This window comes from Rattus norvegicus, chromosome 9, assembly GCF_021556685.1.
Source record: "Rattus norvegicus strain SHRSP/BbbUtx chromosome 9, alternate assembly SHRSP_T2T, whole genome shotgun sequence".
Taxonomy (NCBI): domain Eukaryota; kingdom Metazoa; phylum Chordata; class Mammalia; order Rodentia; family Muridae; genus Rattus; species Rattus norvegicus.
Window position 1 is genome coordinate 27873669 of NC_141542.1, and position 71578 is coordinate 27945246.

General features: G+C 45.2%; 3 protein-coding genes and 1 pseudogene across 5 annotated transcripts in view; 2 read left to right on the plus strand and 2 right to left on the minus strand.

The window, feature by feature from the left end:
- Positions 1–3537: 3537 nt before the first annotated feature.
- On the minus strand, positions 3538–13841 carry Trem3 (triggering receptor expressed on myeloid cells 3). 2 transcript variants are annotated; one of them, XM_087567019.1, is made up of 4 exons: positions 13638–13841; positions 11854–12204; positions 4407–4513; positions 3538–3957 (listed from the first exon to the last, which is right to left on the minus strand). In XM_087567019.1, the coding sequence occupies exons 2-4, from the start codon at positions 12122–12124 to the stop codon at positions 3904–3906; spliced, it is 432 nt and encodes a 143-aa protein (XP_087423145.1). In that variant the 5' UTR covers positions 12125–12204; positions 13638–13841; the 3' UTR covers positions 3538–3903. The 2 variants fall into 2 exon arrangements, with proteins under 2 accessions (XP_087423145.1, NP_001178510.1); NM_001191581.1 differs by having other exon boundaries at positions 3569–3957; positions 13652–13697.
- A 1468-nt stretch (positions 13842–15309) lies between these two features.
- On the minus strand, positions 15310–32878 carry Trem1 (triggering receptor expressed on myeloid cells 1). 2 transcript variants are annotated; one of them, XM_087565085.1, is made up of 5 exons: positions 32801–32878; positions 28194–28550; positions 23874–24045; positions 23580–23691; positions 17494–17880 (listed from the first exon to the last, which is right to left on the minus strand). In XM_087565085.1, the coding sequence occupies exons 1-4, from the start codon at positions 32847–32849 to the stop codon at positions 23628–23630; spliced, it is 642 nt and encodes a 213-aa protein (XP_087421211.1). In that variant the 5' UTR covers positions 32850–32878; the 3' UTR covers positions 17494–17880; positions 23580–23627. The 2 variants fall into 2 exon arrangements, with proteins under 2 accessions (NP_001100355.2, XP_087421211.1); NM_001106885.2 differs by lacking the exon at positions 23580–23691 and having other exon boundaries at positions 15310–17880.
- On the plus strand, positions 25049–26846 carry LOC148003612 (RNA-binding protein EWS pseudogene; annotated as a pseudogene).
- Positions 32879–71550: 38672 nt separating the features above from the next.
- Positions 71551–71578, plus strand: part of Ncr2 (natural cytotoxicity triggering receptor 2) — a 13873-nt gene continuing 13845 nt past the window's right edge. The window contains exon 1 of the mRNA XM_087568967.1: positions 71551–71578. This exon is cut by the window's right edge and continues 334 nt beyond it. The gene's annotated coding sequence lies outside the window, so the exon portion shown is untranslated.

A 71578-nucleotide genomic window follows, 5' to 3' on the forward strand; every position in this document is an offset into this window, starting at 1 on the left:
CTGTAACTCCAGTCCCAGGAGATTTGAGGCCCTTTCAGGACAACATGGGCACTGCACACACACGGTACATAGACACGCACACAGATAAAACACTCATACATTATTCAAAATTTTTTATCTAATTTTTTTGTGGTACTGTGTTCTGCCTCTCTGCTCGGGGTATCTGGATGCTGCAGGCACACTGACCCAGAGGAAGCACAGCAAAAAACAAAATGGAAAGTCCACAGCCTGTGTTTCCCTTTGGGCATCAGATGACTTAGTGAAGCAGCTCTCTAAGAGGATCCTTGCTTTATTGGGGTTAGATGTGGGCGTCTACACTTTATTTGGAGTGAACCAGGGATTATATACCTCTTGGGGGAAGGGCATTAGAATACCCAGGAAAGGAAGGCTACCTATCTGAGCTACCTAGATACCTCATTAGCATGGAGAGGAACTCCAGGTGTTACGCCACATGACTGAATGCCCGTGGTCCTCTCCGATGGGTGTCATGGTTACATGCTTCAGAGCGGGTAGAGGTAGGTAGGAAGCAGCTCCACCCCTGCCATTCTCAATTCTCTGAGGTTCCCGGGTTTGAGCTCCTCAACCTTACCAGTTCTTATGCCTGTCTGGTCGCACAGTCCCAAATGCCCTCCAGTTTTTAATGTGTATTCTCACATATGTTACTCACTGTCCTGTGGCTATGAAAAGATACCATGACTAAGGCAACTCATAAAGGAAAACATTTCATTGAGGACTAGCTTACAGTTTCAGGGGCTTAGTCCATGGTCATCATGGCAGGGAGCATGGAGGCATGCAGGCATGGTGCTGTAGTAATAGCTAAGAGCTTCATCCTGATCCATAGGCAGAGAGGAAAGAGAGAGACAAAAAGACAGAGAGAGGCAGAGACAGGGAGAGGCAGAGACAGTTAGAGAGAGACAGAGAGACAGAGACAGAGAGACAGAGAGAGACAGAGGCAAAGACATAGAGTGAGACAGAGGCAGAGAGACAGAGATAGAGTGAGACAGAGACAGAGATAGAAAGAGACAAAGAGAGACAGAGGCAGAGAGTCAGAGACAGAGAGAAAGAGAGAGGCAGAGACAGAGACAGAGAGAAAGATACATAGGGACCCAGAGAGAAAGACAAAGGCAGAGACTAGGACTGATGTGGGTTTTTGGAATCTCAAAGCTCACCCTCTAGTAACATACTGCCTCCAACAAGGCCATACTCCCTAATCTTTCTCAAATAGTGTCACTTCCTGATGACTACACATTCAATTGTATGAGCCAATGGGCCATTCATAATCAAACCTCCACTTTCCACAGCCTGTCTGTCCCTCATAGACTTGTGGCCAAATCATAATGGAGAAAGACTTTCAGTCCAACTTCAAAAGTCCCCATAGGCGATCACAATCTCAATATTGCTTCAAAGTCCAAAGTCTCTTCTGAGACTAATGGCAATTTCTTACTGTAATCCCTTAGAAAATCAAAATCAAGAAGCAGATCATAAACTTCCAACATACATTGGCACAGGATATACATTATCATTCCATCATGGAGAAAGGGAGAATTCTGGTCCAAACAAGACTAAAAATCAAACAGATAAACCCCAAATTTTGTGTCTTTATGCCTGATGTCAAAGTGGCAGGTATTCCATGACTAGCATCTTCAATGTCTTGGAGTCTCCAACACAATCCAGGCTTCTTCTTCACAGTTTCACACAGTGGTCCTCGCTGGGTATCCATGAAGACACACCTCTGGCACACACCTACCCTGAGCAGCATTCCTTAGCCAAGGAGGAAGATTCTACAACCCATTTCTTGTATCCTTGACTCTAAATCAAGAACCATGTCACTGAAGCTGTCAGGTTCTGTTGCTTGCTATACAGCTGGAACATAAACCCCTCATTCAATCTTATCTGTGTCAGGTTTCTGTTGTTGGTGGTTTCCTTCCTGCTTAAGCTTTTCTTTAATTCTTTTTCACAAGTTGGAAGCTTAGCTGGGTTCGGTCTTGCCCTGAGGTCACCAATTTAGTATCAAGCTTTTCTTTAAACCTTCATTGTTTTTTTGTTTGTTTTTTGAGACAGGGTTTCTCTGTGTGGCCCTGGATGCCCTAGAACTGGCCCTGTAGACCAGGGTAGCCACAAACTAAGAGATCCACCTGACTCTGGTGGCTGAGTTTGCGATTAAAGACACACATCTGGGTTTCTTTAAACTTTTTATCTCCCTACTTCAGTGAATTTAGCTCAATTACACTTCTTGGAGCCCCCTTTTTCTCCAACTTGCTCCTTTTCTGTAGTCCCACACATCTACTCTGCCACAGGATATGGCTGCTTGGAGAGGTGGGACATGGGGAGTTTGACTATGCTTGTTCAACACTGCCTTTAAAGCTGGTGCTGGGCTTAGGGAAGCTCCCAGACACTGCTCCACTGAGGACAGCATCTAGCTTGGGGGAAAGGGAAGCTCCAGCTTGCCTCAGTGGTAATTGTCCTTGGCTTGATGGATTCAGGCTTGGTGACAGTTGTGGCTGAGAATGCAGAGAGACCTTCTATGAAAAAAGCCAGGCCATGCTTCCAAACAGTTTATTGTCATGGCAGAAAATGGCTAAATAAAACCATACTCCACTTATCAGGGTGGGCCTGAGATTAAATACCTTTAGCAGGGAGGGATGTCTAGGAAGGGAAGCTTATTACCAAAACCATTTGAACCTCTAGGTACCTCATCAGCATGGAGAACTCTGTTTTGAGCCTAGTTGACTCTGGTCACGTCTCTTTTCCCATTGTCTTAGTCTGAGATGTTAGGGATGCCTCATGGAAGGGCTTGAGGGTGTTGACTTTATATGACTGATGGCCACAAATGTCTCTATGGAGGGGGAATGTGGCTACATGACAAGGGTCTGGTGCCGGGAGCAGGTGAATCACTTACTGTCCCTTCAGGGTCTTCAGGGATTCAAACCTTTAGCTCAATCTTACCAGGCTTCATCTTTCAATCCATGGCCTTGCACTTTTCATTATAGATCTGCACAAGAGTGACCACTAATAACCACACTATACAGTTGATATTAGGTTATCTTGAAATCTCCTCTGCCAACACCATTAATCCAAATCCCTTTAATTTAGCCCCAGGCAGATTTTTAGAACAAAGGAAAAAGTAGCCATATTTGCCAAAGCATCACAAGAAAGGGCTCTAAGTCACTTACTTACATTCTTCCCCTCTGAAACTTTTTGATCTGGCCCCTACAGCTCCAATTATCCTCAGCACATGCTCCTACTAGGATGTCCCATTAAACCACACTTAAAGTATCCAACTGCTCTTTCTAGTCCAAAGTCTTCCTTGTTCTTCCAAAAAACATCACGGTCAGGTCTGTCACTGCAATATCCCACTACCTTGTGCTACATCAATTAGTATAGACAAGATAATCTTTCATAGACACTCTCAAAACCTAACCTTAATCTAGACAATCCCTCATAGATATGCCTGGAGGCTTGTCTCCTATGCGATCTTATATTGCATCGTGTGACCATTCACCATCACAGGAGGGATACAGGAACAGTAAAACTGTGTGAAGAAAATGTTTTTTTTATTATTATTTGAAGAGAGATAGGTTATATCATATAGGTTTTACCAGTCCACAGCATGGCAGGCCTGGCTAGCAGTAGAGAAACGGAGATAAGATTTTGAAGTGAATTCTCTGTGGGTCCTGTTTGATTGCTCTATCAAAGGTTCAAATCTTTCTAGTTTCACATTCTTCACTGATGTCTCATAAGGCTTCTTCTACACAGCTCTCCTTAGAGCTGTCCTCTGGGAGTAACACATACTAATCAGAGTTCATAAAGAGAGTGAAGAAAGGCTTAATTTCCCCATTGCAGAACATCTGCCATACTGTTAATAGACAAGGGAAGTTACGCTCACAGCTTGTAGCAGGAAGGCTACTGTTTCTCAGAGGCTCCCTGTACTTTGGATGTCTTGGAAGGCTGTAACACCTGTGCAAGAAAAAAAATAGGCAGGCTTTAGAAACCATTATCTCAGTTGTGGGCATGATGGTGCACACCTTTAATGCCAGCTTTCAGTAGGCAGAGGCAGATGGATCTCTGTGAGTTCCAGGGCAGCTGGACCCTGAAACAAACCAACAAACAAACAAAATCAAAGGAGATTTGACTAGTCCAGAGAGCTCAGGCTCGAAACAAGCCTTCCTGCTCTGAAGGGAAGGGCAAATGGCCCATCCTGCCTCTTCCCATACTTGGGTCTTCCTAGCCAAAGTAAACCCACTGGGCACATGGATCCCAGGATCTTTCCCAGTGCCCTGCACTATGCCTAGGGCTCACCTTACCCCTTAACCACACAACCCTCTTTAAAGGACATCCAGGGGACAGGTTCCAAGAAGCCTTAGGAATCATTCTGATCCACCCCATTCCTGGTCTGTCCCACTTACCTTAGGCCCAGCTTTGCAGAGAAGGACAAACAGGACTGAGAAGACCAGGCCCTTGTTCAGTATGAAGCCACATGTCAGAACAATCACCATCACTGTCACCCACTGCTCTGTAAGATCAAAGGTAAGTGTGGGCACTCCAGGGATGACTTTACTAAATCTAAGTGGACATGGGTTATCTGCCTTCAGGGCTCTGTGGTTAGACCTTCTACCTGCCTTGCACTCTGAGAGCAGCCAAAGGGTTGAATACCCTCGGAAGAGAAAGCCTCGATCTTTCCCATGTTCCTCATGTCAAAGAACAAACTAGTTTTCTGTCTCTTGTACCCCCACCTACACCCCATCTCATGCTTCCTGAATGTGGATACTAGTTGCTGGCATCTCCACCAGCCTCTCACATTTCACCAGACATTAGTGTTTCTCCCTTCTCTACTCCACAACTCTTCTGCTGCCTTCAAAGTGACTGGTTCCTAGTGCTTCCCACAGTGCTCTTTGGCAAATACTATGGTCTGGGGAGAGATAAAGACTCTTTGGGAGGGTTAGCAGAGATGTGATCCCCACTGGGTGTCCAGATATTTTTGATAAAGTTGGACAATGTTCCCTGTGCTTGGGAGACTATTTACCCAACCTAACTGGATTAACCTGAGCCAGCAAGGAACCTGAAGGTATGTGGAACTTCTCTGTAAGCTAGGGAGATAATGGTCTCTTCCTAGACCATTATCATAAGACTATTTGGCTGAGGAATGAAGGTTCACTGGGTCGTAGAAAGTCAAAGAAGGGATATTTACTTTACAGCCCGCATCCCAAGCTGCAAGATAGATAAGAAACTACCAAGTTTGACACTGGACAGCATCAGAGCCAGCACTGTGCCCAGATCTCCTAAACTCACACCTATATTATGCCCATGACATGGTGCTGGTATCACCCTTCAGAGTCCCAGCTAAGAACCTGGTCAAGGCTCAACCCTCAGTACATTCTCCCACCCAGTCTATCACACCCAATCTACCTGCTTGCCCTGGCCACAGCACCCCCTGCTAAGGGTGTCTCTGGTCCATAGTGGCAGTCCTCAGTAGGTTTCTATTGCTTTGGTAAAAACTATGACTGTGCTGACTAGTAGAAACTAGTGGTGATTAAGACAAGTTAGTACCAGGAATGAGGTATCACTATTTCAGACCTGACCAGGATGTGTGTAGGGGAGGATGTGAAAAGACTTTGGAACTCTGGACTAGAAAACCCAATGAGTGTTGAGAACTCAGTGAGGTGTTCTGTAGGAGTTTGGAAGATAAGAATGTGGAAAGCAGTGCAAAAGATAAAGGCCTGTGAGGTTTTAGAGGGAAGCAAGATTCTACTGGGCCTTTTGGGTAAAGATTCTCTGTTTCTGGTTGGCTGTGACTGAAGAATGAGCTGTGATCAACAAGAGACCAGAACCACTAAGGTAAACCCTTTGCTTTTCTTAGACAATGGATGCTGATTATCTGGGGCTGAAGAATCGGTTGTGACTAAGAAGAGAGCGGCATCATTGGGGTGAAGTCTTCTGAAGTCTCTTCAGTGTTTCCTCAGGATCAGCACACAGAGGATGTGTTTCGGAAGCTGCCAAGGTTGTCCCTCATGCTGGAAGCTGAACTTGGTAGTATAAGACTCACCTATGTGTATTGGCTTTGAAGGTATAAAGGGGTCATGGAGAGCAGGGAAGACTTGGCACTGTGTCCCTGAAGAAAGCCCAAGAGATGCTACTGGTGAAAAGTCTAGCCTAGTTGCAGCAAGACATACCAACATTTTGGAGATGCTAGTACCATGGGATGACCACCAAGAATAGCAATAGCAGTGGGATGGAACCAGCCAGAGCCTGGAAGACCAGCTTTGCAAAGGGCAGAGCTGGAGAAGGGACCCAAGAGACCACAAGTGAACAAGATAATTGGATACTGAGTTGCTTACACAGGTAGAGTTTGGCTTTGCTTTGGTTTGATTGTGATCGTGCCCTGAGTCTACCCTCTTGAAGTAAGAATTTAATTTATTTTTTATTCTTCCAGGAGACCACAGTTGAGAGACTTAGGATTTTAAAAGGCCTTGTATTTTGAACATGACTGGCTATTTTAAAGAGACTGAATTTTTTTAAGTCTTTGAATTTTTAGCCATGGGACTTTTAAAAACTTATAATGCTTATGTTGTAGTGTTGATATTGATGTGTGCTCTTTGGGAAGAACAAGAAAGGAAAGGTTGTGACTTAACAGCGATGCATTTGTGTGTCAAGTTGACAAGGAGTCAGGAAGCAACATCCTTCGTAGCCTCTGCATCAGCTCCTGCTTCCCGGTTCCTGCCCAGGTTGAGTTCCTGTCCTGACTCCCTTCAGTGATGAACTACTATGTGGAAAGGTAAGCCAAACAAACCCTTTCCTCCCCAACTTGCTTTTGGTCTGGTGTTTCATGACAGCAACAACAACCCTAGGTAGGATAATGACCTGAAGCAACTTGGGTAGAAAGTTTTCATTTCATCCTACACATCCAGGTAAATCTGTCATGGAAGGAGATCGGGCAGGAAATCGAGTCAGGAGTCTGGAGGTGGTGACTAAACAGAGGCTATGGAGGGGAGCTGCTTATTGGCTTGCTCTCCAAGGGTTGCTCAGCCTGCTTTCTTATATAACCCAGGGCCACCTGCTTAGGGTGGGACCACCCACAGTGAGCTGAATTCTCTCATGCCAATTAACCATAAAGGCGAGTCTCTACAGACAAGGCCACAGGCCACTCTGAGCCAAGCAATCCTCAGTCGAGACCCCCCGCTTTCCCGAATGGCGTCTGGTTATGTCAAGTTGAAATATAAAGAGCATCTAACCAGAACATCTAACATCCCCATGTTCCATCCTCATTACCAGAGAAGTAAGGAGAGAAGGAGAGGCCGGGAGGAAGGAAGGGAGGAGAGAGGGAAGATGACAGAGGTGGGAAGAAAGAGGGGTAAGGGAGGAAGAGAGGAATGGAGGAAAGAAGGGAGAGAGAAAGGAAGGAAGGGGAGGGAGAAAGGTGGTGTTGTGGTTTTGTCTTTTACAAAAGTTTATTGTAATGCTAAATGCTGGCATTCAAGATCTGGAGTCTGCACTTGGTCTCTGGAACCCTGGCCCCCTAGGTAATTCTGATTGGTGAATAAAAATGCCAGCAGCCAATGACTGGGCAGAAGATAGATAGGTAGGGATGAGCTTTTATGGGCTCAGAGAGAGGAAAGAGAGAGAGCTACCATGAGGTAGAAGAAGAGCATGTAGAAGAGAAGAGATGTGCAGAAGAGAAGGAAGGAGCGGCCATGGGTTATCTGAGCTATAAGACATGGATGGCCATGTTGGCTGTTCAGTTGGAGCAGCACAGATGAAACATAAAAAGTAATAATGGGGTTACTGATGGAAAGTAGATTCTAACAGCATGGAGGGTAGGCAGCTGCCCAGCTATTGCGCTGCTTCAGGCACATTAAAATGTAAAGGGTGTGTGTGTGTGTGTGTGTGTGTGTGTGTGTGTGTCTAAGAAAACACGGGATGTTTTAAAATATTTTTTTGCAACAAGGGAGGAAGGGAGAGAGAAGTGAAAAGGAAGGGAGGGGAGAGGTTGTGGAGGGTTGGTATGAGGAACTTGCTGGTAACCTAGCTGAAACTAAAAATAAAACAAAGAACTGCACCCAGCTGACTGCACTCTCCCCTCCAGACCACTCTGGGCACCGAAGTTGCACTCTGTGGAGGGTTATTTCCTAATTCTCCCGCCATCCCTCTAGGCAGAGAAAACCTGTGCCAGATGCCATTCCTCCCGTCCCTGGAGAGAAGGTAAAGGAAGCTGTCCCAGCGTGGCTTCTGGTCCCTCCCGGTTTGCATCTGATAACTGTCTATCCTATATTGAGCTCGGTGCAGTTCTCGCACAGGATCGCTCACCCGGGCATTCCAGCGACTTTTCCTGTAGCTTTTTAACTAGGACTTCAGCAAAAGGATGGGTGGAAGTGAAGTGATGGGTTCAGAGAACAAAGGTTCAAATTTTCCAGTGCCTGGAGCAGGTAGATTTGACCCAGTGTGAAATGCAAGTGAGACCTTTATCTCCCTGTGATCAATATATATAAAGGAATCCAAGATGGGGCCGCTATCAAATGCCGTAATGGGAAAGCCAGACTGCCAAGAGCTTACTGACCACCAGAGAAGATACGGGATTTGTCTAAGGTCGCTGAGCAGGTTCAGGGCAGAAAGCAAGTAAAGACCTAGAATCTTCTAGTCTCTGAAGTGGCACTTTGCTCTGTCAAGGGCCGCTAAAATAGTCCTTGCGCAACTTTCAGGAGTGAGTTAATGACCTAAGCTGAGGGCAGGGGAACTGTTTACCTACACAGCGGAGTCAGCCTCACCATTCCGGGTGTCACGTGATTCTCCTATTGAGCGGTCAGTAGAGCTAGGCACTCTGTCACCCGTGGTCTTTTTTTTTTTTTTTAGATTTATTTATTTATTTTGAATATGAGTACACTGTAGCTGTCTTCAGACACACCAGAAGAGGGCATCGGATCCCATTACAGATAGTTGTGAGCCACCATGTGGTTGCTGGGATTTGAACTCAGGACCTGTGGAAGAGCAGTCGGTGCTCTTAACCACTGAGCCATCTCTCCAGCCCACCCGTGGTCTTTCTGCTTGTTTGATTCTTTTGTGTATATTGGCGTGAGGGGACAGAGCAGTAGAGGTCACCCTCAGAGTTCCTCAAGCCCTCTGCTTTGTGTTTTGTTTTGAGACATGGTCTCGCTAAGTAGCCCTGGCTGGCCCAGAAGTTGTTGTATAGACCGGCTACCTTCAAATAAGAGATCTCCCTGCCTCTGCCTCTCCGGCATTGACTTTAAAACTGGCATTAGCACATTCAGCCTCTGCCTTGTTTTCTCTGTTTGGCTTTTACCCCACTTTGGGGAACAAAGTCTCTCTTTGGGACTTGAGCCTCACTAATTAGAGCCTTGGGGCTCCTCCCGTGTCTTCTCCCCAGCACTGGGACTAAAAGCAAGTGCTTCCATGCCCAACTTTCCACGAGGTGCTGGGGATTGAACTCTGAGACTCATTCTCTTCACAGACTTCGTTACCTCCTCAGTCCTCAGCTCTCCTCAGCCCAAAGGTGGCTTTTAATGTTTGCTTTTCTTCTTTTTTTCAGTCCTGTAAATTGAATCTAGGACCTCACACATGCTAGGCAAATACTCAACTCTACCTACAAATTCTATGTGAGTCAATGCAAGCCTGAGCCTGTTCCTGAGATGGTCACATGTTGGACATAAGCCAAAGGGGGAGGCCCTGAGGTAACAGATTCCTGCTGTCTGCATAGTTTATTGAGGACACCGAAGCCAAGGAATCAGGACCCACTTTCTACCAGCCACCTCCCCACATGAATATCCAGGCTTTTTAAGAAGGAAGAGGGGCCAGCAGTGACCTCACCAATGAGGAACACTGAAAAGCAATGAACTTCTGTTCTTCAGTGTCTGTTCTTCTCCCCTACTCTTGTGGGCTCTCTGAGAGAGGCTGGAGAGATGCTCTGTGTTCACAGCACTGGCTGCTCTTGCAGAGAACCAACATAGCAGACCATAACTATCTAACTCCCTGGGGCACCGCACACCTATGGTATATGGACAAAACATACATACATACATACATACATACATACATACATACATACATTTTAAAAATTAAATGAACTGTCCATTGTTTATGGCTGTGCAAGGCTATATCCAGTAGTGGGATTAGATTATATTCATTTGAGCTATTGACCAAGGGGGTCCCATAGAAATCTCCTCACAATTTAGACAAAAGGTTGTTCTCTGCAAATTGACATCAGGGAGGCCAGCATCCACATAACTCAACGAACATGAAGTCAACCTGGTGCCTACCCAGAGACATCACCCCTAGGTTCTAGTGTCTTTGGTTCAGGGAGGTACTCTGCAGGCTACTGAAAGAGAAACGTGGACACCAACCCAGCCCAGAAACCTTTGCCCTGTAATCTGTCCTGCCTGCAAAATACACTAAGGCAATGGTGACAGAGAACTTGAGGGAGCAGCCAACCAATGTCTGGCTTGAACTAAAGCCCACTACGAGAGAAGGAACCCACAGCCAAGCAGTGGGTAACCAGAATCAGAGACTAAACAGCCCAGAGGCTTAGGGTAACACCAGTAACTAATCTTAAAAAAAAACTCAATAAAATGATTCCAAGTTATACTCATAGATCAGTGCCTTGTCCGACTGTCATCAGAGAGGCTTCCTCTGGCAGCAGATGGTAACAGACACAGAGACCCATAGCCAGACATATAGAGAGAGTCTAAACTGGAGGTTCCCGTCAAATCCCTCCCCTTGAGCTCAGAGAATCCTTCAGGAGATGGAAAGACCGTAAGAGCCGGAGGGGATCAAGGACACCATGGGGACACAGCTCTTCAAATTACCTAAGCAAGGCACTTAGGAACTCTCAGAGACTGTAGCAGCAGAGAGCCAAGTCTGGCAGGATTTTGGTACTGTCATGTCTATGGCCCATCACCGGGTTTTCTGTATGTAAATGTTTGTCCTTCCTCACCAGCTGATTGGTTCCGACTGGAACGTGGTTTTTGTATAATAAAGAGCCGACAGCAGGACCTGGAGCAGGAAGTATGGAGGCGGGACTTCAGGCCCAGAGAGAAGAGGTGCCGGAAGTGCAAACAGATGAAGCAGATTCAGGGGAAGCAGAACCACGATGGAATGGGGCTGTAAGCAGGCAGCGAGAAGCACACAGGGAGGCAGAATGGCAGCGAAGACAAGGTTAAATTAGACAGTTAGCTGAGAGAGTGCCCAACGAAAGGCCAATGGCTTTAAACTATATAGAGGTCTCCATGTCTTTAATATAAACCTAAGTCAGATCCACGAAAGAGAATGGGTGGATCTCTTGTGCCAGTTCTTAGGACTCTTTTCCTTCTGTCAGGTTGCCCTGTCCAACTTACAGATAGTCTTTCCTTCATCTTATATTGATTTTACTATGATATATATATATATATATATATATATATATATATACACACACACACATATATATATATATTACACACACACACACACACACACACACACACACATCATGATCTGCAGGGGAGCACAGTGAATGACTACATTTCTGAGTCTGTCCTCCTGACCCCAGGAGGCAGTGGGACAAGTAAGCAGCTACAGACGTGACTCATGGCAAGTGGCCGGTTACCAGCTTCTCTGGCGGATTCCATGATGTGGAAGTAGATGGCTTTCGAGTTCACCACATCCAACGTCCTTGTCTTACAGACAAAAAAAAAAAAATGAAGGCACAGAGAATGTGACAGTCCTGGTGTGACACTATGGGAGAAGGAAAGCTCTAGAATTACCCCATTACCCTGAGCTGCCTCCTTAAAGCAGCTCCTTCTGGAAGATGAGGCCCCTGCCCGCTATTGAGCGGAAAGAGACTCCGCCTGAACCTCCACCGGAACTCACCTTGGCACCATACCAGGCGAATCCGATGATACAAGATGACAACATTGTTAGGAGAGAGGTAGATCACACACTGGTACAGCCCCACGTCTTGCTTCTGCAGTTCAGTCATGGTGACCTTGACGATGGATTCGGTGGGATAATCCTCCAGCAAGTACCTCCCAGCCCGGGCCACATTGAAGTCTGGCTTTCTGGTGTTTGTGATCACCAGGGTCTCTGGAGAACCGTGGCTTCTGACCCGTTGCCAGGCCTTCAGGCTGGATGAGTGTAGCATGATGTTGTAAGGACAAGTCAGGGTCAGGTTCTCACCCTTCAGAAAACACTTCTGTTCTTCCTCATCTCCATCTTTGAGCCCTGGAATAGGAGACGTGTGCTTCATAGAGCCAACTTGCATCAGCCACACGTTGCCAGGACATTAATGACCCCAACAAGCATGGAGGGGGAATTTAGGAGTGCTGTGACGATTCCAGAGCTCTTGATTGCTTTGTGTGTGCCTACAGCAGTAAGTAAACCAGGCAAAATAGCCAGAACAGGTGACTGGATCTGGGCTGTGTGTTTGCAGGAAATACCCTGTTTGCATCTTGTAGAGTGGAAAATTTTCACGTTGAATGATTACAAAAGATCTTTACCAGATTGCACCACCATTTCTAATTCTAGAAATGTGTGTGCATGTGAGGCAGCTCTCCACCAGCTGCCTTCCTCTCTCTCTCTCTCTCTCTCTCTCTCTCTCTCTCTCTCTCTCTGTCTCTCTCTCCCTCTCTCTCTCCCCCCATTCCTCTCTGTGTCTCTCCATGTGTGCCTCTCTCTCCGTGTGTCTCTCTTTCTCTCTTTCCTGCCTTTCTGTCTGTTTCTGCTTATCTATCTCTGTCTCTGTGTGTCTCTTTGTTTCTTTTCCACATCTCTGGCTCTCTCTTTGTCTCTGTTCCCTTCTTTCTCCCCCCTCTGTCTGTCTCTCTGTCTCTGTCTCTGTCTCTCTGTCTTGCTCTCACTCACTCACTCACGCCCTCTTTCCCTCACTCCAGGGTCTCCCTTTGTAACCCAGACTGACCTGAACTCAACATATAGCAAAGTCTGCTTCAGACTCCCCACAGTCCACCCCCCGCCTCAACCTCCTGACTGTTGGGGTCACAGGCATGCCCCACCATACGCAGCCCTCCTATTATTTTCTGTTGTACTTGTGGTGGCCTAGACATAGTTGTTACTGTCTGGTACATGACCCTCTCAGTTCACTCCCTATATCCTTAGATAGAATCCTCCTTCAACCCCTGTCCATCCATCCAAGGGGGGCAATTGCTACCAGACAGTGGCAATGACGCTAACCTTTTTCCCTTCTTGGTCTGTTTTCCTTGCCATGGGCCACCCACACTAGGTTAGCTCTACCATCCCCTGTGACTTTTATGACGCATTTACTGTGTGTGAAATACTGAGCCATGAGCACTCCATCAACCTGTTGGTTAATTTGGGGGGACAGCTTTCTTTACCTGCCATTTACATTGCTCCGTGGTTGGTGGTTCCTTTAAGGGAGATTTGCCTCCCAGGTTTTACCTCTTGATGAGTACTTTCTCTACTTCAGTATGGCCGAGAAAAACCTCTAACTTGTTTCGCACCCTACTGCATCAGGATGGACCACCAAGGTCTCTGTCCTTCCGCAAACTCACCCATCTCTAACACAAACCCTGGTCTCCTCCCACGCCATCTTGAGGAACAGAAGTAAACTTCTTTTAGCAGCTACCTCCCGTCCGCAAGCTCCATCCCTCTTGTTGGTACCTGTCCTCTAGCTTCCTCACCTTCCTCTCCTTACCCGAAACACAGAGCAACAGCCCCAGCCATAGCAGCAGTGGTGACATCCCCCAGGTCCCTGCCTCCTCCGTATGAAGCACCTTCCTGGGTGTGCTAACTGCCAATGGCCAGAGGCAAGAGGCCAAGCGACAGAGTTGTGGGAGCATGCTGCTCCACTTAGAAGTTGACTGGCTTCTGTCCCCACAGGTTCCGCTCCTTTGTCCCATTGAGAAACCCTGAGGGAAATGCGACAGGAGGAAGCTGCCCCAGGACACACAGAAGGGGGCCAAAGTAGAGAACCTAATTTTGTGACACCCTCCTTCCTCCTTTGATGCCACAATCTGTTGAGAAACACTCTGAGGCTAGCTGCCGTTCTCCGACACACCTGAGGTTCCTACACTGTTCTACTCACTGCCTCTGGGGACCAGGACATTGTCACATCCACTGACCCCTCACACTGTCCTCCCCAAGCCAATGACGCTAAGCATTCAGATTTGATCACCTTCCAAAGCCAGGAGATAATCTGATGTCATTATTAGGGGTCATTCACCTTGTTTTCCTGACACAGCATCTCTCATTGGCTCGAACCTCACCAAGTGGGCTAGGCTGCCTATCTCTGACTCCTGAGGCCTGGATTGCGCATGTATACCACCAGGTGTTTTGCATGTGACTTCTGGGAATCAGGTCCTTGTGCTTCTGTGGCAAGCACTTTACTAACGGAGGCGTCTCCTCAGCCTTTGACTCATCTTTCGTCTCATTGTACCCATAGTTCTCAGTAGGGCCCTATGGCTGAATCACTCAGGAAGTCAGGCATGCATAGTCACATCTTGGTCCAACCCTCAGAGGCCCCGAATTCACAGGCCTGCAGAAGGACTGGGGAAATCTGAGTTTTAACAGGCAACCTCAGTGATTCTGACCAAGAATCCAACTAGACCAGTTACCTCAGGACACAGATACTGTGTGCCACTAGAACAGTCACCACAGCCACAGAATCTGAACTGGTTTTCTTCTATTTATTTTTCTCTTTGGGGTGGGGTTTCCCAACAAAGTCCAAACTGTCCTAGAATCCTCAAGTTCCTAGTCTCAGTCTCCCAAGTACTAGGATCACAGACATGTGCCATTGTTCCAGTTTTATTCTGATGCCTTGGGAAAGCACCCTGACCAAACAACAAAAAACAAACAAACAAACAAGGAAAACAGGTTATAGTCCATTATTGTCGAGAAGTCCTAGCAGGAACACAAGAAGCTAGTTACATCACATCCACGGTCAGGAGCAGAGGATAAACTGGATCCTTGGCATCTGCCTGCTTCTCATCAACGAGGTTTCCTTATTCTAAGACAGAGTGGGGACTCAGTGTATGACGTGGTACCACCCATATACACGGTGGGCCCTCCCACCTCAATTAACAGTCAAAGCCGATGCAGCACAGGCCTGCCCACAGGGGACAATTCTTCAATCAAGGCTCCCCTCCAGGGTGGTTTCTGGTCTACCACAAGTTGATAACCTAAGAGCTATGACAGCCGTCATACGTGTGTGTGTGTGTGTGTGTGTGTGTGTGTGTGTGTGTGTGTGTGTGTGTAAGTGTATGTCCCAGACCACCCAGGGGAGTGTGCCAGCGGAGGGACTAAGACTTGGATTTCAGGTAGAGAACGGATTCAGCGAGACAGACAGACACAAACTTGAGGTGTGCACTGCTGCAATAAGCTTTACTTCTTGGCGTATGTTTAAGCAGTTACAACAGGTACATCATAATTGGCAGTCATCCAGCTCTTATTCATTACCACACCAATGTCCCTTGCAAAGAGGAAAGCTAAACATACAGTCTAGGAAACAGTTCTCAGCTGCAAACAATAGTTTAAAAAAACTGCAGCTATACTGCCAGATTTGTGGGCACCAGGCATGCATCCATCGTTTATCTTTGTCATAATAAAGTTTAAACTCTATATTTATGGCCCCTCAGAATAATATGGAAACTTTTGTAACCATTTTATAATTTCTTTCACTTCTTGCTCAATGTTAGCTTCTCTTTTTCTTCTAGTTAACTCTTGATAAGTTTGTCCAACTTGTTGGAACTTGTCTATGATCTTCCTAGAAGAATCATTACTAATTTGAATCATGCGAAACAAAACTTTCCCAAAAGGGGGGAAAGGCTTTTCTGGAACAGCCATGTTGTTAGTAACTGTAATTAATTTCTCTCCTATTTGCTGGGAACTAATGGGTGCAGCAGTTGTATTCATTGCAGCCGTTGAGTTTATCAGGATCATGATGGTGTGAGATGTTTCCATCTCTGAACTTTCAGTTCCTGAGACATCTAAAGGTACATGACCATCTTCCCACACTGCTATATTCTTAAAATCAGATATTGTTGACAGGCTTAAAGTTGCTAAGATCACGAAGGCTAAAACACAGAAGGCACCTCCACTGCAAGCACAGACCCTAGTCATCATCTGTTTGTAGGGAGACTGCCAGGGACCTCCAGGAGGCCAAGCCATTCCAGGCACAGGCCTCTGTTCTGGATAGAAACGAAGCACAAGAGCTTCATGTCATACAGACTCTACTGGAGTGGGTGTGGCAAGTGTAAGTGTGTATGTGTGTGTGTAAGTGTGTGTGTAAGTGTGTGTGTGTAAGTGTGTAAGTGTGTATGTGCTTCTGCGTCTCTGTGTGTGTGTGTGCTGTTATCCTTGTTTTTGTTTTGTTCTTCTTGACACAGGGTCTCTCACTGACCAGAAGATGTTCTCTAACTGATCCCCAAGTCCCAGGGAACTGGCTGTTTCAGCTTCCCCAGGGCTGAGATAATAGGCAGGCTCACCCTAACCAGCTTCTTTTACATTGCTCTTATAGCTTGAACTCTGGTCTCCAGGCTTTCTCAAGAAGCATTTTACCCACTGGGCAATAAACCTCTACTCCGCTCTCCAGTCAGAAAGCAAACATAGCAACGTGAACAGCGTCTGTATCAGTACTTCAAATGTTGTCCCAGAGCACCACTGGAGATCACATGAGCTGGATGCTATGTGGTGATGTGTTTGCTCTTGGGAACCTTGGGATGAAGTTGGCTCCAGCCATTGCTGACATAGAATGAGCTCATGTAAGATCCTCCCCCCATGCCCCATGGGGCCACTTTGTCTGTAGAGCCCAAAGAGGTGGGAACAAGAAAGTGCTGATATGTCCCAGAGAAAGCACTGGAGTCATAGAGTACCTGGGAGGAGACTGAGAGGTGAAGGAAGGTGGGTGGGAGGCAGAGGCACACAGGGGGACAGCTTGGGTTGGGACCCTTGTCATGCTGGCCCCTGCCTCAGTCCAGGCAAAAAGGCATTCAGCTAGAGCAGAACCTGGCTCTCCATCCCCCTGCCTTTGGAGCCTCCACTTCCCTGTCTCTCCAAGGGAGCTCTCTACATTTCATTCTTGACAAGAGGTGATGGCCTCACTCCTGCGGCCTCACTCTGCTCACACACTCCTTGATGCTCATGGGATGCACTGAGGAGTCAATGATAAAATGAACACAGCATGTTGATGTGCTGTACTGATCCAAACCTACAGATGCCATCTGCTTCTCTAGGTGTTTCCCAGGAAACAGCAGTTTCCCAGTTTATCTTGATTCCTCTCTCCCAGTTGCATTATTGTCAAGGTGGGATCTTGTCTTCTTGATCCATGGTTGGGAGTGTTCCGAGGAGCACAGGTGAAGGCAGAAATCTGAGTGTCTGACTCCCAGAGCAGAAGGCCCCAGAGGTGGGAGAGCAGGCTGCTTCACGAGCAAGGGACCTGCCAAGGTGGCTAGAATTGTACGGTCCAGGGGAAGGACAAGGGATGGGGATAGCATGGAAACCTTAATCTTCATGACTGCCCCAAAAGGAGACAGGGAGAAGTACTTTGCTCTGTCTTTATTTCAGACAAACCCACCTATTAAGGGGGAAAGACCAGAGTGTTCTAGGAATTGGTTCCTCTTTCCTGAGGGTGCAGAACATGTTCCCTAAATGATGGATGAGATGAGGAGGGTGGGCAGGACCAGGTGGGGACATCCTGAGCCTTAGATGTCACCTATGATTACAGGCTCAATTCGTGTCACAGTTCCTCTATACCCCCCCCCATGTCAGCTCCTTCTGTGAGATAGACATGGCTGAAGGTCACTATTGTGTAGCTTCAAGATCTGTCATCCAAATGACCTCTTTGTGACAACGAATAAGACGAAGAAGATCAGAGTTTTGATGAGGAGCCCACAGACCACGGGAACAACAACATTGTATGTGGAGACACTGTGGAGAGAGGGGATTGAAGGTCAGTGCAATGGCCAGCCACATTGCAGAATCTACTGAATTTTTCCCACAGAATCATTCATCCTATGTCCTCCCTGCAGCTTCCCCGCAACCTCTAGCCCTGTGCAGTTTAGAGGGTCACTTCCTGGCATTACCAATTAGAAATGCATGCAGTGGAGAGCACAGAGCTCAGGTCCGGGAGATGCATGAAGGAGGAAGGGTTAACCCAGCATCTTGGCCTTCTCTGTGAAATGAGTGAGGTCCACATCTAGGGAACGTGATCTCTGTGGTCAGCCTTCAGACCCTCTTCTGGGGACAGTCACTGCACCTTAGCCTCATTTTCCCATTCATAAACCAGGAAGAACCCAACGTCACTGAAAAGCCCACTTTGGACTGTCATGAGTTTAGCAAAATGGTTCTCCAAGTTCCAGGTAGACAGCAATAGACGTAGAAAATAGACCCAGAGAGGAGAGTGAGCCCTGCTGACCCTGGGCAGATAGGGAAGCAGATGAGGACACACAGACTCTGCGTGATAGGACACAGAGACAAAAGGGACAGGTGACAATGAATCACAGGGAGGCCACATGGAGCATTAATGACATATACTTGTGGGGGTCTCTGCAAATCCATGGCCAGCAGAGTGTCCATCTGCGTGAGGCAAGAAGGACAACTGGATCCACAAATTCAGTAGCTGGTGTTAGTTGAAACTTCTACAGTCTGACCCTGAGCAGTTTATTTTAGGCAAACTTAACTACAGCACAATTTAGGAAAAAGAGGTTCCTGATTGTAATTAACTCAATCCTGTGTGTACAACAAAGCTTACATAACATGATGACACTGAAACTCTTTCCAAAGTACAAATGACATCTTCCATAAGATGAGTGAGAAACAGTGCTCAAGATAAGGATGTTGGCTGAATGACTGAGATAAACGTAACAGTTGTGGTGGGGAGGGGGCAGCCAGGCAGGTGTGACTTAACCACATGGGTAGGGTTGTGAGGAGAGAGGTGACCACTCCCAGGTCTCTGGCAGAAGGCAGGCTTTTCATCTCTTCCTTTGAAGAGACAGCAATGCATGTTTAGCACGACTGGTTCCCCAGTGCTTGCTTACATGTAAGCACAAGGCTGTCATACGCTCTACATATAACAACATACTGGCTAACAAAGCTAGAAATGGTTCATGCTCATAATCCCAGCATTGGTAAGCTGAGGCCAGAAGATCCCAAATCCACAGGAGGCAGCATGGGCAACAGGATGAGACCTTGTGTAAATAAATAAGTAGAACGGAATGGCTAGGTCAATGACCTGCTTACTAACTAAAGCTTAGTTTGTAACCCTGTAGTGCAGTTATACAGAGCAGTGTAAAGTCCTGCTGGTCTGAGCACACACTACAGCCCTGCTCCAACCATGGCTAGTGATTAGACATATAGAAATGTAGAAGTGTACATGTCTACGTGTAGAGATTAGATAGATCGATATGTAGATTAGATAGATGTATAGATACATAGTCTATAGTGTAAGGGGTGGTTGACTGGGCAGAAGAGGTGGGACATCTAGGTTCCTGCAGGCAGGCTAGGAGACACAAGAGAAGGAAAGAGATTCACCATGCTTCAGGGGGAGAGAGTGCCATCAGCCATGTGAGATCTCCAGTGGAGTGGCCATTGGCCAATTCCCCGAATGGGCCTGGGGTAGCAGGTGGGAGATTAGAAACACAGCTAAACTGAGGGCAGATTTAGGGTAGCAAGGAGTAAAGGGAGGGGCAGTCTCGCCGTGGCAGACTTAGAAGAGGCGAGTCACTGAGTCGTATGGCAGGTTAAAAGTGAGCAAGTGTGTGTGTGTGTGTGTGTGTGTGTGTGTGTGTGTGTGTGTGTAAACATGTCTTTCATCCATGGATCCAAGGAAACCAGGGGGGTGGCTGGTCATGTGATATGCCCTGAACGTAAAGGGAGGTAGTAGAAACTACATGATACAATATAGATATAAAGATATAGAAATGATTGATAGATGATGGTAGATACAGATAGATAGATAGATAGATAGATAGATAGATAGATAGATAGATAGATATGGCGGAGGTATCATGAGAAATCATTAGGAAATAGCATTGAGCTCAGTTAAAGAATAAATCAAAATAATAATCTTGGAAGAAGTTCATGTAGTCATGCAAATGCTGATAGACTGGGGTTACATGCCCCTCTGTGCTGACATCCTCTCCAGCCTCCTGCCTGTCTCCTACCAGGATGACAATATTCCTAAGGCCACTTGGTAAGGTCAGCAGTTGACAGAGCTGGAGCGGTAACCAGTGCAGGGTGGCTGGCTCCTGTCTCTCATCTTGTGGTCACCACAGTACCTTCCCTGGTGCCAGCCTCGGCCCCCAGAGGAACCTGCTGCTAGAAAGGCCCTGCTTCTGGCCTTGGCTAACTGCACTGCTTCCCAAGTCAAGGCTGCCAGGGTTCTCTTGTGTTTCCTGGAGCTGTGAGCTGTTGTCATGCACTGGGCTCCAGGGCACGTAGAACTTCACCTATCTCTTTCCCAGGCTTTGCACAGACTGTGGGGCCTCTGAGGTGATGGGACTCCATGTACCCATGCATCGCTTAGGGCTGCCCTCACCCAATGACTGGATGCAGGGGTATAAACACACCAGGCCTTCTGCCTCTGATAGAAGCAAGTTCAGGTGTTCACCAGACTCTGTTGTATGACCCACACTACGGCACACCTGGGAAGCTGGCCCTGTTTATGACCCTTTATTGATTTCCTTCCCTGCCCAGCCTCATTTCCCTAATGACTCTGCCAAGGACTACTTCCTAAACATTTTCATGAGGTTTACTTTCCCATGCCCTACCTATGAGGAAGTCCCTGCCACAGGAGGAGGGGGCTCCCTACAATGCCTGCCCATCAACAGGGCAGGGGCTCTGCTCTTCTGTCACCCAGGCAGAGAACTCATTGAATCCCAGAGTTCTCTGTACAGGCAGCTGGGATGGCTGCTGCTGTCCTGTCTGGACTCTGACTAACAATGATCAGAATTGGCGCATGATCCCACATTATATCTACACTGGATAAAGTTAGCGGGTGGAAGAGGTACAGTGGTAGTCAGAATGTGAGCAGGGCGCCTACCTCCTGTGCCTTGGAAAATAAAGGCAAGGAAGAAAAAGTAACTTCTGGGAAGATGGCTCAGTGGTTAAGAGCATATACTGCTCTTCCAGAGGGCCTGAGTTACATTTCCCAGTAGCCATATTGGGCAGCTCACAGCTTACTGTAACTCTAACCCCAAGGGATCAGATGCCTCTGCAGTCTATTCAAGCACCTGAACTCAGTTGTACAATTTACACACACACACTCACACACACACACACACACACACACACTCACACACACAGGCATGCACACACACCGACGCTTGCACACAGGCAGGTGCAATGAAAAGTTAATATTTTTAAAAGAAAAGAAAGATCAATGCTAACACTCACTAGATTGCAAATGTTATTTAGTCCATGAAGGCTGAATAAGTACCTACCCTGTGCCAGACACTTGACCTGGTACCAAGCAAACAATGCGAAGAGGGGAAACACTAGGCCTGCCTCCAAGCCTGGAACAGGAGTCTACACTCTCAGAGAAATGAGTACCCTGAACACACCACATCTAATTTGCTAGGAATATGTTTTTCTTGGTGCTGAAGATGGAAACAGATTCTTGTGCATCCTTAGCCCATTCTCTGAGCCAATGCTCAGCCATAGAGGAAATGTTTTAATAGACTAAACCCAAGATGGCCGCCCTGCAGTACCACCACCCCATTTCAACATTGGGGATTGTCTGCATAATCTTTTCTTAAATATTTTTGAGATTCTATTTATTCTTATTTATGTATAAATGTGCTTGCCTGATATGTTTATGCACTGTGTAGGTGAAATGTTTGCCCATGAGAGCCAGAAGAAGGTACAGGCACTGGGAATATAGGTGACATGATATACCATGTGGGAGCCCAGAATCAACCCAGGTTCTCTGTGAGAACAGCTGCTGCTCTTAACCACTGAGTCATCTCTCCAGCCCTGAAACTTCTGATGTTTACAAGAGAAGCTTGCACGTGCAATAGTGTGCAGAGTCGTGTAAGTGCTCAAAAATCTTCAGAGAAATTTTGTTGCGATAAAAGATTTTAAAAATCAGCCTGGCAGTGGTGGCAGAGGCGGGTGGATCTGTGAGTTCAAGGTCAGCCTGGTCTACAGAATGAGCTCCAGGACAGTCAAGGCTACACAGAAAAGTCCTGTCGGAAAAACTAACAACAGACGATTTTGAAATGAAAACAACTAAGAGTAAACAAATGACTCTAAGCTTTATGAGTCTTCTGATCGATGGTAATATGTGTGTTTATTGAAATTATGATTCTGAGGAGTAGGGAGTAATGTTTAAGGATTATGTGTTTAATTACTTGTTTGTTTGTCTTAGATAGACGCGCTTTATATACCTCTGGCTGTCCCAGAACTTACACTAGACTGGCCTCAAACTCACAGATATCCTCCTGGATCTTCTGTCCATGCCCTGTTCCCCAATCCCCATGTTCTGGGATTAAAGGCATGCGGGTACACTTGCACTGCTGAAGGACGATCTTAGCAGAGAAAATGATGTTATGTGTGTAATTAGAACAGGTACCAGGCTAAGGCATGTATGGATAAAGACACTCCATGTGGCTATGGGTGGGGTCAGATTGGATCAGCGGGAACAGTAAAGACTTTTTTCACTGTTGACACAACATTTAAATGAAAGCCTATTCCAAGGTATATCAACATCCATTAGTAACTACAAGAAGGGACATGCATGCCAAGGTGATCACTCTTAACTTGGCCTGCGGCTACAGTTTGGATTTGAGTTGGTCACATTAGTGACACTGTTAGGAGGTGACAGAGAGGTGAAAGGCTGGAATCAGTCAGAGGCCTAGGCCTGTGGGTCATCATCCATCCATCCATCTACTTCTGTTCTTGAGTCTATGGTCCATCATCCTGCCATTTAGTCACCGTGTACCCATAGGAACCCATGCACACAAATATTTATCCACGCACGTATTCAACCATCCACCCATTCACCATCCACCATGTATCCATCCCCAAAGGGATAAAGCAACCATGCCTGCTCTTCTTCCTCTTCATTTTTCTCAGTCTCATGACCATGGAGGGAATGGCTTTGTCATAAGCTGCCACCATGATATGCTGTCTCACCACAGATCTCAAAGCCATGCACTTAAAGCTCTAGAGCTCAGAGACAAAGAAAGCCCATCCTCTGTTAAATCTATTGTCTCAGGCATTCATACAAAGATGAAAAGGTGACAGACATAAACATGGGTTAAGAATCTCCTGGAAAATCTTATTTTAGCATATCCGGAAACCAGGGGTTCTGGCTAGTTTGATTGCTAGAACTGCAAACAGAAAAAAAAAAATGCAAACCATTTCCATAAACTTACAATCCTTCAGTCTATGGAGGTGTGCTCCTTCTGTCTATGGGAGGGTGCTCCCACTAGTATTAAAATCAAATAAAACAATACAGTCAAAGAGAATGAATGAGCGATACTAGTGATGCTTGCAGTACAATATCTGGGGAGGCCGTGGATAACCTGTTCTAGCTCTGGCCTTCTAGCATCCCAACAATATCCTTTGGTACTGTTAGGTCACAGGGATCCCTGGTTCGCCCAATGTTACATACACAGCTAGTGTACCTGACATGAGAATCTGTCCAGCTTCTGGGTTGGCAGGACTAACAGCGTTCACTGAAAATGCCCGTTTCCATCCGCCCACTCCTCTCGTGTGCTAGGAAACTCGGAGGGTGAGCTGGAGAAGACAGGAGCCACCTGCGCAGTCAGTCATCTCTGCCCTCTCTGGAAATTTGCACACAGACTGAGGTGCATCAAGTCTGATCCTGCTCCGCCCACCCCATATCCTCATTCCCACCTCCTCTCAACACAAGGATAAAGAAATAAAGGGTGTCCAAGCCAGGAGCCAAGAAAACCCACCTCGTAGGATCTGTCCCATTGTTGATGGTGACTCCAGGATCAGGAGAGGAAACAACAGCAGTGGACTTGGGTAGGGATCGGGTTGGAGTTGAGTGTTTTGTGGTAATGAGGACGGGAACCTCAGTCGGCTTTGTGGTAGGAATGATGTCAGGAACGGACACACCTGAAGAACCTGAAGGAAGACAAAAGAGATAGAGAAATGAATGGTGGATAGATATGGGTGGGTGGGTGGGTAGCTGAATAGGTGGATGGAAAGATGGAGGGATGGATGAAGGAACAGATGTATGTATATATGGATGTATGGATGGAGGGAGGGAGAGATGTATGGATTGATGGATGGACAGATGGACAGATCAGTAGGTGAAGAGAAATAGAGTAGAGGAGGTAAATAGAGTAGAGGATAAATATAGCCATTCAAGAAGCAAGGTTTTCTTTTGCTAAAATCCAAAGAAATAGTGTAAAGTTATCCTGAGTCAGAGGCAGGAAAAAGGAGGAAGGGTGGGAAGAGGCATGAGGAAAGATTTCTCGGGCCATTTGAATTGGGAATTCTCTCCCCTGTTGCTGCTCACTCTCCACCAGCCCCATCCTCTCCTGACACTGTTCCCGCTGCCTCTGGAAGTCACGTCACTCTCAGGCTGTCCTTTACTGGTATATTGCAACTGAGCCCCGTCTTGGGCTTGGCACAGACTCTCCTGGTTCTAGGGAGTGAGGCCTGTTCCTTTGCTCTCTGCCGTCCCTGACACATCCACTGTTACTCGCCGGGGATATAGAGCCCTGCAAGGCACGAGTTATTTCTCAGAGAATTCAGAAATTCACAGTGGGGACTTGTAAGTACGTTTGTCACTACTGAAGTGAGCCTAGAGGCTTGTTCCTCATAAGCAAGTGTCACTTCAGGTCTACTGAGGCAGGGTGTGCATTTGAAATAGGGTCTTCATGTGGTTTATCCCCACAGCAAGGCCTAAGATATAGAGTTTAGAAGCCCAAGGTAGGGCCACCAATGGCATCTTGGAAGGAGGAGGGTAGATTGCAAGAGGCTTCCTAAGAAGAGAGCACAACATCCATTGGTTGCAGTACCTACAGACTACCTGCAAGCCAGCAGAGCTACAGAAGCTCTAGCCCAGTCGACTCAAGAACATGCACACCACCCAGGCATATGGGCACACATTATGGGACCAATGGACACCCTACTGATATCAGCCTCAGGCCAGTCTGAGCCTGACACCCAGGCCCCAGACCACTGGCCTGTACAGGCTGCATATGTAACTTCTTTGGGACAGCCTCTAACTGCCCTCCAGACATATAGCTAACCTGTCCAGGGGTTTGACGCGTGCTTATGGCACTATGACCACCATTGTCACCACCACCATGATCTCCTATGCAGCTTAGTTGGCACACAGCACTCAGCTTGCTTACCCACCCTGTGGAGAGCAAACAGCAGCCACCATGTCTACAAGATCACAGGTAGTAAAAAGTCTGCCGGAACCAGTGAACTATAATCTAGCACAGAAGATTAGAACCAGCCCCGCCTAGGATATGGACGGAGTGTCCACAGTTAATCCCGGGTAATTGGAACAACCTCCTGCAGACAGTCACCCTACCATCCCACTCCACTGGGAGTCAGACTGACCCTAGACTTCCTTAGAAACCTTGGTGAAAAGACACAGGGAACACTTGTTCTGTGTCCTTGCCCAGGAGCAAACTTGGCAAGGTTTGATCTGAGGCTAGGGTCAAGGCCTTGAAGGACTTAAGGTTTTAGTTCCTGGCAAGCTGGGAGTCCCCATTGAAATGACTGGAGTTAGCAGTCCTACAGTTGATGAGCGCTTGGTCAAGGGCACACTTGAGACTTCCTGTGTTCCCTTTGTGCAACATTGCTTGATTAGATTCCCGCTGACTTTGCCTCATTGTATGACAGCTTTCTGCTAATGCTCTCCCATGTTTCCCACACAAACTGCCTAGAAGGTGCTGTACTGTATGTTTGAGACAAAGTCTCTCACACTGTATAGTTATGACTGTCCTAGAACTCACCTCATAGACCAGACTGGTCTTGAACTCAGAGATGCACCTGCCTCTGCCTCCTCAGTGCTGGGAATAATAGTGAAGGGCTACCATGCCCAACTGATACTCTACTTTTTAATCAACTGGCTTGGCATAAAACATAGCTTGAACAATGCCTTCTGAAGCCAACTTTCATATATATATATATATATATATAAATATATAATTTCTGATCCCCTGGTCCTCTCTTTGAGGTCATACTCCTACCAGCCATTTCTCTTCACAGCTGTTTAGTTATGATCTGAGCAGTTTCTCTCAGCAGAATACCTATGGGCAGCCAAGCAGCTATGAATAGCCGAGTAGCTATGGTCAACAAAGCAGCTATGGGCAGTAGTCTCTCTCTTGTTATCCCACTCAGACTGGGTCCTACAGCCACAAAATCAATATAATCAAAGAAGCAACATCTGTGGGTGGGTGGCAAAGCTAATTCCCAGAAGCCCATCCCAGTAGCATGGGTGTTTCTGGGCAGGAGTCTGGAGGGTTTCCTGGTTCAGGAGAGAGTTGGAGCATGAGTGACAGGGGAAGTGTGGGGATTTAATCCTACAATCAAATGTAGAGGAAGGCAGGGAGGAGAACATGGAGGAATGAACACTGGAGAGTGAGGTGGCTTCATTAAGCCTCGTGGATTCATGGATGAAGGGGCATACCTTGGTTTATATGGATCTCCCTATGAATCCTAATGAAGGCTCTTTCTGCCAACAGTGCAATTTCTGTCCACAGATGAAATGACAGTGTGACTCTGGAAGATCTAGCTGATTTCTTTAAGCATTGTAAGGTTGTTGGGATGAAAAAGAGAACTTGGCAACCCATTATGCACGTCTACTAGATACAGAAACAAGAAAACCTGAAAGGAATCCATGCTCTCCTAGGAAGATCTGCCAAGCTGCCAAGGTTGCCATGGAAAGGCTTGATGGGTGATTTTCAAACAAGAAAACTTAAGAGTCCCTCTGGCCTGAAAGAAACGTCCAACGAACAGCATGTAGCATACATAGTATGCTAAGCTATAAGGGCAGAGGGCTGCCACACCGGTCTGCAGAGAGCCCAGAGGATCCATAGGTCACATAGGAGGACATGAAGGAAACAGAGGGAGCTTCCCTCTAAGACTCTGAGGTTCCAGAGAGAACCCCCTCTGGAGGAGGGACTGTCCAGCACTAAGCAAGAGACTGGCAATGTCCCAACCTCAGCTGTAAAAACTAGAACCTTGCCTGGAGGATAGAGTGCAACCAGTAGTCTGAGCACATCCTCCCCAACCCTTCTCACCTCTGAATGGTGCTCATTGGGGAGGAAAATGTGGCCTTAAAAGCTCTGGCAGTCTTTGAGGGTCATCCAGAGATTGCTTCTTAGGCAGCCGTGGCCTGAACCAATGTGACTCACGTGAAGGAAAATAAGGCACCATGGGTTTTCCTGGAACTTTGATGGAACAGACTCTTTTTTTAACCAGAAAATGTTCTAAATGTATAGTTCCCTATTTATAGCATTGGCTGCAGTGTTGTTCTGATGAAACATTGAAACAATCTAAATGGTTAGTTAAAGAAGAAAGGTCTCCTAAGGACATGACTTCTAAATAGAGGTCTCAAAAGTAGAACTAAACTATCCCAAGTATACTGCCCATCTTTCCCCAGGGGAATCCATACACAGGAGCCCCTAATTACTGTCGGATCCAGTGCCTGCCAAGAGCCTTGAATAGCAGCAAGAAGAATCCAGAAGAAAACTGGGCTTCCAGGCATCAGGAAAACTGCCCCACATGGTGGGATCATCTTGTCCCCACCAAAGATATAAATAATGACACACAGGCTTTATAATATCTTAAAGCTTGGGCCTGCTAGCCAGGGCTGTCTCACAGCTACTCTATACTTGTCTTGACTAATCCTGGCACTTACCAGTGCCAGCTCTACCTCTCTACTCCACTGTGGTCCAACCATTTACCTCTGTGTCCCTGGAGAACCTTCTTACTTCATTTCTTCATTTCGTCATCCCTCCCTCTCTCCAAAAATTCCACACTCTACTTCCTGTCTAGCTATTGTCAGATCTTTATTATAGCCAATTGGATGCAATTCTAGACTCCCTTAGACAGGTGAGAAAGAGCTGGATTTTCACAAAGTAGAAAACCTGGTAATGGACCTTAGAAATGCCATACCAGAATCCTGCCAATATTCAGCTCTGTACAGAATTAACAATTTGGATATACAGAGACACACACACCTTTCCATTCATGTCTGGCCCACCTCCCTCTCCCCTCTCGCCACACACTTCCTGGGCACTCACCCTTGGTCACCACCAGGCGGACGGGATGGAAGAGCAGAACAGGGTCGTTCGGAGGATGGTAAATCACACAACGATATAATCCAGAGTCTGTCACTTGAAGGTCAGTCATTTGAACAAATAACATGGCCTCGGTAGGGTCATCTTTCAGGGTGTACTTCCCCACACGGACTTCACTGGATGTTGTAGAGGACCTCTCTGTGACCACCAGGGTCAAGGGTTCCTTCCCAGCTGATAGCCTCTGCCAAGCCTTCCTGCTTCTGGCATACTTCATGATGTTGAAGGGACAGTTCACTGTCAAGGTCTGGCCCTCAACTAGATCATACCTTTCTTCCTCTGGGACAATGGCAGCTTTGACTTCTATAAACAGAAAGAGAGAAACAGGTTCTGTAGGGAGTGACGGCTGTCCAAGCTCTCCACTAGGAAGGAATTTTTTGGTGTATGTTTTAGTACAAGAGCCAGTGATTTGCAGTCCATGGAAATCAAACTTGATAACTAACACTTTTGTGAGTATATGTTAATGTATGTGTGCATGTGTGCATGCCTGTCCTGCCCAGCGGCCAACCTCAGGTAATGCTCACACCTCAGAATACTGTCATTTAGCTGTCTCTTTTTTTCTCAAGGTCTCTCACTTTTTACATGGAACTAGATGATTCAGCTGGGCTGTCTGCTCAGTGAGTCCCAGGGATCCAGCTCTTTCTGCTGCCCTAGTGCCAGGATTATTAATGCGTCTGGCTTTACATGGCTTCTGCATATCAAACTCAAGTCCTCATGCTTGTGAGGCTGCACTTCACGGACTGTGTTATTTATTTCCCTAGCTCTAAATGACCCTTTAGAGACATGAAACTGTCTGACTGGAGACATGAGTGACCAGTGCATGATGGGAGGGAAAACCTGTGGAAAGGCACTTTCCAAGGTGAAGACTGGATACAAAGACATTCTCCAAGCACAGGGTGATGCTCAGGAAGTCTGTTGAGGCTCTGTCTAAGTCAGGATGAAGAGACCCTCAGTTCAGGAGACACCAAGGAAGTATCAAGAAAAAGAAGTAAAATCAGGCATCCCGGGCACGATGGATGGGAATTCTGCCTGTCTGGCATCTTGTCCTCCCTTCTTTGAGTGACAAAGCGCTCCTTTCTCAGGGTAGCCATCCCTCTATGGCTCAGCTGATGGACCTGCCCACTTTCCCAAGTTCACAAGTTTAACAAGTCAAAACAATCCTAAAACCTTGGCCATATAGACTGGTTTAGGATCAGCATGGGACTAGGATGAGCCAATCAGAACCTGTTCTGTTACTATTCAAAATCTTATGTACAGGCTGGTGGCCCACAGGGTGTGACAACTTCCCATTGCTATAGGAATCAGCTGCCTGAGAGTGAGACAGGCAGAGGAAAACTGGAGGGGGTGGGGGTGGACTGACAATTGAATTGTGGCCCTAGCTGTGTTTTCAAGCCAGCACTGCTGGATTCCCTGGTACCTAAGGCAATAAATCCCTCTTATTTTTGACAGAAATCACAGCCACGTTTTTTTTAAACTGGGCGTAAGATGTCCTCCCTTTGGATGATGTTGGGTGTCCCCCACTGGGTGTCAGATGTCCTCACTGGGTGTCAGGTGTCCCACATTGAGTGTCAGGTGTTGGAAAACAATTTCAGTTGTTATAAACTAGAATGTGAGTGTTTGGTTATCACTCTCCAACAAAGACACTGACAGAATGCCAGATCAGTAAGTTGGCCTTTCACTTCCCCAGACTTCTGCTGCTGTTCTTACAACTGCCACACATACATGCACATACACATGCACACACATGCACGCATGCACTTGCACACACTCACACATGCACATAAGCACATGCACACATACACACCCACATGCACGCAGACATATGCATGGACACACACACATGCACACACTCACACATGCACTCGAGCACAAGCACGCATGCACACATGCACATGTATGCACACATGCGCACATGCACATATGCACATGCATACACTCACATTTGTAAGTAAGCACATGTACACGTACACACAGACACATGCATGAACACACACACATTCACTCAAGCATATGCATATGCACACATGCACACATGCACACACCATGCACACATGCACCAACTCATGCAGCCATGCGCCACTCACACAGGCCAAGACTTACCACTTCAGTAGAGCCCTTGCCTGCCTACCCAGGATATCAGGCTCCAGAAGGCTCTGCCCTCATCTGGCCTTGGAAAGATTCACCTCAAGCACCCACGGACAGTTCTGTAGGTGAGCCTGGCTCAAAGGCCAATTAGATCTCTAAGGAAACCTTGTGAACAGGCTTCCTTGCACTCTCCACCCTCTCCGTGATGGTGCACGCCAGTAATCTCAGAACTCAGGAGACTGAAGTAGGCACATCAGGAAAAAGTTCAAGATAACCAATCTTCAGCTACATGATAAATTTGTGATCAACCTGGGTTACATGAGGTCCTGTCTCAGAAAAAAATAAATAAATAAAAGTAGCAGAGGGTGGCAGAACGTCTTCATATGCACAGACAGGCTTTGTTGAATCCATTTTGATTCTTTCATCACAGGATGTCTGAAGCACCCTTTGTGACAGACTTGTGGACTCCACCCTTGAGTTGTCATCACGGAAGCCCTGACTCATTGAAATGTTACAGAGGAAGACCCAGGGCTGGGGGCTGGGCCAGCCCTGATCTGCACATGTGAGAGCTCGGCATTCGCTGAAGAGCTGGGATCGCAGCCTCCATTAGGAGGCTTCTGTTCATACCTTTGACTACTAATCTAGCAGATTTGCTGGCCCAAGGTAACCCTGGGAAATATCTTTGAAACAACTTACATCTTTGGGATCTAATGGACTGTCCACATCTAAAGCACCATGGGGGAATAGAGGAAAAACATTTCAACATGAAATAATATTATTCAGATGGCCGGGCATAACGACACACACACACACCTTTAATTCAGCACTAGGGAGACAGAGGCAGAATGATCACTAGGTGAGTTTGAGACTAGCCTGATCCACATAGACAGTTCCAGGACAGCCAGGGATACATGGAGAGACTCTATCTCAAAGATACATATATGTTATTCAGATCATGACACTTTGGATTGATTGGCTGGATCTGATGGCCTAATAGTGCCCATCTGTAATCCAAATACACAAGAAGCTGAGGCAGGAGGACCACCAGGTCAAAGACAAGTTGGTTATAAAGTGAGACCCTAACAAAAAAAAATAGTGAGACCCTGTCCTACTCTGTCACTGTTCCCATGGAAGGATCTGTATGTCTGTGACATCAAAATGTACACAGAGTCTGGGGAACAGCTGCCTGGCCTATGGGAAGTCCTGGGTTCCATCCTCAGGACTGCAAACAAAACAAAACAAAACAAAACCGTTAAGAGCATTCGCTGCTCTTGCAGAGAACCAAGGTTTGGTTCTCAGCACCTACGTGACAGCTCACAACCACCTGTAACTCCAGTTCTGATGCCACCTTCTGGTCAACCCCCTCAGGTACCAGACATGTATGGGATACATACATATATATATATATATATATATATATATATATATATATATATATATATATACATGTATGCAAACACTCGTGCATATAAAATAAAGACTACTTTTTAAAAAGTAGAGCCAGAGAAAAGCAAGCATGGAGCACCTGCCTCTCTAAGTCGCTCCTTCCTTATATTTCTGCTCATCGGCCTCAGGGTCTGATTTTCTGAGCTCAGGCGGCCTGAAGTAGGCAGTATGTGGCCCTGTGTTTGATGGCCACGTGCTTTACAAAGGTGGCTCTCCACCTTCCTAGTGTTGCCACCTTTTAAGACATTAAGTTCTGGTGACCCCCAACTTAATAATAATATTATTATTTAATTGCTACTTTATAGCTGTAATTTTGCTACTGTTTTGAATTGTAAATTTCTATTTTGCAATGATCTTCTTAGGAGACACCTGTGAAAAGGTCATTCGACTCCCCCTTCATCACCACCTCCCACCCCACCCCTGTCACAGGGGTTGAGACCCACAGGTTGAGAACCCCTGCTTTAGTGCTTAGTGGGAGAGAGCTTCAGAGGGTTAGAGAGCCCCCTCCATTGGCCAAGTGCTTGCTGCACCTGCATAAGGACCTGAGTTTGATCTCTAGCACCCATGTAAAAAGTCTAGTACGGCAGTACATACTTCTGCTCCAGCAGCAGAAGGGAGACACAAGTGGGTCCTTGGGGTATACTAGCCAGCTGGCCTAATGAATAAGTTAACTCCAGGCTCAACAGAGAACTCAAGAGCAAGGTAGGTCCTAGTGTGGCAATGCACACTTTTAATGTCAGTCACCGGGACGAAAAAGCAGAGCAGTGGGGCTAGATAGAGGTCCAGCCTGGTCTACATAGCAAATTCCAGCCAAACAAGCTACATAATGAATTTTTATAAAAGGAGCTGGCACTCTGGAGGCCGAGGCAGGCAGATCCCTGAGTTCAGGACAGCCAGGACTATACAGAAAAACAACACACACACACACACACACACACACACACACACACACACACACACACACACGGCTTCTAAAGTTCTGGTCCAGAACGGCCACCTCCTCCCACTCCTGCCTGCCTTACCTGAGACAAAGAACACCAACAGGAGTCCCCAGAGCCCAGCCTTCCTCATCCTTCGAGCTCAGCCCTGACGGCTTCTCTGGGCTACTAGGACAGCTAGAAGACACCCTAATACCAGACTCTCTGGAAAGTTTCACAACAGGACGTGAGGCCATTCCTGGGAGGTACGGTGCTGTTACTGGCCACTCTGCCTGCTGATGTCAGTAGGGTAGTTCAAGGGACCAGTGCTCAAACCTCAGTTAAACTTCTTGGAACCTCAGTTTCCTGTTCTCTGAAAATTATTTTCTTTTCTACTGTAGTAATTTTGTGTGTGTCGGGGGGTGTATTCCCCCTCTGCCCATTTAGCTCCTGAATAATTGAGGGAGAGGCCTGCTAGATTTATTCAACAAGCTTTAAAACACTAGAACTGGGCAGATATTCATATATTTTTAACTCTCTATGCCACTTTGCTATTTCCCTGCCATGTGCCCCGAGTTACTTGCCACTTGGTTCAGCCTGGGCTGCTTCTGCCATAGCTGTCTGTCCTCGGGGTGAGCGTCTCTTGGCCACTTGATGCTCATGGTGCATCCTGCTTCACGGTGACCTCATTCCTCTCTCTTCTTTTCCCCTTGTGGTCCCTTACACACACACACACACACACACACACACACACACACACACACACACACTCCATTACCTCACAAACACATAGACACACACACACACACTCCATTACCTCACAAACACATAGACACACACACACACACACACACACACACTCCATCCCCTCCATGCACTCCATCACTCCATTCCCCCACAGACACACACACACACACACACACTCACACACACACATACACACACCACATCACACATCCTGCCTTCCTTTCTCCTCTGCCAAGTCATAGGTTCCAGCTTTTTATAAGCCAACCAGAGGTAATTGAGGAGCATTCAGACAGTACATCAGACATTACAATGCCATGTGCAGACTGTAACTTGATCTTAGCGTACATAGCACCTGAGACCAACCCCAACACTTACTTCTGTCCTGTTTTTTGACTGGCTGATTGGTTGGGTTTTTTGTTCCAGTTTTTTGTTTGTTTGTTTGTTTGTCTGTTTGTTTGTCTGTTTGTTTGTTTTTGCACAGTCTCACTCTGTAGCTCTGGCAGTTCTGGAAGTCACTCTGTAGGCCAGGGTACCATAGAATTCAGTGATCTGCCTGCCTCTGCTTCCCTAGTGCTGGGTTTAAAGGTGCCACTGAAGCAATTAACCTTTTCAGTCACACAAACAATAGTTTTGCTAGTTTTTATTCAGAGAAGGTTTTGCCATGTAGCTCAGGCTTGCCCATCCTCTGGGCTGAGGTAACAGGGACATGCAACACACTCGCTCTCAACCTCGGAAAATTTTGGTGAGAATAACTGTAGTCAGCTCCTGCACTGTCTCAGCATCCATCTCGAGCACAAGGGCAGCTTTCTCACTTCAGAGACAGGAATTTGCCACCTCTGACCAGGCTTCCAGCACTTCATGACATGCCACTCCTTCAATACGCTGAATTCAATTTCCTCTTCTGGCCACCCCTGTCAGGGCAACCAGATACAGCCTGCTTGGCTGACTCTACTGATAACTTCGAGTTAATTAATGGACACCAGAGAGACTGTGAGTCTCCTCCAGAGGTGGGGTGGGCACTCTACTACAATGTGTGACTGCACACTGTCCCCCAGTCTCGAAGCCTGCAGACTCACTTCCAGGAATGCTAATCATAGCCATCAATGCCTGGGTCATCCTTGCATGGTGGCCTCACACCAGCACCTATGGCACTTGCTAGAGTGGTCACCCCTTTGTAACTAAGTTTATTGATCTGTCATTCCTAATCTAAACCTTGGCTTTTTTTTCATCACCATTGCCATCACCGTCATCATCACCATCAACACCATCATCACCATCACCAACATCATCATCACCATCACCTACAGTGTCAGAGCAATAGTGATGATGGTGGTAGTGATCTCGGTGGTCGAGCAGTTGTCTGGCTTGTACAAAGCTCTTAATTCCATTCGTAGCCCTGAAACAAACACAGCAGTGGATGGTGCCCCTGACCCTTTAAAAGCAGATAAGGACACCCTGCCTGCAAAGGGAAATGACTGCCTGGCGGGGTGCGGTGGGGGAGGGGTGCAACAAACAGAGAAGTCAGTGCCAGGTTTTCAAGTAACAGTGAAGATCAAAATGTTCAGATCACAGTGCAGAGACTCCTGCATAGTGCAAGGCCGGCTAGTCATGTGGCTATTCAGAGAGCGAGGGAGGCAAAGACTTTAGTGAGAAATGCAACTCATCCTTCACCTAAGAAGGGAAATGTGGGAAGCTGAAGCTAGCTAATGGTTGAGAGCACTGGCTGCTCTTCCAGAGGACCTGGGTTCTGTTCCCAGAGCCATGTTTAGAGGCTCACAACCCGGTTTTACGGGATACAATATCTCTGGCCTCTACAAGCTGTGGCAAGCTTGTGGGGGTCAGTTATGTCCTTCCACTGTGTGGGTCCCAGGGACTGGACTCCGGTCTTCAGACTCAGTGGCAAGGGCCTTTACCTGATGAACAATATTCCTGGCCCCGTATTTCCTATACTTCTGATTCAGTTGGAAATTCAAACTGGGCCTGGTGACACCCATCTTTAATCTCAACACTTGAAAGACAGAGACCAGGTAGATCACTGTAAGTTTCAGGCCAGCCTCAAGTATAGCAAGTTCCAGGAGAGCCAGGGCTATAAATGAACCCCGAAGCACAATGGAAACTGGTGCTGGTCATCTCAGTGCTCAGAACCGGAGGGAAGCAGGCTCAGTAGTTCAAGGTCACCCTCATCCACATAGGAATTTCCAGGCCTGTCTCACAATCAACAAGCCTCTCTCCTTCCACTCAGCTCTCAGTACCTGGTGTCATGACCTCCACTGGGGTAGTAAGTGGACCATAGGCCAAAAATACTCTGCTGCCATCCAAAAGCTGCCTGTGTCCAAGCAGAAGCGTGTTGCCGTGTCCTGTATTGCTACCCTCACTGAGGCGTCCATCCTTTTTCCCCATGAAAGAAAAGAATCCCTTCTTACCATTGGTTTACAACTTCATGAATGCATTAAGGAGAACCCCACTGGGACCTGAACACCCATGAATGAAATTCCAGGTGATGAGGGAGCTCACAGGCACTACATGTGGAACCCACGTGAGCCCTGAGCACAGCAGCTGCTGCAGCTGCACAATCTCTGAGGGTAAACCAGGCCCAAGAATGAGCTTCTGCCCAAATAGCAAGTTCCTGACTCCCCAAGGAGTAAGACTCTGTATCATGGTGAGCAGCTCCTTGGAAACTCAGTACTGAACTGTGATACCTCTGGGTTTCTGGGACTGAGCTCATCTTGACTTCCCCAAGCTTCTATCTATCTGCTACAGAGTGACTTGTTTGGTGAGAAGGGCACAGTGGGAGAGGGGGCAGCTGGCCCTTTAACTGTGTTCTGCACAGCCCACCCCAATACCATTCACATGTACCAAATATGTCCTTCTCCAGTTAGCTGCAGGCTTATGAAATGTTTGCATAGAATTCACCAGGTGATTAGGCCTGCACTCGGCTGCTAAAAATTTGAGACAGTGAAAGAAGGAGGAAAGACTAAGTAATTGTCTTAGACTACATGGGCCAGGAGTTCATTTCTTTCTGCATTGATTTTCAGATCTGTAAAATGGGTGTGTGCAAGGGGGTCTGCCCACAGGTAATAATTTTCAACTCCCCACACTGGAAATTGCCCCTAAGTGGTAGGAGATTTTGCAATGAACAGGATCTCTCTGAAAGGTTTGGCCCTGTCAGCCAAGCTCCTAAAAGAGGACCTTCCTGGGCTCCCCTGTGGGAGATGGCCGCTAGAATCTGCAGCAGGGACGCTCGGTTCACATCCACCTGCAGCTCTGTCTCTCCCCACTTCAGACCTGGTTCTGCACGCAGGCCTCAGGTTAACAGACCCCAAACTCCCAGGCCCTACCTGTAATCCCTAAGATGCGGAGTATGTTAATTCAATGGCTCCTTTCCTCAATGACCCCCATCCTTGAGGTAGTATGTGGATTCCTCAAAATGCAGGAGCTTCTCCTTCCCTCTGAGGGCCCAGAAATAAAACCTAATAAGAGGTTTAATAGAGAAGACTTCACTATAGAGAAGTCAGTCACCATGGCGTCTGGAACGTCTGCTGTTGCTCTGAAAACACTAATAGTAAAGATGATATTAATGATAATAATAATTATAATGATGACAAGGGACGCCCTACTCTTGTTTTCATTGACCTTTGCCATGTTGTTAGTATCCTCTGAGATCTATAAGATGCATCTGTGCAAATGTCATATCCTCTGAGGGAGGGGTGGGGAGCATAGCCACCCTCTGTTCTAGTAAGCCTCTTCCTGCTCTTTCTCACTATGAGCAGCAGGGTGGGTAAGAAGGGAGCCTGGGAGGCAGTATGGAAGCCAGTAAGGGCCATTCCAGGGCACAGAGGTGGGTGGGGCTGTGGGAGGAGGTCAGGAGAACCGGATCTGGCTACAGTTTCCTTGCAGTTGAACAAAGAAGGAAGTAGGCAGCTCTGAACCAAGTCAGATTGCAATGTTGTGATTTGTATGGGGAAGTCAGAAGGCTGCCTTCCTCCTGCCTGCCAAGCAGATACTGGGAAGGCCAGCTCACAGCTCAAAGGGGCTGTTCCCTGGACTTCGGGATCACACTGAAGACCTGTAAGCAGATCTTACATATAAATCCCAGCACAGTAGTGACAGATGTAAAGGATGTGGCCTAAGTTCCAGGTCTGCCTGGCTTCCAACTAAAAATCTCTTTAGTGATATTTAGGGAGCAGTGGCTTCAGCTGAAGTGTATCCAATGTCTTTATTCAAGGACTGTGAACTAGGTCCTCACTGTGACTTATGGACCCAACCACCTAGGATCATACTCAGTCCCCGCCTTTTGTCCCAGTTATGTGACTTCCTGTACATGGCTTGGTCACTGGTGTCTCAGTTATCCCATCCACAAGCTAGACTTCACCAGCTTATCAGGTCTACTGTGAGGCCTGAATAACTGACAGCCAAACACAGTTAAGGCAGTCCTCTGTACCTTGACGAGCTTAGCAGGGTGGGATTTCTGTGTAGGAGCCTTGAGGAACCACAAGCAGCCTCAAAAAGAGGATACTAAGAACCAGCCTTCCCTGGCTTCAAGTTTTGAGCCCCAGAGCATGAACACCCCGCCCCCAATTCATAGAAGAGTTCTCCCAAGTCATCCAGAAACGGAAGCAGCAGAGATACCAGGGGGTGGCTACCCCTCCTGGGCTGCAGTTAGATAAACACCCCGGCTAAAGCACAGACTATAGAAGCATCAACCCTCACAGGAGACAGATGCTCACACTGTGAGACTCAGGAGCCTTAATGGATCTATTGTGGGACAAGTGCAGCCAGAGAAAAAGAACTGGACAAGATTGAGGTCAAGAAGCCTCGAAAACCCTGAAAAATCTCATCTTGAGACCAAAACCTAATCTTGAGACTGGCAGGAGAAAGGACCACTCCCTCCCTGTTCTCAGACTGCATGCCCCAGGGGACATGGCCCTGTGACCCCCACCTCCACCTCCCTTTCATCCTTCTTGAGGACAGCACATAGCCTCTTGACCAAATTACAGATTTAAGCACCTGAAATCCCTCTTCATGCAAACAAAGCATTTCCAGCACCTCAGCCCCAGGCAATAATGGACACTCTCCTTAAAAAAACCACCCTCCCACTCCCAAATAAAGAGAAGTACTGTTTCACCAAATACTGTCTAGAAGAGCTGTTTCACTCTCCTACCCCATAAAGAAGAGCTGAAACTTGAAAGCCATCTCTGAGAAGGCCTCCATACCACCATTCAGCAAACCCACCCATCCAGACATGCACCATTCAGTTCCTTTCACACCAGTCAGGCTCACTATAGTGCCTGAATACCCTGAGGGCAGAAGCAGAGCCAGCCCCAAAGCTTCTTCTCATCATGGCTTCTTTCTTTTCCCTTTCCCTCTGTCACTAGAGGTCAATGGCACCCCTTTCTGTGAGTCCAGCCTTCATGTGCACAGACCCTTGAAGAGAGCTCCAGGGAGAAGCGGACATGCTGGGCACACCTGGGGAAGAATCTGTAAGGCTAGTGCACCCACTGACTCACTAGACTCCCATCCCTACAGCATCATGAAGATGGCTGAAAAGTTCACATACATGTAAGATGACTAGCTGCTTGTATCCTACGCTCCCCAACTCCCCTCCCATACCCAAGCTAGGTCTTGAGCATGAAGAACCAGCCAGTATATTCTGGTATTGTCAAGGCCTGTGGGGTCTTCCTGAGGTCCTTTGCAGGTAGCTGGACCATCACCCCTTCATGTCCTCTGCAGCTAGAGAACATCTAAATGTTTCCTCACCTCTGGTCCTACCCCTAGGGTATCCTGGGTGATGCCTCTCCATCTCTGGTCTTGGCCCTAAGACATACCCCCGCCCTCTTTGGTATATGCTTGTACCTCTTATAAGCTTTGTAACTTAGGTCTGACATCAGAACACTAGTGAAGCCTTAGGGTAGACAAATTTTCTAGAGTTCCCAGCCAAGCTGGAAAATGTATCGGTTTGTGTTCTCATGCTAATTATGTTACCCAAAAACCTGTGTACAGTGCTCTGCACAAAGGCTGAAGTGAGCCTGCCCCTAGTTGGCTCTGACTGGGAAATAAGGTTGCCAGTGGTCAATGACTGAGCAGGGAGACAAAGGCAGCACTTTTAGACTCCTGGACAAGAAACACAGGAGAGGGAGAAGAAGAGAAGCCACCATAAGAAGGGCACAGCACAGACCACTCTGGGAAAATGCAGGGGGGTAAGACATCTGAAATGTAGGTGTAAGGGGTAAAGCAGCCCCAGGGACAGCCAAGCAACAATAAAATATAGATTTAGTAAGTGTTAACTCAGGAATATAGAAGAGGGTTTGCTAACCTCAGGGAGGTTTGGAAGTGCCCAACCACTGCGCTGCTCAGAGCCTATTAAAAATAAGCCAGCATGGGTTGGGGATTTAGCTCAGTGGTAGAGCGCTTGCCTAGCAAGCACAAGGCCCTGGGTTCAGTCCTCAGCTCCAGAAAAAAAATAATAAGCCGGCATGTAGAATCATGAATCCAAAACACTTGGGCGGGTGTAGAGCAGGCATGCTCAACCACTAGGAGAATAGGGGGGATTTAATTTACTACTGCTACAGGAGAACACCAAAGATGCTCAAGCCACCAGCCTCTTCCAAGTCAGTTGTTAAACATTGGCTTACCTAAGAGGTCAGCAAAGAGACTTACCCAACACAAGCTGCAAGCCCAACTTCACCCACCCTCATTGTGAAATGTCACAGCCTTACGTCCTAGTTGGAAATGAAAGAGTGTCCTCAAAACTGTGTTTCTACTTTGAACAAATTCTGGGTTCTTTCTGGGGCTCAGGGAGTACGTGGCATTGAGGCAGGGTCTAATGACTTCCATCACACAATCCTCCTGCCCCAGCTTCTCTGATCCTCAGATCTCAGGCTCCTGCCACCATGCCAAGCTGCATTCACTGGCATTCCCCCTGACCTAAGGAGTCAGTGTCAGGGTGGACATAGGAGCAGGACACAGGTTTAGGATAATTGTTAAGAGCTGGTCTGTCCAGTCTCTATCCTGAGCCAGGCTGCTACCATGCCCTGTGATTCTGAGACCTTTTCCTTTCTGATCTTTTTTCTTTGGTGTCCTTCAAGTTTCCAGGCCAGCAGCAATGACTTCAGGTCATCTCCTTTCTTCCTCTCAGAATGTCTGCTCACTGTGATCTCTAGGTACCCTGTTGAACACGATCCAAGAATGGAGCTATGTGGGGAAAATTCTGAGTGCTTATGAGAAAACTCCAAGGAAACAAGACAAGAGTCTTGTGACCTCTATGCCTTCTAAATACAGATTTGTTCTTGGGATGTGTTTCATACACCTCCCAGATTTAGTAAATGGGATAGCTTTACTTCAGATTACCAATTGTCTTACTATTTTTATTAAGATAGGGTTTTATTTGCAGCCAACCTGGCCACTTAAAGGAATGGTTGTAAATGGCTCTTACAACAAATGAAGGCTCAGAATCAGAGGGTTTAAATCCAAAACCAATAACATTTATGCCAGCTTCAGTTTGCAATCAATCTGATCTTTCCTTAAAGCAGCTACTCAAGAAAGTGCTGCCGTACTTGCTATTCCTCGTTGCCCTAAAGATATTATCACTTTCTATCTTCAAAGTCCTTTTAAGTTACACACAGGATATTGGGGGCCTGTACTGTCTAGAGCAGTTGGACATTTTCATTGGGTCACAACGGTTTATCCATGAAAGGAATCAGCTCATAAAGGAGTTATTGAGGAAGATTATATGGGGAAAATCACAGTCGTGATCACAGTGCCCACTGATTGGCAATTTAAAGCAGGAGGGAAAAAAATTACACAGTTATTTCTATTACCTTATATAGTCCCCTCATGGAAAAATGTGCTCTGTAAGGGAGGATTTGGTATTCGAGATAAACTTTAGAGGGTTGGTTGATTCTGCAGCTGATGTCTCTGTTATAACAATAGAAGAATGGCTACCTGAATGGTCTATCATAGAGGCAAATTCAACTGATAGGATTGGGAGCTACAAGCGCTAATGATAGTAAATAAAGTGCTACAAAGTTACAATGTGTAGTCTAGTAAAGTGCTAGAAAGTTACAATGCATCCTCCAGTAATGTGCTACAAAGTTACAAGACATGGTCCAGTAAAATGCTACAAAGTTACGATATGTAGTCCAGTAATGTGCTACAAAGTTACAAGGCATGGTCTAGTAAAGTGCTGCAAAGTTACAATGTGTAGTCCAGTAAAGTGCTACAAAGTTACAATGCATCCTCTAGTAAAGTGCTACAAAGTTACAAGGCATGGTCCAGTAAAGTGCTACAAAGTTACAATGTGTAGTCCAGTTGTCATAATGATAGTAAACAAAGGGCTACAAAGTTTCAAGGTAGTCCAGTTGTCATAATGGCTGCAATCTTGTGTTACTCGTGTAATCTTTGAGGAAAGACTTTCATCCACAAACTCTTTTTCTCCCTGGAATACTCCAATTTTTTTAAATTAAAAGGATATCTAATAAATGGAAATTGGTTGATTGAGGAAATGCTAATGCCACCATGTGGCCAATGGGAGCTCTACAGGCTGGTTTACCTATGCCTACAGCTATTCCTAAAGATTGGCCTTCAATTGTTTTCGATTTAAGACATAGTTCTTCATGAAACTATGACACTCTTCCATTTCCAACTAGGACATAAGGCTGTGACATTTCACAATGAAGGTGGGTGAAGTTGGGCTTGCAGCTTGTGTTGGGTAAGTCTCTTTGCTGACCTCTTAGGTAAGCCAATGTTTAAGATCTTCTTCTGTTCCCCAAGATCCAATCCTCCAGTCTCATAGGTCTGCAGAAGAAAATCTGTGACAACCTTCCTTGCCACCTGTTCCCATATCCTGTGGATTCCACAGATTGTCCCCTTCTAATCTCCCTCTTCCAACCTGATGCTTTATCCCGTTCTGGACCTCAGCAGACACCCTCTATTGTGCTATCAAGGGCACGCCTGCCATGGCAACAAGTAGGCTGAAGGTGGATCCATACCTTCCCTGCTGCTTCTCCAGTTCCAGCCCCACCAGCACCAGATCTATAGCAGAAAACCTACTGCAGTCTCTCTTTCCTCCTGACCCCATTCCTAATGAGTTACAAAGATTTTCTCCACCAACCTTTCTTCTCCATCCCAGCCTCCCCCTCCTCCAACTGCATTCACTGCAAACAAACCAGTGTCTTAAAGAAATCCAGGAAAACACAAACAGTGAGTGGAAATGAAGAATTTTAGGAAAACACAAAAAGGTAAAAGCAATGAACAAAAATGTTCAGTATCTGAAAACGGAAATATAATTAGCAAAGAAAATCCAAACTGAGGGAATTTTGGAAATAAAATATCTAGATAAGAGGTTCTTATCAGGGCTTCTTATTTCGGACTGAAAGGAGAAACTGTTGCAGGTTATTTGATCACACTGTGAACTCCAAGTGAATGGGAAAAACCTTGTTGTTTTGTGGCTCAGCCCTAGCACACACATTTAACTGGAGAGCTTTCTGTAAACAGCACTAAATAAGTCTACAATGAGTCAAGAGGCAGAGCAATCAACCAGGTGACAAGGAGTGATCATAAGAAAACCCAGGAAGGAGAGAAGAGAGACTTTGAGTGAAGGATATTTAAGACAGCATGGAGAAGGAGAAGGAGACTTTTTTCCTTCTGGAACACTGATGGAGAAGAAAGGTCAGCCAGTTTCTTCCTCTGCTTCTGAGCTAGCAGGTTTTCACCCCAGCATCTGGCTCCTGCACCTTCATTGGTAAAATAGAATGGCCGGGATTTTTGTTTCCTCTTATTGGGCAGATGAGGAAGTGACAAACATTCATATATCCTTCCAGCACCTGGTGCTCTCAGCACAGCAATCAACAGTTGAGAACACGAGACACAGTCTCATAATCTGTTGACACAATATGTGTGGGGGTAGGTTACCCCAACATCTCCCCCCCCTTTAGTCTAAGAAATGGCTTTATCTCTAACACCAGTAACAGTAAGACATTTTATGGGAAAAGTATGAGAACCATCAAGGTAAGAATTCTATTCACAATGTCCAGTCTATTTGATTTGCAACTTTGGAGAAAATACTCCATCATCTATTTTATCTTGGTGAGTCCAACATTCTGGAGAGGGTTTGTGTCAAATCAGCATAAAGAGAATTTCCTTCTAGGTTTAAATTAGAGGGCAACCGAAGGAAATTGAAAATACGATATTGATCTTGTGACTATGGTACTATTATCAGAACCCCATTGATTAATGGTAAAGCTCGGAACTTCTGGAGTCTGAATACGACAGTAGCAGAGCAAGGGAAAGGAATCTAAAACATCTCTCATCCCTTTTATAAATACCTTAAACCACTTTCTTATCATTACTTAAGCCTTTACATCCCTCAACCTCCATAATTTGCATTTACCAATCTTACAATACCTTCCTAGACCCTAAAACACTCTCTTAGATCCTCACAGCTTAAACCTCCTTATTTTCAGACCTTACATAAACTGGTTAACAAGATAGACTGTATCTAGACCTAGTAGTAACAGCTCTTAGAGGGCAAGGCCTGTGGTCTGACTTTTCTACATGAAGAGAATTGAGAAGGCAGCTGAAGCCTTGGTTTCTACTGTTAGATTTGTAATTCTTTCATTGGTTTAGTCTTTAAATGCATCAGATACCTAAGAAGGATGAATTTTACCTGAATAAGCAGAAACGGCAGAGCAAGCAGCTTCCAAATCTATTAAAAACAACAGACTTACCAGCTACCTGAACAGTCATCCTAGGTTCTTCTGCAGTTGGTGGAGGCATAAGTCTTTGTCCACAAGGCACAAAACAATCTAACAAACTTTCCTGTGAAACAGAAACTTAGGGGGCACTATCCTATCTTGTCTAGCCAAGTGAGGCAAACAATTCCCCAGTGTCTTGCTTGTCCATAGTTTAAACTGTGCTGTCAGCAGGTGAAGTAAGGGGTAGTCTTTTGCCCAGTGGTCAGCTTTGCCACGTTTCTAGGTGAAGATTCTTCCGTGCCCATCATCTTCTTTGGAGATTAAGGATGCTCCCAGGAGCTGATATATCTGCCTATCACAAAAAAAGCTTTTTTAAAAAAAAGCATTTTACATGCCATATTCTGCAGATCTCTGAAGTGATTGAGACTAACCTATCTATCTAAAATATATCTGAATAGACAAACTTTGTTTTTAGTTACTTTCATTGAAAATGTAAACAAAAGGCTTAATAAGGCTTATTACTGTAATTAATTGTATCAATTCTTCTAGACAAATATTACTGTCTACCTGTGAACCTGAGTAGACCTTAGCAGTTTATAAATCTTAATTAAAGACAAAGAATCTAGATAAACATACTTTATGTATCAAACATGTTGTTACTTATCTAAATTTTCTAGCAGCTCTGTGTTGTGCAATCAGCAAAGACATAAGTAGCCAGTCACACATCTTAATTCAGCTTTTGTTAATCTCAGTAGATCTCTATAACATGAAACTTCATCATCAGAAACATTCTATATAAAATATTCTAAACAGAGTATGCTCTAAACCAAAGTTGAATCACATACAATATGTTGTAGCAAGTATAACCTTAAATTTGTATCATCACATAAAATTCCATACAAATGAAAAGATAGTTGAGGCTTGTTGATTAGTCTAAAAGGAGATATAGTAATATACAGAGTATATTAGTAATATAGTAATCCAGAAATGGAGATGCCCCCCATCTCCCTGCCACCATCAGTTGCAGATTTCCATCCATTCTCATGACCACTTGGTCATCTCTACTGTCCCTCCACACACCTGATCCTGAACTCACCTCCCATTCCTCTCCCATTCCCCTCCCATTCCCTTTCCCACCCAGTTCCCTCCCTCCATCTGGCATGACATAGAACGGGAATAAGGAAGGTGCCCAAGAATCAATAGGGGTAATTTTATCTGTGACTCATTGCGTTGAGGATATGGAACCTAATGAGGCCATCTCCTGTAACCAGAGACAGAAAGGGTGGTTTAGTAAGGCCATACATATCCAGGCAGGAGAGTCTATGCCAAGCAATTGAGCCACAAAAGGCAAGTTGTAAAGTGACATGCTGAGTGTGTGTTTTTTATCCACGAATTCAAAGGTCTCAGGTTGGACTGATCATGATTGACCCCAGAGCTGAGCTGGGAGGGGCCAGAATGCAACAGCTCCCAGGCGAAGGTGTTAAGTTTTGTTTTGTTTTTTTAACTACGTGCAACAAGATACCCACAGCCAAACAGTGGACGGAGCTTAGACTCTTATGGAAGAGTAGGGGGGAGAATTGGGTGCCCAGAAGGCAATAGGAACTCCACAGGAAGACCAACAGAGTCAACTAACCTGGACCCTTAGGGCTCTTAGAGACTGAACTACCAACATAAGAGCATTCACAGGCTGGACCTAGGCCTCCCTGCATGCATATATGTGCAGCAGATGTGCAGCTTGGTCTTCGTGTGGGTCCTGAACAACTGGAGCAGAGGCTATCCCAAAAGTTGTTGCCCGTATGTGGGATATGTTCTTCTAGCTGGACTGCCTTGTCTGACCTCAGTGGGAGAAGATGCACCTAGCTTCACAGAGACTTGATGTGTCAGGGTGGGAGGATACCCAGGGAGACCCCCTACCTTCTTAGAGGAGAAGGGGGAAGAGAGGCTGGGGGTAAGGATTGTGGAAGGGGGTGACCAGGAAGTGGGCAATCGGCAGGATATAAAGTGAATAAATTAAAAAACATTAATGAATATGATTGTGTTCTGAATAAATAAACAAACAATTCATTAAGACTAAGAAGTTTTATAATTGTTGCTTTATACCATGTGGTCATCTTGCAAACCATATTCTATATCCAGGTGGTCATCAGCCAAGAAGATGGAGAGCCATATGGTTGCTATTTAAAAACATTTTTTTCTTAATAGTTCTACTCATGTATTTTTAAAAATTAGTTGCATCCAAGTTACATGCACATATACCATAAACAAGAGTTTAGTCATGAGAGAGAAAGAGAGAGAGAGCTACCCATATATAAATTTTTAGTTATAAGCCTTTTGAAATAAGTTTAAAGCCAAATTTTGTTGCAGATTATATAAATTCTTTAATCACACCCAATGATCTTACAAATCAATACTGATATAAAGACTATTTATATATTGGTCTTAAATTCTTGAGAGCAGTGTGCAAAGAAATCAGAGATAAAAGATTTCTGAGAGAGAGGAAGTAGATGTTGAGGCAGGAACAAGGGCATCATTTTCTTTAGACTGCTTCCTGCTGTCTGGAGGTGATGACTACCCTGGGGACCCTAAGACAGCTGGCTATTTCTCTCACTGTCCAGGCTCTGTGGGACATCTGGGGATAGGAAAGTGCAGGCCTAGCTGAAGTGGTCTGTGAGGCTGGACCACCTGCAGCTAGCTGCTTTGAAGCTGTCTTGTATGCAGATTTTGAGGAAACAACTGGATCAGGAAGGATGCTGGGACAGGTGTGTGTGTGTGTGTGTGTGTGTGTGTGTGTGTGTCTGTGTGTCTGTGTGTGTGTGTCTGTGTATGCGTATGTGTGTATATGTGTATGTGTGTGTATGTATGTGTGTCTGTGTGTGTGTCTGTGTATGTGTGTGTGTGTGTGTGTGTGTGTGTGTGTGTGCATTAGTATCTCAGCATCTTCGAGGGTGGATCTTGTCAGGGCTGCTTTAACTTTATTGGTGTTTAGTCGTTTTGCTCTGAAAACATACAAACTTTTAAAAATAACACTGTAGGGACATTTTGACATTAACACATGTATGAAATGTGTGGTGTGCACAGATCAGCTAATGTCAATTCTCTAAGGTTGGTGCTCTAAGACTGAGCATGTGAAAAACATCTGCCCAATTTTTTTAAAGATTTGTTTATTTTCTGTACATAGTACACTGTCACTGTCTTCAGACACACCAGAAGAGAGCATTGGATCCCATTACAGATGGTTGTGAGCCAACATGTGGTTGCTGGGAATTGAACTCAGGACCTCTGGAAGAGCAGTCAGTGCTCTTAACCATTGAACCATCTTTTTAAGTCTATCTTTTTAATCTTTAATTGGCTTTATTCTGAAGTCAATCTTTTAAAAATCAATTTACACTGCATAATCAAACTTTACTAAGGGGTTACATATAACCCACCCATGCTATATGGGAGGATGGCATGTAATAATAAGTCATGAGGACCAAGTAGCCAGAAAGATTCATTGGCTACTGCAGAGACACCCGTGTCTCCTCAACTTACCCCTCTTATAGTCAGAAGATTAGGAGTAAATGTTTTGAGCCTTGTTACCTATGTACTTAACCATAACTACCATAACCAGGAATAGATTTGCAGCATTCAAAGGGTTTTTAGAATGACAAACTATCACCTCTCTTTCAGCCAGTCTCCTGTTGTTCCCACAGAGAAGGACCACTGCTCATGTTGTCTTCTTTACTGTCCTTTTGGTCTCTTTCTTTGCACCGTCCATCAGCAGCCAAGATTTGTAGGCGGTCTCCCAGGGTCAATTTTTATTACATTTGAAGAAATCCATAACTTTTCATTTCCTGTGGGAATAAAGCATAGTCTCTTCCCCAACATATTTCCTGACTTCCATTCTGAGGTCAACACATCCTTAAAGTGAGGAAGTTGATCTAATTTAGCATTCCTTTCTAAAATCGAGTGTTCTTCAGCATCTACCTGTCTCACTGACATTTAAAAGATTTAACATTAAAAAAGTATCATGTAATCTATTGCTGGGAAATCTCATATTCCTTTTCTGTTTTATGGTCATCTCTATACTATAATATATTTTATGTTATAATATATAAAAATTGTTTCATTTTACTGGACACATATGCTAGAGAATTATCAGTTTTAATTTGTAAAGGTATCCCAATAATGTCCATCACTTCCTTGAAATATATAATTACAGAATCAGCCTTTTCAGAACTCAAGGCAAAAGCCCTTTGGAAACCTGAATAGGTACCTATGGTATGATGTATGTACTTTAATTTTCCAATCTCTGCAAAATAAAAGACATACATTTGTCAAATTTTTTGGGTATCTTTAAGGTTACTTACAGCACATAGTGGAGCTTGATTACACAAAGAACAAGAAAGACAACTTTTTTTATAATTTACTTGGCTTATTGCCAGGTTATAGAAAATTTTTTCTCTAAACTTCTATAATTTACATTATGTCTTCTATAAAATTTTGAAGCTTCTGATAAATTTCCTATTAATTATTGATCTATCTTCTCATTTCCTAGTGCCAAAGGGCCTGGCAAACCCATATGAGAAACTACAAATATGTAGCTGTATAAATAACAAATTAATTCTGAATCATTTGGAATAAGCTCAGAGAGGTTTCTATATGTAAAACAACTCTTTCTGCATATAGTCAGTAACTATATTAAGGGATTCTGGAAAAATCTAACAGAACCTTGAGAACAGCATATAGTTCTGATATTTGAACTGAATATGTGGGCTTTGAATTACTTTACTTATATTTCCTGTCTTATAGCCTGTCATTCCAAATTTATTGGCATCTGTATGAAAGGTAGGAGCTTTAGAAATTGGTGTTTCTCTTACTATATGAGGAAGACTCCGACTCATTCTTTTTATAAACTGAAGTTGTTTGATTTGGGGTCATATTTGTTAATCTCTCCCGAAAAATTACTGAAAGCTCTTTGCCAATCTTAATTGGTTACCCATAATGAGGTAATTTCAGCATTTGTACAAGACACTATAATCTCTTCTGGGTCTGTTTTTGATAATCAACGAAGTCTTATTCTTCCTTTCGTAATTAAATCAGAATCCTATTCTATATAAATTTGATTTTATTTTACTCTGTTCATATTCCCAAAAAAGTCCATTCTAAGAAATTACTTTCTCTTTGCAGAGAAATTCCTGTGGGAGAATGAATAGAAGATAAAATCTATAAAGTACAATCAAACTTGGGATCCCAGCAATCTGCACATGCATCCTGTAATCTCCTTTCTACGAGCCAGTTGTCTCTGGTAGATAATTTTCTTGGACCATTTAAATCCAAATTTCCTTGTAAATTTTGAGTAAATTACTTAACTCTTAAGTAGTTAAACCAATGATGGTACGTAGCCAATAACTCCTAGCAATTTTTGAAAATCATTAAGAGTTTGTAACTGATCTCTTCTGATCTGTACTTTCTGTGGTTGAATTTTCTGTAGACCTATCCTATATTCCTAGATAGTTGATAGAACAACCTCTTTGTATTTTTTTAGGAGTAATTTGTAATCTCCCAAAAGGCAATTTTTTTTACTTCAACCAACTTATTTTCTATGTTATCTGTATTGAAATCAACCAACAAGATATCATCCAGATAATGATAAATTAAAGATTGAGGAAATTGTTTACAGATGATTTCTAGTGGTTGTTGTACAAAATAATGGGGAAAGGTTGGGCTGTTTAACATTCCTTGTGGCAAAACTTTCCATTGATATCTTTTTGCAGGCTCTTTACTGTTAAATCTGGGCATAGGGAAAACAAACTTTTCTCTATCCTGTTCTTGCATGGTGTCTTAGTCAGGGTTTCATTCCTGCACAAACATCATGACCAAGAGGCAAGTTGGAGTGAAAAGGGTTTATTCAGCTTACACTTCCACATTGCTGTTCATCACCAAAGGAAGTCAGGACTGGAACTCAAGCAGGTCAGGAAGCAGGAGCTGATGCAGAGGCCATGGGGGGATATTGCCTACTGGCTTGCTTCCCCTGGCTTGCTCAGCTTGCTCTCTTATAGAACCCAGGACCACCATCCCAGGGACGGCACCACCCACAATGGGCTGGGCCCTCCCACCTTGATCACTAGTTGAGGAAATGCCTTACAGCTGGGTCTCATAGAGGCATTTCCTCAAGGGAGGCTCCTTTCTCTGTGATAACTTCAGCTTGTGTCAAATTGACATACAAAACCAGCCAGTATAATTGACTCCTTGTCAACTTGACACACAAACACATCACTATTAAGCTTCAACCCTTACTTTCTTATTCATCCCCAAGATCTAAATAACTTTAAGAGTCCCACAGTCTTTACATATTAAAAATTCAATCCCTTTAAAAATCCAATATCTTTTAAAATTTAAAGTCTTTTAAAATTCAAAGTCTCTTCACTGGGGGGCCCACTGAAACACTTTCTTTCTTCAAGAGAGAAAAATATCAAGGCACAGTCACAATCAAAACCAAAATAAAACTGTAACCATCCAATTTCTCGGATCCACCCATGATCTTCTAGGCTCCTCCAAGGGCTTGGGTCACTTCTCCAGCTCTGCCCTTTGTAGCACACACCTTGTCCTCTAAGTTCCAGATGCCTGTTCTCCACAGCTATTACTGCTCTTGGTGGTCATCTCATGGTACTGGCATCTCCAAAACGCTGCTGTCTTCTGCTGCAACTAGGCTTCACCAACAGCCTCTCACAGGCTCTCTTCATGGTGCCAAGCCTCAACTCCTTTGCATGACCCCTTCAGTCCTGGGCCATCAATTGCAACTGAGGCTGCACCTTCACCAATGGCCTTCCATAGCCTCTCACAGTGCCCAGACTCAGCTGCTATTCATGACCCCTTCATGCCTTCAAAACCAGTCCCATCTGGATGACTCTTACATATTACCAAGTTCAGTCACAGCACAAGGTACAACTTTGGCTATCTCTGGACACAGACTCTTTATGCTCACAGAAACATTGCCCAGAAGATTTCACCTCAATGACGTTGGTCTCTTCTTAATCACCACTAATATCTTAGCTCCAGATGATCAGCATCAATAGTTATAGTAACGCAAAGGTTCACTTTAGCAGTACTGGTATCTTGCTAATTACAGCCAATTCTTCGGTCCCAGCTAACCAAAACCACAGAATCTTCACAATCAAAACAACATAGCCCTGATAAGAGTCTTTTATCTTCCCTCTGAAACTTCACAAGCCAGACTCCCATATTCTGCACTGTTCTCAACATTATCTTCCAAGCTCCTATAGGACATCCTACAGAGCTCTTAATATCCCAAAGGCTCTTTTAGCTCAAAGTTCCAAAGTCCTTCCACAGCCCTCCCCAAAACATAGTCAGATTGTCACAGTAATACCCCACTCCTGGTACCAATTTGTCTTAGTTATGGTTTCTATTCCTGCACAAACATCGTGACCAAGAAGCAAGTTGAGGAGGAAAGAGTTTATTCAGCTTACATTTCCATGTTGCTGGTCATCACCAAAGGAAATCAGGACTGGAACTCAAGCAGGTCAGGAAGCAGGAGCTGATACAGAGGCCATGGAGGGATGTTGCTAACTGACTTGCTCTCCCTGGCTTGCTCAGCTTGCTCTCTTATAGAACCCAAGACTACCATCCCAGGGATGGCACCACCCACAATGGGTTAGGCCCTCCCCTCTTGATCACTAGTTAAGAAATGCCTTATAGGTCTTGTAGGACCTATAATTTTTCCTTAGTTAAGGGCCATTGATCTACCTAAACAGAGTTGTTAGCCACTTTAATGGTAGAGCAGTTGATACTTTATTAGCCATGCCCCACTCTTCCTTTTAAATTTGAAGAGCTAACACCTGTTGTGACCTGCTTATGCAACTTGCATGGTCTGCAATTGTTTTTGATAACATTTTTCAATACCTTCCTCAAGAACATCTCCTATTTCATGGCTTGTCCCTGAAGTTGAAGAAATGTTAATCTGTTTTTCTCACTATTGTGATAGATCTATTTCCCATAAATTTATGTCTATATATGGCTTTAATCTATCTGACCTTCTGGTCATATACATTTAGCTCATTTTAAACTTTGTTTAACCTAAAACACTATCCCAATCCCTAGAAACTTTGTAGTTACCTTTCAAATTGACCAAGAGGGATTCCAAGAATCCATCAAATTATTGTTACATTTGCTTCTGTATCTACTAGGCCTTGAATCTCAATTGTATCTGATTGTAATTCCAATTTTGGTCTCTGATCATTTATGGAAGTTTGTCAAAATACTTGTTTCCTAGTACCTTTGAAATCTCTTGTTCTACCCATTGGAGATGTTCTGTTCCTGTTAACCGGGTTCTCTGTAAGTTTGGAGCTGTGCTGTCTGTCCTATCAGGCACTAATTTTTCTGGTTTCTGTCTGGGATAGTCTCTTCTTGGTTGACATAGAGTGAGTAGTTCATGTTGTTTTTACTGAGGGGCCAAGGAAGCCCCCCCCCAAGTCCATTTCCCAATAGTAAAGAGTTGCCTCATTCCTAAGAGAGCTCTACATTCCTAAGCTGTATGTCTGCCATTTCCACATCTGTTACATATCCCAAGAAGCTTTCTCTCTGAATTATCATTAGAGAAAATATTATCCTTAGAACTATTTGTCTATGGTCCTTTTGGAAATGACCTTGTGTAGGTTGATGTCATTATGCAGGTGAGGAAAGACAAGTTAGGTCAGGGCCATGATTGGACAGTAAAAGAAATAGGGCAGGAACAAAGCTTTTGTAAGGCAGGAGAGAAAGGAAGAAGATAGAATCAAGATGGAGACAGGGAAGGATGACCCAGATCCAGGTTGTCTTGAATTGCCAAGATAGCTGGGATGGATTTCTGTAGCCAAATTTATCTTATCTAGGTGGGTGGTTTATATCCATATCAATTGGTTGTAAGTTTATTGTGTGGATATATTGTGGACTGAGAATTTAACATCTAAATCTGATCATTGTGTTACAATTTGTTGAGTCTTGATTTTACTGGGTGGCTGGAACCAGAGTGTTCACAGCTAGCAGAGAGCTGCCTGGAGAGATACTAATCTGAGATAAATTAGTGCTAGTTCCAATGGTCCAGCAGAGCCAGAACTAGTGAGAGTGCAACTTCCAGGGTACATGTGGAACTGTTCTGATGCTTTTTATTTTAACCTTGTCTTCCAGAGCTGAAGTATCAGACATTTTGATCTCTAATACCTTTAGCAATTGCCTATCCAATCATACCAATATTATAAGCACTAGGTCTAATATCTTCAGTAGTTTTAATCTATTCATAAAGAGGCGCTGATCTTGTTTTTAAAGGTCTAATAGACTCTTTGCATTCAGCATTATCATCCTCAAAAGTTAAAGATTCAATTATTACCTCTCTTGCATCTGGATATTGCTTTATTTATATTAAAGCTAACTTTTGTTTTTAAAAAAATCAGTAAAAGGTTTTTAGCGGGATTCCCAAACCCGAGGATCCCTGCCCGCAGCAGCTCGCTGCTCCCAAACCCCGTGGGAAAGAGACCTCACCGCCTGAACAGGTGGGCACTCCTGAGACTGCAGAGCGGAAGGAACCACCAACACTGCCCACCCCTGCCCACATCCCTGGCCCAAGAGGAAACTGTATACGGCCTCTGGGTTCCCTTGGATAAGGGCACAGCAGCATCAGGACCCCTGTGTCTGAGACACCACCGGAACCTGAAGGGACCGACCAGATAAACAGTTCTCTGCACCCAAATCCCGTGGGAGGGAGAGCTAAACCTTCAGAGAGGCAGACACACCTGGGAAACCAGAAGAGACTACACTCTGCCCACATTACTGATTCCAGAGGAAAACACCAAATGCCATCTGGAACCCTGGTCCACAGAAGCTCCCGGAAAGGGCGACACAGATCTTCCTGGTTGCTGCCCCCACGGAGAGCTCGTAAACAACACCCCACAAGCAAACTTGAGCCTCGGGACCACAGGTAAGACAAACCTTCCTACTCCAAGCGACCTGCCTAGTGAACTCAGGACACAGGCCCACAGGAACAGCTGAAGACCTGTAGATAGGAAAAACTACACACCTGAAAGCAGAGCACTCTGTTCCCATAACTGGCTGAAAGAAAACAGGAAAACAGGTCTACAGCACCCTTGACAGACAGGCTTATAGGACAGTCTAGCCACTGTCAGAAATAGAAGAACAAAATAACACTAGAGATAATCTGATGGCAAGAGGCAAACGCAGGAATCCAAGCAACAGAAACCAAGACTACATGGCATCATCGGAGCCCAATTCTCCCACCAAAGCAAACATGGAATATCCAAACACACCAGAAAAGCAAGATCTAGTTTCAAAATCATATTTGATCATGATGCTGGAGGACTTCAAGAAAGACGTGAAGAACTCCCTTAGAGAAACACAGGAAAACATAAATAAACAAGTAGAAGCCTACAGAGAGGAATCACAAAAATCCCTGAAAGAATTCCAGGAAAACACAATCGAACAGTTGAAGGAATTAAAAATGGAAATAGAAGCAATCAAGAAAGAACACATGGAAACAACCCTGGATATAGAAAACCAAAAGAAGAGACAAGGAGCCGTAAATACAAGCTTCACCAACAGAATACAAGAGATAGAAGAGAGAATCTCAGGAGCAGAAGATTCCATAGAAATCATCGACTCAACTGTCAAAGATAATGTAAAGCGGAAAAAGCTACTGGTCCAAAACATACAAGAAATCCAGGACTCAATGAGAAGATCAAACCTAAGGATAATAGGTATAGAAGAGAGTGAAGACTCCCAGCTCAAAGGACCAGTAAATATCTTCAACAAAATCATAGAAGAAAACTTCCCTAACCTAAAGAAAGAGATACCCATAAGCATACAAGAAGCCTACAGAACTCCAAATAGATTGGACCAGAAAAGAAACACCTCCCATCACATAATAGTCAAAACACCAAACGCACAAAATAAAGAAAGAATATTAAAAGCAGTAAGGGAAAAAGGTCAAGTAACATATAAAGGCAGACCTATCAGAATCACACCAGACTTTTCGCCACAGACTATGAAAGCCAGAAGATCCTGGACAGATGTCATACAGACCCTAAGAAAACACAAATGCCAGCCCAGGTTACTGTATCCTGCAAAACTCTCAATTAACATAGATGGAGAAACCAAGATATTCCATGACAAAACCAAATTTACACAATATCTTTCTACAAATCCAGCACTACAAAGGATAATAAAGGGTAAAGCCCAACATAAGGAGGCAAGCTATACCCTAGAAGAAGCAAGAAACTAATCCTCTTGGCAACAAAACAAAGAGAAGAAAATCACACAAACATAACCTCATATCCAAATATGAATATAACAGGAAGCAATAATCACTATTCCTTAATATCTCTCAACATCAATGGCCTCAACTCCCTGATAAAAAGACATAGATTAACAAACTGGATACGCAATGAGGACCCTGCATTCTGCTGCCTACAGGAAACACACCTCAGAGACTAAGACAGACACTACCTCAGAGTGAATGGCTGGAAAACAATTTTCCAAGCAAATGGTCTGAAGAAGCAAGCTGGAGTAGCCATTCTAATATCAAATAAAATCAATTTTCAACTAAAAGTCATGAAAAAAGATAAGGAAGGACACTTCAAATTCATCAAAGTAAAAATCCACCAAGATGAACTCTCAATCCTAAATATCTATGCCCCAAATACAAGGGCACCTACATACGTAAAAGAAACCTTACTAACGCTCAAAACACACATTGCACCTCACACAATAATAGTAGGAGATTTCAACACCCCACTCTCATCAATGGACAGATCATGGAAACAAATTAAACAGAGATATAGACAGACTAAGAGAAGTCATGAGCCAAATGGACTTAACAGATATTTATAGAACATTCTATCCTAAAGCAAAAGGATATACCTTCTTCTCAGCTCCTCATGGTACTTTCTCCAAAAAGGACCATATAATTGGTCAAAAAACGGGCCTCAACAGGTACAGAAACATAGAAATAATCCCATGCGTGCTATCAGACCACCACGGCCTAAAGCTGGTCTTCAATAACAATAAGGGAAGAATGCCCACATATATGTGGAAGTTGAACAATGCTCTACTCAACGATAACCTTGTCAAGGAAGAAATAAAGAAAGAAATTAAAGACTTCTTAGAATTTAATGAAAATGAAGGTACAACATACCCAAACTTATGGGACACAGTGAAAGCTGTGCTAAGAGGAAAACTCATAGCTCTGAGTGCCTGCAGAAAGAAACAGGAGAGATCATATGTCACCAGCTTGACAGCACACCTAAAAGCTCTAGAACAAAAAGAAGCAAATACACCCAGGAGGAGTAGAAGGTAGGAAATAATCAAACTCAGAGCTGAAATCAACCAAGTAGAAACAAAAAGGACCATAGAAAGAATCAACAGAACCAAAAGTTGGTTCTTTGAGAAAATCAACAAGATAGATAAACCCTTAGCCAGACTAACGAGAGGACACAGAGAGTGTGTCCAAATTAACAAAATCAGAAATGAAAAGGGAGACATAACTACAGATTGAGAGGAAATTAAAAAAATCATCAGGTCTTAGTATAAAAGCCTATATTCAACAAAACTTGAAAATCTGCAGGAAATGGACAATTTCCTAGAAAGATACCAGGTACCGAAGTTAAATCAGGAACAGATAAATCATTTAAAAAACCCCATAACTTCTAACGAAATAGAAGCAGTCATTAAAGGTCTCCCACCCAAAAAGAGCCCAGGTCCAGATGGGTTCAGTGCAGAATTCTATCAGACCTTCATAGAAGACCTTATACCAATACTATCCAAACTATTCCACAAAATTGAAACAGATGGAGCTCTACCGAATTCTTTCTATGAAGCCACAATTACTCTTATACCTAAACCACACATAGACCCAAAAAAGAAAGAGAATTTCAGGCCAATTTCCGTTATGAATAGCAACGCAAAGATACTCAATGAAATTCTTGCAAACCGAATCCAAGAGCAAATAAAAACAATCATCCATCATGATCAAGTAGGCTTCATCCCAGGCATGCAGGGATGGTTTAATATACAGAAAACGTCAATGTAATCCACTATATAAACAAATTGAAAGATAAAAACCACTTGATCATTTCATTAGATGCTGAGAAAGCATTTGACAAAATTCAACACCACTTCATGATAAAAGTCCTGGAAAGAATAGGAATTCAAGTCCAATACCTAAATACAGTAAAAGCTATATACAGCAAACCAGTAGCTAATACTAAAATAAATGGAGAGAAACTTGAAGCAATCCCACTAAAATCAGGGACTAGACAAGGCTGCCCACTCTCTCCCTACTTATTCACTATAGTTCTTGAAGTTCTAGCCAGAACAATCAGACAACAAAAGGAGGTCAAGGGGATACAGATCAGAAAAGAAGAAGTCAAAATATCACTATTTGCAGATGATATGATAGTATACTTAAGTGATCCCAAAAGTTCCACCAGAGAACTACTAAAGCTGATAAACAACTTCAGCAAAGTGGCTGGGTATAAAATTAACTCAAATAAATCAGTAGCCTTCCTCTACACAAAACAGAAACAAGACGAGAAAGAAATTAGGGAAATGACACCCTTCATAATAGACCCAAATAATATAAAGTAACTCGGTGTGACTTTAACCAAGCAAGTAAAAGATCTGTACAATAAGAACTTCAGGGTTGGGGATTTAGCTCAGTGGTAGAGCTCTTGCCTAGCAAGCGCAAGGCCCTGGGTTCGGTCCCCAGCTCCAAAAAAAAAGAAAAAAAAAAAAAAAAAAGAACTTCAAGACTCTGAAGAAGAAATTGAAGAAGACCTCAGAAGATGGAAAGATCTCCCATGCTCATGGATTGGCAGGATTAATATAGTAAAAATGGCCATTTTACCAAAAGCGATCTACAGATTCAATGCAATCCCCATCAAAATACCAATCCAATTCTTCAAAGAGTTAGACAGAACAATGTGCAAATTCATCTGGAATAACAAAAAACCCAGGATAGCTAAAGCTATCCTCAACAATAAAAGGACTTCAGGGGGAATCACTATCCCTGAACTCAAGCAGTATTACAGAGCACTAGTGATAAAAACTGCATGGTATTGGTACAGAGACAGACAGATAGACCAATGGAACAGAATTGAAGACCCAGAAATGAACCCACACACCTATGGTCACTTGATTTTTGACAAAGGAGCCAAAACCATCCAATGGAAAAAAGATAGCATTTTCAGCAAATGGTGCTGGTTCAACTGGAGGTCAACATGTAGAAGAATGCAGATCGATCCATGCTTATCACCCTGTACAAAGCTTTAGTCCAAGTGGATCAAGGACCTCCACATCAAACCAGATACACTCAAACTAATAGAAGAAAAACTAGGGCAGCATCTCAAACACATGGGCACTGGAAAAAATTTCCTGAATAAAACACCAATGGCTTATGCTCTAAGATCAAGAATCGACAAATAGGATCTCATAAAACTGCAAAGCTTCTGTAAGCAAAACACACTGTGGTTAGGACAAAATGGCAACCAACAGATTGGGAGAAGATCTTTACCAATCCTACAACAGATAGAGGCCTTATAACCAAAATATACAAAGAACTCAAGAAGTTAGACTGCAGGGAGACAAATAACCCTATTAAAAAATGGGGTTCAGAGCTAAACAAAGAATTCACAGCTGAGGAATGCCGAATGGCTGAGAAACACCTAAAGAAATGTTCAACATCTTTAGTCATAAGGGAAATGCAAATCAAAACAACCCTGAGATTTCACCTCATACCAGTGAGAATGGCTAAGATAAAAAACTCAGGTGACAGCAAATGCTGGCGAGGATGCGGAGAAAGAGGAACACTCCTCCATTGTTGCTGGGATTGCAAACTGGTACAACCATTCTGGAAATCAGTCTGGAGGTTCCTCAGAAAATTGGACATTGAACTGCCTGAGGATCCAGCTATACCTCTCTTGGGCATATACCCAAAAGATGCCCCAACATATAAAAAAGACACATGCTCCACTATGTTCATAGCAGCCTTGTTTATAATAGCCAGAAGCTGGAAAGAACCCAGATGACCTTCAACAGAGGAATGGATACAGAAAATGTGGTACATCTACACAATGGAATATTACTCAGCTATCAAAAACAATGACTTTATGAAATTCGTGGGCAAATGGTTGGAACTGGAAAACATCATCCTGAGTGAGGTAACCCAATCACAGAAAAACACACATGGTATGCACTCATTGATAAGTGGCTATTAGCCCAAAAGCTTGAATTACCCTAGATGCACAGAACACATGAAACTCAAGACGGATGATCAAAATGTGAATGCTTCACTCCTTCTTTAAAAGGGGAACAAGAATACCCTTGGCAGGGAATAGAGAGGCAAAGATTAAAACAGAGACAGAAGGAACACCCATTCAGAGCCTGCCCCACATGTGGCCCATACATATACAGCCACCCAATTAGACAAGATTGATGAAGCAAAGAAGTGCAGACCGACAGGAGCCGGATGTAGATCGCTCCTGAGAGACACAGCCAGAATATAGCAAATACAGAGGCGAATGCCAGCAGCAAACCACTGAACTGAGAACAGGAACCCCGTTGAAGGAATCAGAGAGAAAGAACTGGAAAGCTTGAAGGGGCTCGAGACCCCATATGTACAACAATGCCAATCAACCAGAGCTTCCAGGGACTAAGCCACTACCTAAAGACGATACATGGACTGACCCTGGACTCTGACCTCATAGGTAGCAATGAATATCCTAGTAAGAGCACCAGTGGAAGGGGAAGCCCTGGGTCCTGCTAAGACTGAACCCCCAGTGAACTAGACTGTTGGGGGGAGGGGGGCCATGGGGGGGAAGGATGGGGAAGGGAACACCCATAAAGAAGGGGAGGGGGAGGGTTAGGGGGATGTTGGCCTGTAAACTGGGAAAGGGAATAACACTGGAAATGTAAATAAGAAATACTCAAGTTAATAAAAATAAATCAGTAAAAGATTGACCTGAGCCCTGGATTATCTTGGTAAATGATTTAGATCACCCTCCCTGTTGTGCAACCTTGTTGCAAGCATTTAAAGCTACTGTACAATATCGATCTACAGAGTCTGCATTGATAACTCCGCAAACTGACCTTCACCTAGCAACTGATTCTTGACAACATTAACACCTCTAGTCCTATTACATTGCTCCGAAGCTGAAGCTGCCTCTCTCTATAAGGTCAACCACTGTAGCAGACATCCAGCTTCCAATATAGCTATCACTAAATCTTTCCAATCCTATGGAAATATACAATTTTTTTTGTGGCCCGGTTATTTAATACCTGTTTCACACAGGGTGAGTGCATTCTATATGCTACCATTGCCTCTTTAAATCTCTTTAGGTGTAGCATCTCTGGGTTGCCATCCAAATTCCTCATAACTTTGTGGGTTTTTCTCATCTCGGAGTAACTGCCTTATAGTAGCTGTGAGAGCTATTGTGGGTTTTCTAAGAGGCATGGACTGCCATCCTGTAATCTCATCACAAGGTGGGGCTAGCAGCTCTTTATTCACTAAAATCTACACTGCTCCCTCATACAAAAAAAAAAAAAAAAAAAAAAAAAAGCTATGACACAGTGAGAGAGCTTCCACAGCTTACTCACTCTGAACCAATGGGGAGGACAGCAATCCCTGTCCATCTCTTAGTGTTTCCAGATTGAGGGCTATGTGACCTCCCTGAAAGCAGCTTGCTTTTAACATGATAATCTCAGACAATCCTCTTTTTTGGCAGATGAGGAAATACCTTGCCATCACAGCAATTAACAATTGAGATTACAGGGGCAGCCTTTCACGGCCGGTTGATACAATATGTATGGGAGCAGGTTATGTCAACGCATATGTGAAGACAGGCTAAATAAATTTGCTAAATAGTAGGGAAGAAAGACTCCGCACTACCCCTCCCTTGACACCCAAAAAGGCATTTCCGGAAAGTACCAAGATTGAGTTACTTCAAATGTTTTGTTGGCCAAACGGGCCCCACAGGAATATACAACCAGCTCAAGCGGTTGCCAAGACTATGGGCTGTTCTCCACGAACTGGAAGCATGGCCCAATTGCTGAAGACAACACCGACACAACCCATTTAATGTGGAGCCTACATACAGCCCTTGCCCTTATGGCTTAGTGTCTATGGTACAAGATGGCTGTCTGCGTGCTATCAAAAGATAAGTGTAAACACCAAGCCAGCCACAAACCCTTACCTACAATGGTGTCCTTCTTGCAGGACATGCTAAGGCAGTGGTGGCACAATGATTGTAGGAATAACCAACTAATAATTGATTTGACTTAAGGCTCACTCCACAAGGCAGAACCCATGCCCACCACTGCTAGGGTGACTGAGAACCTGAGGCTAGATCGCCCAGGGCCCTAGAGTAAAACCAAGTAATACTGGTCTTTAAAAAAAGAGTAATGATAAAATGACTCCTGATGACATTCTGCTCTGCTTGTACACCAGTGCCTTGCTCAGACACCATCAGAAAAGCTTCCTTCTGCAGCAGATGGCAGCCAATGCAGTGTTGCAGCCAGATATAACGCAGAGAGAGAGAGAGACCTTGGAACACACAGCTCTATAGGGGACATCGCCATCAAATCCTTCATCGCAGAGCTTCCCCCATGGAAGGGGAGGCGGGAAGAGCGTAAGAGCCAGAGCATGGAGGACAGCAAGAAAACAAGGCCCCCTGAATCAGCAATGGCAAAGCTCATATGATCATATAGTTTAGTAATGATATAGGAGCCCTGAGTGTGTGTGAACAAGTGGGTCTTGTGCCTTCTCTTGGGCCCTTTTCCTTTTGTTCGTTTGTCTTGTCCAACTTCTACGTGATAGCTTTTGTTTCGTCTTGTATTTCACTTTGTCATATTTTTTAAATGAATGGTTTGAATTAATGAATGAAAAGCTAGCCATTAGGGTAAAGGTTAATAACTGAACTGTCCTGTATACCTGCTGGGAGAGGGAAGAATTAGTTTCCTCCAATGGAATGACAGATTTTTGTGTGTGCTTTTTATTTGGTTACAATTTGGTAGCGGTTTGTTGTAATAGTTGCTGGCTGGTTGGTTTCTTTCTGTGTTTTCTTCTTAGGTGGTGCTTTATTCTGTCTCCTTGATTTTAAGGGGTTTTTATTGTTGCATGTGGCTTTTGTTTTTGTTTTAAGAAAGAACTTAAAGTTGGGGGTCATGAGGGAAAAAAATCTAGAAGGGCTTGAAGCAGAGAAAGAATATCATCAGAATATATTTAAATTTAAAATTGGTTAGATAATAAAAAATAAAATCAAAATTATTATCACTAGATCTGATTTTTTTTTTAGAAATTGTGGTTCTGTACTACTGTTATTTAATATAAGTGATGCTCTCTTTGGATAGTGTTGAGATGACAGCTTTGGTGAAACTCAAAATATGGGGTTGCTTTCTCTCAAGCTTTGAATTCAAACTCAGCCCATAGTGCAAAGCGACCTGTATTGATGTGAGCTGTGCAGACTTTGGTACTTATGTCAGAGCTCGGTAACCAGCTTCAAAGTCCGCTATGATTGTGGAAGTATGGCGGCGAGCTTCTGAGCCCACGGCAAAACATGCATCAGGGTCACAGGCTAAGGAGAGAGCTCAAGGGGGAAAACAATCATGTCCAGGCTCCAGGGCTGCCCTGGGTGGATAAACAGAAGCGGAAAGGGCTCAGCGCCCAGCTGTGCGTGGCCTTTCGGAGAGGCCCATTTCCCTCTTTCACACAGAGTGGATGGTATTTATAATTGACCAAAGTTTTTCCCTTCCCCTCTCTCTTTGATGCCCACCTGGATAAGCTAGTGGTATTCTGGAGCCTCTTGTGTTCTGACCTTAAATTATTGCTACCAGAAAAAAAAAAATGGAGCTGACCTTTGTGTTTCCAGCCACTTCCCCTTTCCAGGGAGTCCTCGTCTCCCTGAGGAATTGGGGGTCAGCACTTACAGTGCAGTCAGTGTGTTTGTTTGCTTTCTTTTAGTACTGAGAATAAATCCCAGGGTCCTGCACATGTCAGGCAAGCACTCTACCACTGTCACCACCATCCCCACCAAAATCACATCACCATATCATCATCACCACCACCATTGTCATCATCCTCATCATCACCATTGTCACCACCACCACCACCACCATTGTCGTCATCATCACACTGGCCCTACAGATACCATAGAAGCCATTTATACAACCTATGGTGTCTTCAGTGGGGCAGGGACATTTGTGTTTACTTCTCCCATTATTTACTTTCTCATTGATGTGACAAGATACCCATCGACAGCAATGTACAGGTGTCGTTGACTCAATTTAAACTTCTCCCCATCTAGCTTATGAATGAATGAGACTCAGACTTGGTTATTTTATTTGGTTTTGACAATTACTGGGGGCGGAGGATTAATCCCTAATCTATTTTCCTAACTGCCGACCTGGCTACCTCCCCAGCATACCCCAAACACTTGCTGTTTCTCCTGACCATGTGCTCATGGTCCATTTCCACTCGCGTCAGTTTCTTCTCTCTCTCATCTGTCCATCTTCCTTCCTCTGCAACCTCCAACCAGGTAACTCAAAAGCTGCCTCTTATTCCTCCAGAAATTGGCTGTAGCCATTTTTAGGGAGGAATAAGGACAACAAACCAACCACGAAACCCTCAACCCAAAATCTGTCCTGCCTACAAAATGTGCAGAGACGAAGATAGAGCAGAGACGGGGAATGGCCAACCTGTTGCATTATTTTTTTTTTTTTTTGGTTCTTTTTTTTTTCGGAGCTGGGGACCGAACCCAGGGCCTTGCGCTTCCTAGGCAAGCGCTCTACCACTGAGCTAAATCCCCAACCCCGCATTATTTTTTTTTAAGCCGCCATGCTACCACCAGTGGGCAGGCCGGCAGGCTTGGCCTGTTCTCAACTCGTGGAGACTCTTTGACGCAAAGTTCCAAAATCTCTCCACCCGACTTGCTAAGTTCCCATGCCAGGTCCCTGCCCTGCCAGCCCCACGCATCCAAATCCCCGTGGCTGACTGGAGTGCCCTGCCACTGTACCTTTCTCTGGATCTCAGTTGAGTCACTGTGTGAAGGAAAACACCACACAAACTTATTTAAGAATCAACACGTAACTCAATCGCTGGGCACAGCAACTAGCATCCTAATTTGTAAGCTCTTCTAAGTTAAATACTCCTGTGGGGAATCCTGGTGGATCCACCATCTAAACCGGGAGCCTCTTGTTTGCTACATGTTGCTCCCCAAGCTCTCCCCATCCAAAAACAAGTCCCCTTTTCCTGCCTCCTCTCTTCCTTTCTCTGGTCCGGAAGTCCTGCCTACTCCTTGCCGAGTGATTGGTCCCCTGAAATCTTTGTTCATTAGGGGAAGGTTCTGCCACACCAAGCAATGCCTGCCCAAATTGAGACCCATGGGCAAGCACCAATCTCTGACCCTATTAATGATACTTTACTATGCTTGCAGACAGTTGCCTAGCAAAACTATCCTCTAGGAGGCTCCACCCAGCAGCTAGTGAAAAGAGAGGCAGAGATCCACAGCTAAACATTAGATAGAGTTCAGGGAGTCTTATGGAAGAGCTGGAGGAAGAATTGAGGGACCCAAAGACAGGGACTCCACAGGAAGACTAACAGAATCAACTAACATGGACCCTTGGGGGCTCCCAGAGCCTGAGCCACCAAGCACAGCCTGGACCTAGGGCCCCTGCACATATGTAACAGATGCTCAACTTGGTCTTCATGGGGGTCTCCCAACAACTGGAGCAGGGGCCATCCCTGAACCTGTTGCCTGCCTATAGGAGCCTAGCATAACTGTCTTCTGAGAGGCTCCATCCAGCAGCCAATGGAAATAGTTTTAAATTAAGGAATAAGGTTTGCACAACAAAAGCTGGTAAGCATGAGAAGTGACCTCCCAGCACTTGGGGGCAACTAGATCCTTGCGTACCGAATTTACCGAATTTATTCTGCAGTGCATAGCTGCAGACCAAACCTCAACAATTCCCCTTCATGTCTCAATAAAGAGGCTCTTTCTCTTATATAATAAACAACATGCAGTAGGAACAGCTATGAAAATTATTAGGTAAGAGTTCTATTCAAACAGTCCAGTCTGTTTGCATTTGGCAACCCAGGAGAAAGTATTCTGGTATCTATGCTATTCTGGTGAGTTCAAAGACCTGTATCGAAATCCATTTCTATCCTAACTTGCATTATCAAACTAAAAACATTTTCTTAGACCTAGAAAATCTTAAATCCCAAACAAGTTAGGCTTATAGTAAGACTATGGCTATCCAGTCTTCAACCCCATCAGAAGGCAAGCACTTCCAAAATTATAAAATGACAGACAATGGCTGCCTGGACAGTATCTAAAACATTGGAACATCATAAGGGAGGCAGTGTTCAGTGTGTCCAGGGGACTCAGTACCACATGGTGGAGAAGGGATAAGGCAGGAGCAGGAGACTGGCCACATTGTGTCCCCAGTAGGAGGGAGAGATGAACGTTAGTGTTCAATTCACTTTCTCCCTTTTGTTCAGTCTGGAATGCAGTTCATGTGGTGGTGCTGCCCATGCCTAGGGAATCTTCCCCCTGAAATTATCCTAGTCTAGAGACTCCCTCACACGCGGCCACAGACCTGTGACCTACCTGATCCTAGTATTAATCATAAGTTCAATCAAGCCAAGGTTCAGACTCATGGTAACCAATGAGGCTTGAGACCAGGATAGACCAGGGAGTGAAGTATCGAAGGGACAGCTGGAGCATGCCAAGTAGGCTAGGCTGGCTCACCAATGCCCAGGTTAAAAGCACACATCAGTGTACCCGGGTCTTCGTGCTTTCAAGGCAAGCACTCTACTGACTGAGTCATGCATGCCTTCAGCCCCTTCTTTGGAAATCAGCAGTCACTGCTTATGGAAGGTGGGAGTGTGAGAAAAGGCTATGAGACTTAGGTGGATGCCTGACTGGAAACAGCAGTGACTTGGAGAAGTGGGACTTGGCAACGTGTGTGTGTGTGTGTGTGTGTGTGTGTGTGTGTGTGTGTGTGTGTGTGTGTGTGTGTGTATGCATGTGTACAATAGATGATCCCGATGGTTTTCTTTTTCAGACATTCTAGATATTTGGACTGAGGGCAGGATTTGCTCAAGTGGGAGATAGGAAGAGAATATTGGCTCATGTATCCAGTGGGGAGATCCCCAAAGAGAACTCCTTAGGAGGGGAATTAGAAGCCCTATTTTGTCACAGGAAAGCACTTTCTAGGATCCAGAGCAAGTGTGGACAAACTCTGCTAAAAAAAAAAAAAGTCAAAGTCTACCATTGACCTGACAGCCTTCTGGAGCTTGGTATGAAATGGAGGACTCCCCTTTACTGTCAGGGCTTCCCCTTCTCTGACCTTGACTCTGACATGCAGAATGTCACATAACCTTAGTTAGATTACAGATTCAACTTCCGTTCTCCTAATAAGAACCCATTTAGCTAGCACCCGAGATTCCTGAAAATGCTTCCCCATGCTAATGAGGCATTGGTACCCTAACCCTTTAGTCCATACCTCTGCCTACCCTAGATGTGCCCACCACTGATCCCCCAAAACTATATAAGCCTTGAATCACCCCAAGAAAAGTTGATCTGCCTCCCTGCAGCTGCTTCTAGTGTGATCGATCACCATACGGACTCACGGGACTTTCCAACCTCCCTGCAAATCTTCCCTGCTCCCTTCGACTGAGTGCATCTCTATCCTCCCTGGTCTGAACCAAGAAAAGCTTTCTGGTCTGAGCCAGGTTGAACATCAGCAAATCAAGTTGTAGAAGGATGAACAGACATACAGACAGATCCACACATATACACATCTCTGGCTAGCAAGCACACATGTAGAGCCACCACCCTACTGAGGGTGGATTAACTCACAAAACCCCTAGAGTCCCCCTCCACTCATATACTTCTATTATCTCTTCACTGATCCTGATGACCCTGATAGAGAGGTCAGGCACAAGGACCAGTAGTGCCCGTGTGACCCTGACCAAGCCACTAACCCTGTCTGGGCCTCAGTTCCCTCTCCTATGAAAGGAGACAATAATTCCTGCCTCTAAAGATTGCTTGGGGACACAATGACTGACATAAGCACTGTGTGAGCTGCAAGCATCTCCTGGAGGTGCTTCTCTGGCATTCTTTCCTGTCCTTATGCTCATTAGGAACGGAGGGGGGTTAAGTGTTCCTTCTGCTGCTATGACTAACACTCTCTGACAAGGGGCTGCAAAGACGGGCCCATGCTTAACATGCTCATGGCTCCTGCCAGAGCCCAGGGTCAGTTTCCAACTCCCACATTAAGAGCTCATCCCATAACTCCAGTTTCAGGGCACACGCATACACATATAAATGATTACAGGTGCACACCTATGCACACATAAACCATTACAGGGACATATGTATATGCATATAAACCATTACAGGTACACACATGTACACATATAAACCATTACAAGTACACATGTGTACACATATAAACCATTATAGGTACATACATATGCACATATAAAATATTAAAGGTGCACACATATGCACATATAAACAATTACAAGTACACAGGTATATGCATAATTTTTTTTAAAACTTTGAAAACAATAACAACAAAAAACAGCCACTCTGACCAAGAGCAGCCTGTGGAGGAGGGAGTTTATTGGGCTGAGCTTCCAGGCCACAGCCCATCTTTGAAGGAAGTCAGGATAGGAAGTCAAGCAGGGACTGGAGCAGAGACCATGGAGGCTCACTGTCTGCTGGCTCGCTTGCCGTCCCGTGCTTAGCTAGCTTTCTCATACATCTCAGGACCACTTGCTGAGGGAATGGTGTCTCCCACAGTGGACTGGAGCCTTCCATATGAACTGACAACCCAGACCATGCGACACATGGTCAGACACATGTCCCAGTCCAGTCTGACCTGGTAATCCCTCATTTGAGACTCTGTCCAGGAGACTCTAGGCTGTGTCAAGTTGACAGTTAAAACTAACTGTCAGGGCTGGAGAGATGGCTCAGCGGTTAAGAGCACTGACTGCTCTTCCAGAGGTCCTGAGTTCAATTCCCAGCAACCACATGGTGGCTCATATCCATCTGTAATGGGATCTGATCCCCTCTGGTGTGTCTGAAGACAGCTACAGTGTACTTATATATAACAAATGAATAAATCTTTTAAAAAAAACTGTCAGCTTCCTTAATCTCCTCTCTTCCTGCTTCTCTCCTCAGCACAGGGTTCCTGGGGCTCTGGATGGTGGCTGGATTATCAGTTGCTGGGAAAAAACACCATTGTGAGAGCCAGCTGATCCAAGGCTTTCCCTGAAGCTCTAATGGACTGAGGAGGAATGGAGTTCCTTATCCAACACTAGGAAATGCCTAGTAAACTCATCAATACCCTGGGGCCAGGGCCTAGGGGAAGGTGTGATTTTCTCAGAGGTCCTTTGGACCCAACTCTTCCGCACAAGGAGCTGTGGTTATCAGTCCCAGTGCCACTGTGTGCTCACTCTGTGATACTCTTGATATCCTGTCTTACTTTTAGGCAACATTGTGTGATTAGCTTCCTGCTGACTTCCTCCCATTGCAGGAGAGCTTTCTGCTGACTGTCCCATTCCCCCTCTGCAACACACATACAACTGCTGTTGTTACTAATAAATGAGTCTGGCGTTAGCTGTCAGCTTCTGCAAGACCTCCTGATGCCAGCCTCCCTCTCCTCTTCGTTTGTGTCAGTCCTGGTCTACCCGCTCCGGGACCTGAACTGAAGTCCACTGGCCCGTGTCACACCATGACCAAGGCAACTTACAGAAGGAGGCATGGATTTGGGCTGGCCATTCTAAAGAGCCGAGACCCCACTGACAGAGCAGCATGGCAGCACGCAGCAGGCTGGACCACAAGCAAGAAGGGGAGAGGGAACTCACAGTAGGGTTAAGGATGTAGTGGCAAAGCCCCTATGACACACTTCCTCCAGCAAGGCCATACCTCCCAATCTGTCCCAAACAGCGCTCCCAACTGGGAACCAAGAGTTCAAGTGCCTGAGACTATGGAGACCATCTCAGTCAAACCACTACAGTGTCCTCTTCAGTGTGATCTCCTTGTGGATAGTTAACGTGCAGTGGACCTGAGATCAAGGCCAAGTTTGACTCCCCAGGGCAGCCTCTCATGTCAGTGTGACTACAATGAGTCACTGTCCCTCTCTGATGCCGTGTCCTCTTCTGGACAGGAACACGGAGAGAAGTCCCCCACACACCACCCTCTAGGGCAAGTGGGTGTGCATGTCAATTGCACACGAAGACCTCACTATCTAGAGAGGAAGAGGCAGGCAGAGAAGGGAAGTCAGCCAGCTCTGGCCTCAGTCTGACAACAACTGAGGAAGAGAAGGCACAGAGCAGTTGCTTACACATTAGCCCCTCACACAGGGTCAGGAGCTCTGGTACAGGAGGCAGGAAGAGCCTGAGTCCTTCAGGGAGAGGAGCCGTGGAGATGCTGCAAGCTCAGGATAGGGCTCAGGCGTCGTGGAGGAGGATGCTCTATGTAGCCCGGAGCATGGGCAGTCGTCAGGAGCTGGGTGATGCCCGCGGGAGGTTATAGAGATTTGGGCACAGACACTGCACAGTCTGGACCTTGGCAAGGCTGCCCTCCAAAGGACCTATGGACAGAGGAGACCAGGACTGGCCCAGCTGGTGGGTGCATGGAGGTCTTCAGCGAAGGAGAAGTTAGATAGGAGAGTGTGACAGTGAACCCCGACCCCTCACGTGTGTTCACATGAGGGTGGGGCTCTGTGAGCCTGCAACACATGAGAGCTGTTCACTCTGATCCCTCCCCACTTGAGGACTCCATGGTAGGGACACTGGGAATAGGAGTGCTGTAGACACCTATTCCTAAGCTCCTGCACCCTGCATGGCTTCTCTTTTCTCAAACCCCAGCCCAGTCTCCTTCTTCTTCTTGCCTCTCTTTCTTGAGCTCCAGCAGAGCCAGTAGAGTTAGGTTTGGGAGGGGCTCAGGCAGCAAGGGTACCAGAGAGGCCAGGGATGCTGCCTGCCATGGAGAGGCAACAGGGGCTGAAGACGCCTGCACAAGCTTGCTTGTTTTTGTGCACTAAGAGTGGAGAAGTAACCCTGTGGCCACAGCTGTGCACGCTCCCGTAGAGTTTACATAGTGGCTGCAGAATGCGTGCCTTGCTCTGCTTACTGGGAAGGATGCTGCCAGGTCTGGCCTCAGCATCCTTGGACTTCCTGTTCCATAGTGGGAGTGGTGAGGAGTCACCGCAGATAGCCCTTCAGCGGCAGAATGTCACCTTGTCAATGCTCAACTCCCCCTAGACACCCTGCCTTGCCACTGACTGATTGACACTGGTACCTCAAGGCTTGAAACCCCTTTGCCAACCTGATCAAAGGCTTTCCCACCTCTCAGACCTCCCCACAGGGTGACCTGTGCTTCCTTGGTGCCGGCACCACTACCCACTCCTCTGTCCCTTTCTTCCCCAGAGCCCTTCACAAGTCCTATGCCAATCTGGATCAATGCCTTGTTCCCTGGCATCCTACCTGAAACATTGCATTGCCATTTAAAGGTTTCCCCACTGTTAAAGGACTTTTAATTTTATTTTTATTTGTTTATTTTGGGAAAGGTTCTCATGCAACACTGACTGAACTTGCTGTGTAGCCAAGGATAAACTTGACCTCGCCATCCTCCTGCCTCTACCTCCCAAGTTCTAGGGTGATAGTCAGGCACCCTCATGCCTGATTTTCCCCTTACTGATCTGATAACTGTGAATAGCCTGTAGCTATTGATATTGCACAGCTCATGTAATGAAAGGTGGATTTATTTCAGCTTTTCTTTGTGTGGAACCGAGGGCACGCGGATTGAGAGTCGATGTCTCTCCTTCCAGTCTGTGGGTCTTGGGGCTCAATCTCGGGTTCTCAGTCTTGGTAGCCAGTGTCCTTACCTGCTGAAGCATCTCGCTGTCCTGTGACAGCTCGTTTAAAAATGTGTGTGATGGCTACATCGACTTCTTAGCAGTGAGTGCGGCATGCCGGGGAGCTGGGTATATGGGGGTGACACGGGGCCTGGGGCTCCATTCTGAAGTCTTCCATGCCCAGGTTTCCCACCCCCACCCTGACCAGGCTCCTTCCCGCCCCCTTGTTCTTCTGTTCCTGAGAGTAAATGTCATCTCCTTTCCTCTCGTCACCTCTGCTCCACATGGGACAGGAGGGCTGGTCGAAAGGTTCGGACCCCTGAGGGAAAGCTGGGCTTGGAGTTCTAGCCAGGTCTCCAAAGGGCCTCTAATTCTGTCATCTACCTTCAGTGGGTCCATCTTGAGTGGATAACAGAGACTGTAAGCTGGAGAGGAAGTGGGAGAATGGGGGTGGGGGAGGAGAGATGAGCATTCTCTTAGGGGGAGGAGAAATGAGCATCCTCTTACTTCACTTTCCTCTTGGGCTTTCTCAGCCCTC

Bases quoted from the DNA above. Each gene is read 5' to 3' on its own strand.
- Trem3 (NM_001191581.1), bottom strand. From the start codon at position 13,697: ATGTCACCACTGCTGCTATGGCTGGGGCTGTTGCTCTGTGTTTCGG. The intron at 12,205-13,651 runs GTAAGGAGAGGA...CTCCTATTCCAG, and splicing joins GCTGTTGCTCTGTGTTTCGG to GGCTCAAAGATGGAGATGAG. The intron at 3,958-4,406 runs GTAAGTGGGACA...TTTCTTGCACAG, and splicing joins TCTGCAAAGCTGGGCCTAAG to GTGTTACAGCCTTCCAAGAC.
- Trem1 (NM_001106885.2), bottom strand. From the start codon at position 32,849: ATGAGGAAGGCTGGGCTCTGGGGACTCCTGTTGGTGTTCTTTGTCTCA. The intron at 24,046-28,193 runs GTGAGTGCCCAG...GTCTTCCTTCAG, and splicing joins CCGCCTGGTGGTGACCAAGG to GTTCTTCAGGTGTGTCCGTT. The intron at 17,881-23,873 runs GTGGGTTTTCTT...CTCTCTCCACAG, and splicing joins AATGGGACAGATCCTACGAG to TGTCTCCACATACAATGTTG.